Source organism: Salvia miltiorrhiza, chromosome 4, assembly GCF_028751815.1.
Source record: "Salvia miltiorrhiza cultivar Shanhuang (shh) chromosome 4, IMPLAD_Smil_shh, whole genome shotgun sequence".
Lineage (NCBI taxonomy): Eukaryota > Viridiplantae > Streptophyta > Magnoliopsida > Lamiales > Lamiaceae > Salvia > Salvia miltiorrhiza.
In genome coordinates, this window is record NC_080390.1 from 34,125,745 (window position 1) to 34,195,095 (window position 69,351).

A 69,351-nucleotide genomic window follows, 5' to 3' on the forward strand; every position below is an offset into this window, starting at 1 on the left:
GAACCATTACACACATTTGTGGTCGATAATGTGTGTAATGAAGCATTTTGAACGGTTACACACAATTTGGGAAGATAATGTGTGTAACAGTGCACCGTTACACACATTATCTTCCCAAATTGTGTGTAACATTCGAATAAAGTGTGTAACTATTGATAATGTGTGTAACTATCGTTTTTTGTGTGTAAACAAGTATATTTCCGTGTAACCATGAACACAATGCGAAAATCACAAATCAAGAACCAACAATAACAAGAATATTCACTAATACTAAACCAAATCAACCAAATCAAGTTGTTTGAACATCATTACAATGGGGATTAACACATCCCTCTATTATCAAGATTTACCCAACAAAATTTCAAAACACCATTTTTTCAAAAACCTCTCGACAAATTCCGTGTTATGAGAGATTAGGAGGATGTGACTTACCAGAAACGAGAGGAACAGAAGCAACACGGCCTTGGAGACCGCCGGAAAGAGGTCGCCGGAAAAAAAGCCGCCGGAGACGGTGGTAACTTGGGGAAGAAGACGGTAACTTTTTTTTAACCCAAAATCTAGGTTTTGTTTTTTGTTTTAACTTTTTTTGATTTTACTATTTTGTGAAATTTTCAAAAAATAGTAAAAAAACTAATTAATCAATATATATTATTAAGGGTAACTTTGTCAATTCAACACTAAAAAGGCTATATTTTCCATATATTTATCTTCATGGACATATTTTCCTACAACTAAAAGGTTTTGGCTAGAGTAGGGGTTTCACTCTTTTTTATTTTTGTTATACGAAAATGGACAGCTTTGTATATTGACTATAACAAAAGTTTGATTCACACTCTCCTCACTCTTGTCGTTGATAGAAGGTTCCTCAAACCTACATAATAAGATTCAAATTAATCAAACATTTAATAACATAAGTAATACATATATTGATAATGAAAAATTACATTAAGGAAAATTGTCTAACAAATCTTACTGCCTCTTTAATCCTCTTCATTAAAGTGCATATTTCTTTCAACCCATCGCCAACAACCAAAGCAATTATATGATTCACACATTGCATGTGAATGAATTCACCCTTTAATCTGAAAACAAACCCTCACAGATAACTTGATTTTCAAAAAAGACAAGCGAGTATCATTTGATGAAGCATTATCAACGGTCACAAAAAATATCCTAACAATCCCCAATAACGCAAACAAATATCATTCTGCCTATCCAAATCGTCACCCTTATGCCTTTATTATGCAAAAATTAATTATCCAATTGTTCAGCTTCCAACTTTATCAATAAAGTGAGCAATAATACATATATAATTCAATCTATGCAAGGAAGTCCAAGTGTTTGCATTAATATAGACACTTTGACCACTTTCTACGAAAAAATTACGGAGCTTAAGTTTTTCAACAAGATATAGTTGATAACAGTCTCTTGAGATTGTCCGCATGGAGATGAGCCTAAACTTAGGTTGCAAGGTCCTAACAAACTCCTTAAAGCCTTCACCATCAATAATTTTAAAAAGAAATTCATCCTTAATTATCATCTCAATTAACTTCCTCCTACACAATTCCTGATTAAATTTTCAGCTCACAAGCTCACCTACAGTCTCATCTTCCCCTCAGTAACTGGATGCAGAGCAATTGTTGTTGTTTAGGACCCGACTCTTTTAGGCTTATTTTTGCATTTTTAAAGGTGTTTCATCATAGCAGACGTACTGTCTTTTGATGTATTTGCACAGTAATCCTGCTTGCAATGGTTGTAATAAGCTATTTGCATTCCATTTTCATCTGTAAAATAGGTGAAGTGTAGCCAAGCCACAATTTTTTTTTTCTGGTTTTTGTTTCTTTTGCTGCAACATCATCGGGTAGAGGACGAGCTTCACCTTCTGCTTCTACTGATAGATTAGTTGTTGTTCCCGATATTTTATCACCCACAAATAAGAAATAAGAACTTAAGAAAGATGAAAATCTGCAATATAAATCCAAGTACATATAATTTCAAATATGAAAATCTGAACATATATATAATTGAAAGCTGAAAAATCTGAACATATAGCTTTTACAATTTTATACTCCCTTTGTCCCATTACAAATGTCCTACTTTCTATAATGAATGTTACTTTTGTTGGGTCCCAGGGTGCTAGTGGATTGGTGTATGGGGAGGAGGGGGGAGGGACAAATACACAGTAGGTTATTTTTACTTTTGAAAAATGAAATCAGTGTCTAACTGAAACTGAAGTTAAGTGAGAAAGTAATATCAGTTGTAGAACGGGTTAAGACTGATACTGATAATAAATCAGTAGGGTTAACTTCAGTATTTGAAACTAATCAATATACTGAAGTTCAGATAGGGTTTCAGTCTTATCGGTTTTCGAAATCAGAGAAGTGTAAGTAATCTTACTGATTATCCGAAGATTTATCAGTTAGATTGATTACACCTACGCGGAGAGACCACTACCAACACAAAGATGAAAAGACTACACCACCAGTAGGCGAGATTGAACCTAAAACCTCTCACAAAAGAGAGTTTTTGGGTGCCTCAACTTTACCACTTGAGTTAGGCCTCATTGGCACATAAATACAATCTTAATCTCATTTTATCTACACTATATATCATGAATTTAATTTATCCAAGTATATCCCAATATACTTATCAAACCTTTAAAGAGAGCTATTTTTTATCTACTCCCTCCGTCTCGCATAAATATACATAGTTGATTACAACACGAATTTTTTAAAAAAAAATATTTAGAGTATTAATAGTGGAGAAAGGGTCCAACATTGAGGATATTGTTAAGTAGATTGTGGGTAAATACTAAATAGTATTCCTTCTGTCCCACGAATCTTGACACGTTTGGTTTCAGCACGGGAATTAAGGAATTGTAGATTAGTATTTTAAGTGTGTAGTTAATAAAGTATAAAAATGATAAAGTAGGAGAGAGAAGTTACCTTATTTGGAAATGTGTCAAGATTCGTGGGACGGATGGAAAATAAGTTACAAGGATAAAATTGTGAAAATTATGTATGAGATAGTATCTAAAAATAAAATGTGCATAAATTTAGGAAACATATTAAAAATAATAGATATGTATCAACATGGAAGACACAGAGAATATTTTTTTTTATAATAAATTTACAAAAGAAGAAAATACACATACTAAATTGTATGGTTGCCATTGGTTGGGACCGATGATTTTTGTAATTTGGCTGAAGGATATATTTTCTGATTGTTTGAATTTCATAGAGTTAAAAATATTAAAAAATATATAAATCAGCCTATATTGCAAACATCCATGTCGGTAGTTTAGTCTTCAATGAGATGGACACATGCTAGTTGAAGAGGCGACAAACAAGAGGAGATTTTTTATTGCTATATATAGTAAGAAATCGCCAGTAACACTTCACATAAATAGTAGTATCTCTTTTTAGAAAAAAAAATGCCATTTAAGGAGAGTAGATGCTTATTAATATTCTAAGGCAATATTTGATAGGGATTATTAGGTGAGATTCACTATTTATCTCACCATTTTTGTCTGTTTGATAGAGTATCTCAATAATCCTCTCGGCCCGCAAAAGAGGTGAAGCCCGCACCAAAAACATTGTAGACTTGAGAAAATACATCCGCCGCTCCCTCCCAGTTCAATAATATCACTTTGAACAATGATTGAGATTAGATTTACGTTTACAATTTTCTCCCTGAAATTACTTTAAAATCGGAATCTACATCAAATCTCTCCATATTGCTTCGCCTCTTTGACACAGCGAAGAGGATTTCTTCAACGAATTGCAAGATTTTTTTTTTTTTTGGATGGGGGTGAAAGTGTGTTGGTGGCAGTGGCGGCGCTGCTTTGAGTTTTGGGCGTCGGTGGATGGCTATCCTTCTATGATGGTAGTTTTGCGGTGCAAAGACACTAGTTTCAGTTGCAAGAACTTTTTTATTTTGGTGGTGGAGGAGGACGGCGGTGCAACAGGGCTATGTTGCAGGCCGGCGATGCTTGGGAAGGGGTTATTTCTCGCTGGGAGAGCCTCGAGCCGCCGCCGCGCTTTCTTGATTGGGGCTGACCGATCAAGCTTGGATGGTGGTTCTGCAACTATTTGGGTGGTGGTTTTGCAACTATTTGGGTGGTGGGAGAGAGGGAGGGGGTGCTGGTCTGCAACGATTTGGGTTGGGGGTGGGGAATTGTGTTTGCAACGAAAAAAATTATTTGGGGGGGGGGGGGGCGGCGAGGGTGTGCTGGTCTACAACGATTTGGTGTTGGGGCTGCGGAATTGTGTTTGCAACAAAAAAAATTGGGAATGAGGTGTTGCTGCGGTGCAAGATCCTTCCTCTTGGGGGAGATTGGCATGTGTTAATTTTTTTAATTTATTTATTTATATTTTTATAAGGTTAAAATTGTAATTTATTCATTTAATATATAGTTATATCATTTCTATCAAACAACAATATTAATTATCTTATAATTTTATTTTACCTATCAAACACTTGAATAGATAATTAATCTCATCTTTTTTTATACTCCCTCCGTCCCGCGAAGCGTGACCCACTTTCCTTTTTGGGTTGTCCCACGAAGCTTGACCTATTTATAAAAATAGCAAAAAATTTACCATTTATTCACCTTTTCACATACCACACTTAACACACAAAATATCAATTTCTTAATTCACGTGCCGAAAAGAAATGGGTCACGCTTCATGGGTCAGAGGGAGTAATTATTTATCTTAATTTTATTAATCACACCATTCCAAGAATCGTATCAAACGAAGAAGAAGCATTTTGTCTATGGCATCAAATTATGCGTCCAAAGTGCTGCCGTCACATTGGGCCTAACTTGTTCGACAAAATGCCAGTTCAGCCTTCGATGAATATTGACGTATATTTTAGTACCAGCACATGCAGGGAATTCTTTATTAATCCTGCTCTTTTACATCTTATTTTTTATAGCCTAAATATCACTTTAAGCTTAAAATTAATTTCACACTATTAGTATTAGGCTCATATTGTGCATGCTTTTTAAAGAATGTCAATTTTTCATAAATTAACAACAAATAAAGAAATCTTAAGATCGCTTTACTGTGAACTTAAACTCAAATCATTTGAAAAGTAGATGATGATTCCAAGAAGAAGCATTTCGCACGTGGCATGAACTCATTCGCTATGAACTCGAGTTCCAATTAACAAGTTATGTCTTGAGCTGAAATTGTTCGACGAAATGCCAAGGTAGAGCAAGTTTTGTCTTGATGCTCCATCAACTCTAGAGAATCATCACTCGGGTATCAAATTTTCACGGCGTACTGACTACTGTGTTCAATATAAAGTAAAACAGCTTCCATTTTTTTTAATAAAAACAGTAAAAGTGTAGATTAGACGATCTGAAATGAACATGACTGGTGCAGGATTTTGGGTGGCAGTGGTGGTGCCGTTAGCAGCGCTGTTGTGGTGGTGGAATGACTATTGGTATGCTCTGCCGTTCCTCCTCCGCCGCGGCAGCTCTAAGCTCCCTCCAGGCTACATGGGGTTGCCGTTTCTTGGCGAGATGGTGGCATTTCTTTGGTACTTCAAGGTTCTTGGCCGCCCCGACGACTTCATCAATGCTAAACGGAGCAAGTACGTTCTTTTCCTTTCTTGTTTTTCATCCAAACTAAAATTGCATTTTAATTATAGCATAGCTTGAAATTTGTTAACGTGCAAAATAAACTTGCAGTGTTATTTTCATCAGTTAATATCCTAGCTTAGTTGAGGTTGCTATTCCTTTTATTAGTTAGTGTTTTACACTTTTCACAATAAACTTTTCTATGCTGCTGTTTTCTCCTGTAAATTCAATAAAAAACGCGTTTACTGTTTTGCAATGCGCAGATATGGTGATGGAGTAGGACTGTATAGAACACACCTCTTGGGAGAACCGATGATAATAGTTTGCACCCCATCTGCCAACAAGTTCGTGCTGCAGTCGGAGTCAAGCTTTGCGCTCAAGTGGGTCTCCGATGAACTAGTTGGGAAAACGTCGTTGGTAGCCGTGGAAGGTGATTCCCACACCAGGGTGAGAGGCCTTGTTGTAAGGGCTATCAATCAACCTAATGCACTGCGTAAGATCACTCTCATGGTGCAACCTCGAGTCGTGGCTTCCCTCAGATCATGGTCACAGAGAGGTAGAATCACAGCCTATAACGAAGCCAAGAAGGTACAACGTTCAGTTTGAGTCTCTTATAAACAAATCCTCTGCTTCTGATCACAATCTCTCATTCTTTGCAGCTAATATTTGCAAACACTGCCAAGTATTTTGCAAGCTTCGAGACAGACCGTGTCTTGGACACACTCGATGATTTATTCAAGGGCGTTCTTATTGGATTCAGAGCTTATCCTCTCAAATTTCCAGGAACTGCTTTTCACCACGCCCTCAAGGTTTACTAATTTGTTGTTTATAAAACGCGTTGTCTCTTGCAAAAACAACGCTGAAGTGATGAGAATGTGACAGTGTCGTAGGAAAGCAGAGGCGATATTTAGAGAAGAGATGGAGACAAGGAAGAAGTGTGGAGCCTCGGTGACCAAAAACGATCTGATGGAGTCACTGATGCAGATGGAGGGCGAAGATGGTAAGCGACTAAGTGATGTTGAGGTTATTGATAATATTGTGAGCCTTGTTGTAGCAGGATACATATCAACTTCGTTTTCTGTCATGTGGGCTTTATATTATCTAGCCAAGTATCCAGATGTTCTGCTAAAGCTCCGGGTATGTTTGTGAATTGTAATGAATATGCATATGATGCTAACTCGTTATGATTTGATTGATATATATTTGGTGTTTGCAGGAAGAGCACATGCCGATAAGCAAGAAACTGAAGGGAGATTTCATTACATATGAAGAGATAGCATCGTGCAAGTATACGGCTAAGGTATTGTATTTTCATAAACACTCTGCATAATCTTGAAAGGGGTATTATGTTTCTCTCCATTCTTAATAGGTGGTGGAAGAAGTAATTAGAATGGCCAACATTGCAGCATTTGTCTTCCGCACTGCTAAGAAAGACGTCGACTACAGAGGTGCAAACATGCTTCATTTATATGATTTCTTGAAAATAATTTGGAATAAGATTTTGTTGTTGGAAACAGGATACAAGATCCCAAAAGGTTGGAAAGTGGCGTGCTGGGTTCGTTACCTTCACACGAATCCAGAATGCTTCGAGGATCCGATGTGCTTCAACCCGGATAGATGGAATGTAAGAGAAATATACTGTAAATTATTATATCTAAATCCAAAGAGATTAATGTGTATTGTTGAAGTAAAACATATGAAATTGTTTTGCTTGGTTTTAGGAGGCACCAAAGGCTGGATCATATCTAGTGTTTGGAGGGGGACCAAGAATCTGTGCGGGCAACATGTATGCTCGATTGCAGCTTACCATTATACTTCATCATCTCGTTGTTGGCTACAGGTATACACATGTTATAATTTTTTTTTCTTTTCATTTAGCAAATTATTTTAGTTATGGAAGTGTTATGAGTTTTGAATTGGAATATTTTTCAGATGGGAACTGGTGAATCCTAATGCGAAGATGGTGTATCTTCCTCATCCTAAACCAGCAGATGAAGTTGAGATCGAGATCACTCAAATTTAAGGACTGAAAGAGTCTTGCTTGCTCAGTTTTCGAACATCTCTCTCTTGATTGGTAGAAAAAATATGGAGCCTAGTTCTCTGTGGAATGTAACAATAAATTTATAGCTGCAACTGCAAAGAGAGGATATGTTTTATGTTGTATTGGAAAGACAAGCCACAAAATAATAGCCTTTCTCTTATACGTATCACGAAAGTACATTGTATTTCGTGAATAAAAAGAGTACTTCTATTCTCCAAATCTAAAACTCGCATTTAATTTAGAAACAATGTACTCGTATGGTTATTTTGAAAATTGAAACATAAAATTTGACCATTAATTAAAAAAAACATAAAATTTGATCATTTTTTATGTTTTAGGATTGTTTTGCCCCTAATTAGGACGGACCAAATTCGAATCGGATTCGGATTTGCGCGCAAGTTAGACACACATGGCACTATTAGTGTCATTAGTGCCATATACTCAGTGCTGCACGAATGGTACTTATGACCACATTAGTGTCATTAGTGTCATATACTTGGGTACATTATATGACCATTTTAAACACTTCCCTGTAGAGTTTAGATTATCCATTTAGGATTTAGATTAGTATTTAAGGTTTGATTTCCCATTTAGTCATTTAGTGTTTAGATTGTCCATTTAGTGTGTTGCACGAATGGTACTTATGGCCATATTAGTGTCATTAATACTCTCTTATGTAGTGTTGCACGAATGATACTTATGGTCATATTAGTGTCATTAGTGTCCTATACTCAATTTTTTTTTTCGGTTGACACATATGCCACTAATAGTGCCATATGTGCCTAACCCGCGAGCAAATCCGAATTCGACTCGAATCCGGTCCGCCCTAATTAAGGACAAAACAGTCTTTACACGTAATAAATGTCCATATTTTATGTTTTTTCAATTAGTGGTCAAATATTGTGTTTCCTTCTTTAAAATGACTATTTCAAAAGCGCTCTCTTTAATTTATGGAGTGACTTTATAAATACTTGTTAGTTTGAGTTTAATAATAGTATTAGATTTGATAGTCTCACATGGAAAATGGGCTACAAATTACTTTTTTCATCCATAAAAAAATTGTCACAATTTTTTTTTATCTGTCCACAAAAAAATTATTACTTCTATTTATAGTACTCCACCCATCCATAAAAATATGACATTTTTATTTTTAAAACATGACCTCGTATCTTTTTAGAGCTGACAATTTTGGACACAACACAAAAGCACGGTACAAAAATCACACGAAATTAATGGATTAGTATCAAGCCTTATCGAATTGGTATCCTTATCGTGTCGACTTGATAAGGATACAATAATTTCGTGTCGGGTTCGCGTCGGATTCATATCAGGTTTGTGTAACCTGTTAGAATTAAAATTGTTCTTTTTAGTATTAAAAGTTGATTTTAATTCGTATTTTAGACTTAAGATTATTTACTTTTTAGAGACTTTTTGTTTTTTTTCTAATCCTATTCTTTGTTTCACTGCCAAGCAATACAAAATTCATGCACTTTCTTATTTATTTTAATTCTTATTTTTACCGTATTGTTATCGAGACGTGTTTAATCAAGTTTTTACTAGATTATGTTGTTTTCGTGTCATGTCAATACAATTCATATTGTGTTATTATCGTTTTTGTGTCGCGTTCGTGTTTATGTAGATTGTGTTGTGTTCATGTTTGTGTCGAGCAATTTTTTAACAGATCGTATTTGTATTTGATTTTATCGTAATAATATGATTTCGTGATAATTTTAGCCTAATAAACCAATAATATATTATTCAAGTCCAAACAATACAATTTTATAGAAAAGTAGAAATGACCATTCAAGTCTTTTGATACCATCCACATGAATTATACTATATGATAGTTTATTCTGTTCCATCGTCATGCCACTAGATGCATTCCTTCATGCTAAATTTTATTTATGCATATTATCCATTACTTTAGTATTAATGGAAACAATAATTTTTTCTGCTTTTTTGAATTTCACAAAGTACAATTATAATAGTTTGTTCAAAAAATTGCTAACTATCTAAGAATCAGTGACTTTATCTTTCATAAGCATTATCATCATTTGCTTTTGTCATTTTATTAGCCTCGTGGTCTTATAAAAGAGGGGTTAATATTTGAGATTAAAAGTCTAAAGTTTAAATTCATTTAAATTATTTATTTATTTATTTTATAAATTAACTATTTCCTTCGTTCCCCAAATAACTTCCTAATAGAGGATGACACGAGTTTTAAGAAAAAGTTGTTAAGTGTATTAATATTAAAGAAAAAAAATGTTATAATTAGTATTGAAAGTGATGAAAATTTGTTATAATTAGTATTGAGAATGTTGAAAGGTTGAAAAGTAAGAATAAATAAAGTATTATTAGTGGTGAGGTAATGTCCCAAAACGAATAGAAAGTTATTTGAGGGACGTCTCAAAAAGAAAATATAAGAAGTTATTTGGGGATGGATGAAATACTTCTTTATTTGTTATCGCATTTCACTTAAAGTATATATGTTGCTGAAGTACACCGACTAAATACTTAGTTGGCTAATTCTAGAAATTATAAAAAAATAAATAAATTAACAAGTACTTAATAAAATATAAATTGTCATTTGATCGGAAGCCTAGATTTGAAAAATATTGCTTCTTCTTTGCATCTCCGTAAGTCAATCCCAACTCTCACAAATGGAAAGAAAGAAAGATGTTTGAGGAACGGTCCGAACGGAGGGAATAGAAAATAAAATAATACTCCATACGTCTTAGAAAAGAGTCTTACTTACCTCTTTTTTTTTTGTTAATAGCTGAAAAATACACAAACTATTCTTGGATTTGCATATTGCACATGACCTTCAAAAATAGTCCCAGAATACACCACCTTTTAATTTAATCGCAAATTGCACATGCGTTGACCACCACCTTGATCGGTGTTGACGTAGCTGTCAGATTTTGTTGATGTGGGCGACCGGCGAGGGTAGTAATACGATATCGTTTTTAAATTAAAAAAAATAAAAATAAAAAAAAGGTCGTCTGCGGCCCGAAAAAGGGCCGAAACAGAGGTCGCCGGAAGCAGAGGTCACTGGAAGAAGGGTCGAAGCAGATCCAAGCCCTAAAGCCCCAATTCCAGTCACCGCTTCCCCTCCCTCCACGTTTTCCTGCTGCCGCCTCTACAATCGACGCCATCGGTCTTCCATCCCCCACAATCAACGCCGCCTCTACAAAACCCCCAAATCTAGAACCACAGTCGTTGTCTCTCTCTCTCTAATTCAATCAAGATGGTCGCGTGGTGTGGCGGAGGTGGTCACGAATCTCCACCACCGCTCACCTGCCCCCGCTTCACGCCCCTTGCCCCCGCCCCCGTCGCCGGCTGTAACAACATCACCGCCGCAACACCACCACAGATTTGCAAACTAAAATGAAAATCCCCAAATCCTCAGCCACAAAAAAAATCCTAGATCTGCAAATCTGTAAACCCTCGAAGGCGACAAAGATGCCGAATTGGATGAGAAAGACAATGAGCCCTCTCCCAAAAAGTAGAAGCATCTATCCGACTTGCCGAAATCCGCTGCCGCCGCTTTGAAAGGACGGGACACCCTCGGCGCCGCCCCAAATCGGGCAAGAAACCGAGGAAGAAGAATAAGGACCAAGATGTTATTTTTCTTTAATTTTTTACTTTTTCTCCTTATCAAAACGACGCCGTTTTGAACGCGTGGCTTGCCAGTGTGTAAAAAATGCCACAAGTAATGCCATGTAATGTTAAATACTGTCCACGTCATCACTGGTCAAACTTAAGGGTGATCGGAACTTTCGCCGTGTGCAATTTGCGATTAAATTAAAAGGTAGTGTATGTTGGGGCTGTTTTTGAAGGTCATGTGCAATATGCAAATCCGGGAATAGTTCGTGTATTTTCTAGCTATTAACCATTTTTTTTCCACGAAAAAGATTCTTATTTCACTTTTAGTACAATTATACCCTCAATTTGTTTTTTTCTATATTACTTTATTTTGTCATTCATGGACCCACCCCAAAAATTAAACCCAAATCACTTTGTCCTTTAATCAACACTAATATTCTCTTAATTTATTGCCACTAAATACGTGTACACTCTCAAACCCTACCTCACTCTCTATTTCTTCATCGTCATCTTCTTTTTGTTGAGCTATTTCCACTTCATGTGGAATGGCCCCACAAAGCCAATAATTTTTGACCTTAGTTGTGCAGATGTAGTGTTGCATTAATTGCAACATTTACATTGGAAAGAATTTTGCAGCAAACAGCCCACCATGTATCTCGGCAATGCTGCGGATAAAAGATTTGCAGCCTCCTCCTATGAGTTCCATTCTACAATTGCGGCTGTAGGTGGCTATAGGGGAAGAAATTTGCAGCCCAAATTTCTCTATAAATTGAGGCTCATTCTGCCAAATGAAAGAGTGCAGAAGTGCGAGAGGTGTGAGGCAAAAACAAGAGAGAGTTTGGTAAGTGCATTTGAGAGAAGAAAATTGTGAGGAAAAATCATAGGATTTTTCATCTCTCTTAAAATAGTAGCTCAGTCCTCTTGTGTTTTCCAAGTTATTAAACTTGAGTTTTGTGTTTCCCCTATTTTGTGTAGGGGGAATTTTGTAAGCCTACTATATACATAGTGGAAGATTTCTAGACTACGGTCTCGTGGTTTTTCCCAATTTGGGTTTTCCACGTAAAAATTCTTGTCTCATATTTTCTTATATTTTGCACCAAATATTTTTCTTGGTTTGGATCCCATTTTGTAATCCAGCAAGAGGGAAAAGAATTATCCTGGTTCCGCTGTGCAAGTGTCATTTATTTTGACACTCTTGAATATTTATTCACCACTTTTTCCAACAAGTGGTATCAGAGCCACCTTGGTTCTGAGGCGGATTAAAAATGGAGGAATCGTCGTCGCTTGGTGGTATGTTCAAATTGAGCGGATCAAATTACTCAATTTGGAAGCCGAGCATGTTGGATCTTCTCTATTGTAAGGATCTCTATTTGCCCTTACATGGAGATGATGCCAAACCAAAGGATATGAGTGATGATGAATGGCTCATCATGCACAGAAAAATAGTTGGTTACGTCCGGCGCTTCATTGAACACAGTATTTTTCATCATTTTGCTAATGAGGAAAAAGCTGATGTTCTTTGGAAGAAAATGGAAGCTATGTTTGAAAGAAAAAACGCCTTAAACAAAGCTTCCATCATCAGAAAAATCGTTCGTTTGCGATATGCGGAGGGTGCCAACATGACGGAGCACCTAAATGCATATCAGGGTCTTATCAACCAATCCATCAACATGAAGATTTCTCTTGATGATGAAGTCGTAGCTTTATTGCTACTCAGTTCGTTGCCGGACAGTTGGGACACTCTTGTAGTGTCAATCAACAACTCGGCTCCAGGTGGAGCACTGACCTTGCAGATGGTCAAAGATTGTCTTCTTAATGAAGAATCCAGAAGAAAAGATCAAGAACGTTCTTCTGAGACAAAGGCGATGATTACTGAAAATGGAGATCGAGGGAGAAGTAAAAGTAAAGGCTCTCAATACTCGAGAGATAAATCCAGGGGGAAGTCTAAACCCAGAAAAGACTTCAAATGCCATTATTGCGGTGGTCCAAACCACTATGAGAGAGACTGCAGAAAGAAGAAAAGAGATCAAGCGCGTGGAAATAATGAAAAAACTGAGAAAGCCACAACAGCAGTTGCAACTGATGGCGATGTTGTCGTAGTTTGCGATGATGCTCTTGTGAGTTCGCCATGCCAACAAACAGACTGGATCGTTGATTCGGGTGCATCATATCACATTACACCACATCGTGATATGTTTGCATCCTACACCGGTGGCAGCTTTGGCAAAGTCAGAATGGCCAATCATGGTGTGACAGAAGTTGCTGGTATAGGAGACATTGTCCTGCTTACTGACACTGGATGTAAGCTTATCTTAAAAGATGTCCGACATGTTCCTGATATCAGACTCAATATTATTTCCACTGGCAAGCTCGACGATGATGGCTACATCAACCATTTCGGCGAAGGAAAATGGAAGCTAATCAAAGGTTCTCTAATTGCAGCAAAGGGTAGAAAGCAAAATTCGCTCTACATGATGCATGCAACGTTGTCCAATGGAGAGGTGAATGCAGTCGTCAAAAATTCCTCCATTGAGATATGGCATAAGAGGCTTGGGCATCTGAGCCAGAAAGGTCTGGAGATCTTGGCTAGAAGAAGCCTCATCCCTGAGGTTAAATGAATGCACTTGGAAACCTGTGTTGATTGTTTGGCCGGAAAACAACACAGAGTTGCATTCAAGAGCTTCTCTCCCTCAAGAAGAGCTCAACCTCTTGATTTGGTGCACACAGATTTGTGCTACATGAAAGACAGAACTCTTGGTGGCGCACTATATTTCGTCACTTTCATTGACGATTTTTCGAGGAAAGTCTGGTGTTTTGCCTTGAAAACCAAAGACCAAACGTTGGAGGTCTTTAAGAATTTTTCAAGCAAAAGTCGAGAGACAAACAGGAAGGAAACTAAAGTGTGTTCGTGCAGACAATGGCGGTGAGTACCAAGGCCCGTTTGAGCAACACTGCAGGAACCATGGTATCAAGCTTGAGAAAAGCGTCCCAAAGACCCCTCAACACAATGACGTGGCAGAAAGGATGAACAGAACAATTTGTGAGAGAATCAAATGTATGCTGTCGCACTCCAAACTGCCAAAATCCTTTTGGGGTGAAGCTATGAGGACCGCAGTGGACTTGATCAACCTTTCTCCATCAACTCCTCTAGATGGTGACATTCCAGATAGAGTTTGGTCCGGGAAAGACGTGTCTTACAAACACTTGAGAGTGTTTGGCTGCAGGGCTTTTGTTCACATTCCAAAAGATGAGAGATCCAAGCTTGATGATAAAACCAAACCATGTATCTTCTTGGGATACGCTCATGAAGAGTTTGGTTATAGATTATGGGACCCAGTTAACAGGAAAGTCATCAGAAGCAGGGATGTTGTATTCCTTGAAGATCAAGTTCCTGATGATGCGAAAGAAAAGCCTGAATCTAATTCAGAAGTTCCTGTCAACTTAGATCCAGTTCCTTCACCGACACTCCAGAATTACGGGGGAGATACCCAATCGGAGCATGGTGATCCGGTTGATGACGAAGCAGGTGACGATCAGACTCCACCTGTACAAGATGATGTCCCTCCAGTCAGAAGGTCTACCAGAGAAAGACAACCTTCTACCAGATATAGCCCACATGAGTATGTAATGCTCACTGATGGAGGAGAGCCACAGAGTTTTGTAGAAGCCATGGCGCATGACCAAAAGGAGAAGTGGTTAGAAGCCATGAAGGAGGAGATGAACTCCTTAGTTGAAAATCACACCTATGACTTAGTGAAGTTGCCAGCCGGCAAGAGATCGCTGAAAAACAAGTGGGTCTACAGATTAAAGGCTGAGGAGAATAGCTCACAACCAAGGTACAAGGCGAGACTGGTTGTGAAGGGTTTCAGTCAGAAAAAGGGTGTTGATTTTGAAGAGATTTTCTCACCAGTGGTGAAGATGTCTTCAATCAGAGTGGTGCTCGCGATTGCTGCCAGTTTGGACCTGGAGATCGAGCAACTTGATGTGAAGACTGCATTTCTACATGGAGATTTAGACAAAGAAATCTACATGGACCAGCCTGAAGGTTTCAAAGTCAAAAGAAAAGAGAACCTTGTATGCAGGTTGAAGAAGAGCTTGTACGGCCTGAAACAAGCTCCCGGATTATGGTACATGAAGTTTGAGTCCTTCATGTCAACCCATGGCTACAACAGGACCACCTCAGATCACTGTGTTTTCTTCAAGAAGTTCGCAGGAGGTGATTTTATCATATTGTCTGTCTATGTTGACGACATGTTAATTGTAGGCCATGATGCCAGCAAAATTGATAAGCTGAAGAAAGAGCTAAGCAAGTCTTTTGCGATGAAAGACTTAGGCGCAGCTAAGCAGATCCTTGGAATGAAGATCTTCAGGGATAGGAAGAGCAAGAAGCTCTGGTTATCTCAAGAACAATATATTGAGAAAGTTCTTGAAAGATTTAGCATGAGCAAGTCGAAGCCAGTCGCCACTCCACTTGCAGGTCACATGAAGCTAAGCTCAGCACAATGCCCGACAAGTGAGTCAGAAAAGGAAGAACTGCAAAAGGTTCCATATGCTTCTGCGGTGGGGAGTCTAATGTATGCTATGATATGCACTAGACCTGACGTCGCTCACGCAGTTGGTGTGGTTAGTCGATTTCTCGCAAACCCAGGAAAAGAGCATTGGATAGCAGTGAAATGGATATTTCGGTATCTGAGAGGTACTTCTAAACTTCGTCTGAAGTTTGGTGATAACCATATTCTACTTGAAGGATATGTGGATGCAGACATGGCTGGTGACATAGATTCCAGGAAATCCACATCTGGATACCTGATGAGACTTGCAGGGGGAGCTATCTCGTGGCAATCGAAACTTCAAAAATGCGTGGCATTATCCACAACGGAAGCAGAGTACATTGCTGTGACAGAAGCTTGCAAAGAGGTGTTGTGGTTGAAGAAGTTTCTACAAGAGTTGGGCTTGAAGCAAGAGAAGTATGTGCTTTACTGCGACAGTCAAAGCGCAATTCACTTGAGTAAGAATTCGAGTTTTCACTCGAGATCAAAACATATTGATGTGAGATATCACTGGATTCGAGATGCACTTGAAAGAAAACTAATGCAGCTCGAGAAGATCCACACCGATGAGAATGGTGCAGATATGTTTACCAAGTCCTTACCCCGAGATAAGTTTGAGATCTGCAAACGTGAAGCAGGTCTAGTTGAATCTCCACATGACGTGGAGGGGGAGAATTGTTGAGCTATTTCCACTTCATGTGGAATGGCCCCACAAAGCCAACAATTTTTGACCTTAGTTGTGCAGATGTAGTGTTGCATTAATTGCAACATTTACATTGGAAAGAATTTTGCAGCAAACAGCCCACCATGTATCTCGGCAATGCTGCGGATAAAAGATTTGCAGCCTCCTCCTATGAGTTCCATTCTACAATTGCGGCTGTAGGTGGCTATAGGGGAAGAAATTTGCAGCCCAAATTTCTCTATAAATTGAGGCTCATTCTGCCAAATGAAAGAGTGCAGAAGTGCGAGAGGTGTGAGGCAAAAACAAGAGAGAGTTTGGTGAGTGCATTTGAGAGAAGAAAATTGTGAGGAAAAATCATAGGATTTTTCATCTCTCTTAAAATAGTAGCTCAGTCCTCTTGTGTTTTCCAAGTTATTAAACTTGAGTTTTGTGTTTCCCCTATTTTGTGTAGGGAGAATTTTGTAAGCCTACTATATACATAGTGGAAGATTTCTAGACTACGGTCTCGTGGTTTTTCCCAATTTGGGTTTTCCACGTAAAAATTCTTGTCTCATATTTTCTTATATTTTGCACCAAATATTTTTCTTGGTTTGGATCCCATTTTGTAATCCAGCAAGAGGGAAAAGAATTATCCTGGTTCCGCTGTGCAAGTGTCATTTATTTTGACACTCTTGAATATTTATTCACCACTTTTCCCAACACTTTTCTCTTTATCACCGTCTCTCTTTTCGTGGGCGTCGGTGCCAGACACAGTGGTGCGTCAGAGCCTCTCCAACAAGGACATGTACTCGACCGCAGCTTCGAAGCTCAAATCCATCACCCGGACGCTCCCATCTGATGTGCTTCCCTCTTTCATCTCCTCAGTCTCTGCCATCGAAAAATCCCTCGTCCGCCGCCAGTGCTTCGGCTGTTCTCGATCCTCTCGGAGCATCACAGGAACTCGCTCTTGCCCTACTTCTCAAAAATTATCTTCGTCGTCGTCCGGCGCCTCCGCGACGCCGATTTCTCCACAACGCCGACTCTTCTGACCGCTCTGCCTGCGTGAGGAGTTTCAAGGCGAAGCCGGCGCTTCTCGCACTGGTGGGGAACTTGGTGGCGGTGGACTACGTGGCAGCAGGAGAAATGTGGTTTAGAATTTGCTAAATTTGTTGCTCAATTTTCTGAATATGGTTTGAAATTTGTTGCTGGGTTTTTTTAATTCGTTGATTTTTTTTTTATCTATTCCCTGAATTTGTTTGCTCAATCAATTTCTTAATGCCCTAAATTTGTTTGAAATTTGTTGAATTTCTTTATGCATTTGCTGAATTTGTTTGTTCAATCGATTTCTTAATTGATGCTCTAAATTTGTTTGGAATTTGTTGAATTTATTTGTTCAATAATGCCTTAAATTGGTTTGGAATTCGCTAAATTTCTTTACTCATTAATGAAGGATTAAGTAATTAAAATTATCATTAATAGTATTCCTATAAATTTGTTTTTACTTCGCTTACACATAATTTTGCAACTTTCTTAAAATTTGTGTCAAGCTTCAAATAAGACTCTAGTTCGTGGACGGATGGAGTAATATTATAAATGATTACTCCATCCATCTCATTGATAATATCTTATTACTGTTTGACACAATTATTAAGAAAAATAGTGATTAAAAGATTAAAAGTGATAGAAAGTGGTGTAGTCCATAATTATTAATGGGAAGGGAAGGAGTATCTTAAATACATTATAAAAGATTAGTAGAATTAAGGGTGTTTGGATAAACTTATTTTAAAGAGCTTATAAGCTATTGGAACTTATAAGCTAGAAAAAGAATTTTTAGTTAGAGAGAGAAATTTTTGTTAGAGGGAGAAAATCGAAAAAAGATTAAATTAGAATGATATATGAGTGAAAAATCATAGTTAAGTTATTTTTATAAAATGAGTGTTGCTTATAAGAAAATGAGAAAATAAGTTGGGATAGAATAACTTACTTTTTGAGGAGCTTATAAGCTTTTAGGGTGCCTCCAATGGGCAATTTTTCTAGTTTCCAATTTTAAAAACTACCGTTGAGCAATGAAGAAACTAGCTAGTTTCCAAATTATTTTTGAGAAACTAGTTGCCAACTCCAAACTAGTTTCCACTGACATCTCCTGGGGCCCATTTATTGTTTTTTGTCTTGGGAGCTATTTCCCTTCAAAAACATATTATTTTGTTTTTTTTTTTTAAGTTTTACTCTTTCATTTATTTTTCATTGCTTTAATTTCCTAATTCTAATTCTGTAACCATAAATGCATGCAGATATGTGGAACGACTATTTTCAACAGCTATTTTTGAATTTTATTAATGTAATTTTAATTATTATTTATAATTTTAAATTTAATTTATTTTATTAAATTAGATAATTAATATATAGAAATTTAATTTAAAAATAAAATTAAAATATACTCCCTCCGTCCCCAAAATAAGTTCCTCTTTGGGGACGGCACGGGTTTTAAGGAAAAGTGATAAAGTGTATTGATAGTGGAGAAAAATATGTTATAATTAGTATTGGGAGTGGTGAAAAGGTGAAAATGTGTTATAATTAGTATTGAGAGTAGTGAAAAAGTGAAAAGTAAGAATAAATAAAGTATTATTAGTGGTGGAGTAGTTGTCCAAAAATGGAAAGAAAGAAAGAGGAACTTATTTGGGGGACGTCCCAAAAAGGAAAAAGAGAAACTTATTTCAGGGACGGAGGGAGTATAAATAATAATGCAAATAAAATTAATTGGAAAATGTATATATATATATATATATATATATATATATATATATATATAGGGGGCCGCTCCAATGAGACCTCCTAATTTTAGTGAGATCTAGGGCACGATCTGGTGCGTTTATTTCATCAATCCTATGGCTGATATTGTATTTGGAGGGTGATTTTTTTTCGCAGGGTTCGAATCTTGGAGGGAGCAGAATATTTTAAATTTTGTTATTCATCAGTATATACTGCATTGTTCATCAGTGTATACTGCCTTGTTCATCAGTATATATGTCTTATTCATTACCAATTTTTTAAATTTTGTTTTTCATCAGTATATATATCTTGTTCGTTAGATATACGTCTTGTTCATTAGTATTATATATGTTATTCATTGTTCTCATGTTACACGAAAAATAGGGAGTCTCACTGGAGCGCGCCCCTATATATATATATATATATATATATATATATATATATAAAGGGAGTGTGTATTATGGTGGGACCTTGAAAAAGTAAGAAACTGATTTATTGTTGGAGGAGATGTGAGAGAAAAAAGTAAGTGAGTTTCTAAAGCTGATGTGGCAATTTTAGAAACTAGAAACTGGATCATGGTTGGAGGCAACCTTAGAGCATTCGTAGTAGAGAGCCCAAGTGGGTACTTAAAAGTGGTCCCCACCATTTAAGAGCACACTCTACATAGTGGGAGAGCCTTCTACTTGGCGCTCTAATTTTATTTTTCATTTTAAATTTATTTTTAATATTGAACTCAATTAAATTTATCATCTAATTTAATAATCAAAACTTCATTGAAATTAAACTCAAACCTTACATAAAAAAAAAAATTAAAAACATTACAATAATGGAATAACATGTCTACTACTCGAGTTGCCATAGATGCTCCACCAAATCATTTCGAAGGCGAGCGTGCAACCGACTATCCCGTAGGTTTTGACTTCGAGCTACATAGGAGGCGAATTCCGTCGGCGCTCCGGAATGAAACTCTGTTTGAGGACCGCTACTTGAACCTTCACCACTTCGAAACGGAATTGTTGGAAGAGGACTTCTAGGAAGACATTGTTGGAGTTATTGGAAGAGAAGTTGAAATTGTGTATGAATGTGAAAAATGAAATGGAAGTAGTATGTATTTATAGAAGAGAAAAGAGAAAAGAGAAAAGAGAAAAGAGAAAAAAGAAAAAAAAAAAAAAAAAAAGAGTTGTTGATGGGCATAAGAGAAATGGGGGAATCTGATTTTCCCGTTTCAATTCAACAGTTTAACATTTCTATATATATATATATATATATATATATATATATATATATATATATATATATATATATATATATGGTGTGGTTCTAGAGAGAACTACATTATTTGTGAGAACGGGAGAACCATCAAATCTAATGCATTCACTGTAAAAATTAATGCATTCGCTGTTAAAATTAATGCACTCAAAAAAATAAAAAAAAAATGCTCCCTTCAGGATTCGAACCCAGGATCTGCATTCATCCAACAAGATGATGCATCCACCGTAGATCTTGATGATCGAATGGCTGAAAATGGTTCTCCGATCTTCTTTTATTTATGGTTCTTTCCTGAACCTCTCCCTATATATATATATATATATATATATTTTTTTTATGAAAATAGGTGATTGGGTTGTGACTAGCACGCGCCCAATCAAATCACTATCCGATGCGGGTGCCGGGGTGGGATGTGGGAGCGGAGGAGTGGGGTGCGGTATTGGGGGGTGGAGGGGGGTGTGGTGGGCCTGGTGCACACCGCCTTGCGCACCCTCCACTACAGATGCTCTTAGAGTTTATTTCACAGCTTATAATATCTTCAGGAGCTTACTTTGCCAGACACTTTGAAGCAAATTATAAGCTTCTAAACAACTTATAAATTGTTTTAAAAATATTATAAGCTCAGGCAAACACCCTCTAATAAATTGCTTGATGGACACAATATTAGTAATTTATTTAGGGCTGATCTCGCGCGCTCTTCTCTTTATTCTTTAAATTAAGCAACACCTAACCTTAGTAGTATTTCCTCTGTCCCGCTTCAAATGATCCAAAAAAATTGGGTACGAAAATTAAGAAATGTGTGATAAAGTGTAAAATGATGGCGGGACAATAAAAAAAAGTAGTGTTAAATAATCAATTTTATTTTTAAATTTGGGTTGGGTTATTTGAAGTGAGACAACTAGAGCTGTCAAATGGGCCAGGTCGGGCAAGCTCGGCTGGTTTCGCTGGGCTTTTGAATTATATCGGGTCGGATATGATCGGGCCTCAAAATAACAAGCCCAACCCGACCCCTATCGGGCCACTGGGCGGTCGGGCCAACCCCGCCGAATAAAATTTTTTTTTATCTTAAATTCTATTTTTTTGCTATAAAAATAATTAAAAAAAAATCGACTAACATCAAATCAAATAATCAATTTACAAACATAATTAACAATAAAATAAAATTATTAATCATGCTATTGTAAGTTAAAATACAAAAAAAAAAAAATCTTATAATAGATAGTTTATTAAATAACACTTCGAAGTATTTAAACAAATTTAAAGTCCTAATAGTAATTATTTTAAGTAAACTCAAAATTAATAGGATTGAACTTATTACTCATTATATCATGAAATGGTTCATAGAAATAAATAATTTAAATGAATAAAATATGAATATATATATATATATATATAATTAATTTATACCAAGTATTTAATTTAACATATACTAATATTTTTTATATTTAAGGGGGTTTTTGCAAATAAAATCACGAACAATTTTAAATTTGCAATTTTATCGTGACTTTTGAAGTGTGGCGAATTAAATCATAACCTTTTCAATTTTTGCAATTTCGTCTCCTCAATTTTTTCCGGCCATCGGAGTGATGAGTTGGAGCTTATGTGGATTATTTTTTTCCACGTAATTAATTTCTAACTAAGATTAAATTGCTGACTAAGATTAAAACAAAATCAAAACCTAATTATTTTATTTTACTTCTTTTTCGTCTTTTATAAAAATATATTTGATGTGTATCTTAAGTTAAAGATCATGACAATATCTTCAATTTGATTTAAAATTCATTAAATATGAATTTGAAATAAATGATTTTTTATAATTTAAAATTTTAAAGTGATTATTTTTCTCTCTCCTATCTCTTTTACAATATTCTTTATTTTTTTCTCTTTCTCCTTATTTTGTTATAATATTATTTCTATTTGTATCTCCTTCTCCTACAAAATTTATATATCTTCTCTTATATTTTGATTAAAAAAATATAGTAATATTTATTTGTTGAATTATTTTATCAAAGCATACATAAAAATATTTAAATTGAAAATATTAATTAAAAATATAATGCACAATTATCAACAAATATCAAGACAATATTATAAAAGTAATTATTAATTTTAATTTTAATAGAAAATAATAATCAATAACAAAAAAATTTCGGTAAATTTAATTATTATTATACAATACTCGTTGAACTTAATATTATACTCCTACTCATTAAATTGATAAAATTATTACTATACACTATTTTAAATCAAATACTAATATTTAAATTAATATATTTTTTGTTATTAATTAATTTGATTCATAAATAATACTCCCTCCGTCCCGCCCAAGATGCTACATATTCATTTTCAGGTCGTCCCAACGAAGATGCTACATTTCTATATTTGGCAAAAAAAAAAAGAATTTTAAACACTTAATTAACACTAATTAAGTATTTTTTTATTACCTTCTCTCTTCTACTTTATCACTTTATTACATTCTCTTTCTTACTTTATCACTTTATTACTTTCTTATCACTTTATTATTACACACTTAAATATTAATCTACAACTCATTAAATCCGGTGCCGAAAAGCAAATGTAACGTCTTGGCCGGGATGGAGGGAGTAATATTTTTACATAATTTCAAATTTTAAAAATAAATAAATATATCGTGGCCGTGCATCGCACGGGAGGGAGTACTAGTTTAAGGAAAATGGGGGATACTGAAATAAGTTCGACGAAAAAGAAGAAAAATAAAAGAATTAGGTCTTGATTTTATTTTAATCTTAGTCAGCAATGTAATCTTAGTCAGAAATTAATTACGTGGAAAAAAATAATCCACATAAGCTCCAACTCATCACTCCGGTGGCCGGAAAAAATTGAGGGGACGAAATTGCAAAAATTGAAAAGGTTATGATTTAATTCGCTACACTTCAAAAGTCGCGTTAAAATTACAAATTCAAAATTGTTCGTGATTTTATTTACAAAAACTCCTATATTTAATCAAGAAGGTAAAATTTCTCAATTAATGAGTTAACATAGAGTAAAATCTGAACATAAATCTATTTTTAATTCTTTTTTACTTTAAATTTCAAAATATATAATTATAAAAGTAAATATTAATAATTAAAAAAATTGGGCAGGACAAAAAGCCCAAAAACTCCGAGCTTTCTAGCCCCGAAGTCCAACGGGCTTTTTAGGCCCAATTTTTTTCAAGCCTCTATTTTATCGAGCCCAGTCAACCTTAACTTCGGGCGGATTGGACCGGGATAATTTTGATAGTTTTAGAAACGACCCAAAATAAAAATTAGGTCATTTGAATGGAAGAGTATTTTTCTTCTCTTTCCCCCGCCTCACCAGCCGATCACCTCTCTCTCGCTCTTCTCTTTCTTCTTCAAATTCCCGCGAAAGACTCTCCTCATTACTTCCGACAACTCCTCCTCGCCGATCGCTCGTTACGCGGCCACCTCTCTTCGTCTGCGCGTCTACATCCATAGTCAACACGAAGCCGCCGCCGAGTGTGCACATCTGTCTCTGCTACTAGTTATTTATAGACAATCAAGTTTAATATTTTGACTCAAAAGTATAGTATTTTAATTTCAAATTGATCTTGGAGTCGCAGATACTTCTTTTTGATGTTATCGATTCGGCCGTATGAGCTTTTATATAGATGAGCTATTACGGACCATTATTGTATAAGGTGTATCAAATCAAGGTGTGGTGTGGGTTAATTTACTTGCTCATTTCAGGTGAAGAGGCTACTGGTTGCTAAGTATATGGCCACTCCACCTATGGTCCCTCTTAGTCAAGAAGCAATTGTGACACCTACTAAATGCAGGTATATAGATACTATGACCTTTGAGTTTCTAACCTGCGACAATTCACATCCATATTTGAAGAGTACATTCTTTAGGAACCAGAACTAGCTGCAATTCCCTTTTTGTTTTTCCTATTTCAATTGAATTTTCCTCAGCTTAACTATATGAATATGAATTCTTCGTACCACATCAGCAATGATTTCATTTTAAGAATCGGAAAGCCATTGGCTGAAGATCTTAATAATTTCATGTAAATGAGAATAGCTTATATCATTTCAATTTTGTTCCTCTATGTAGTTTTCCATGTTGCTGTTTTTTTATTCTTAATTTTCTGGAATACTTAGTCCACTTGAGAAGAACCAACACAGAGATAACCGACAAAGAGAAGCATGTTGCTGCAGGGAGAATCAACACAAGACTAGTTCTACACCCAACTCTAAGTCTAGGGTAGCCAATGACAAGGTTCTGGACCCAAAGGTATGTATTTGGTTAAAGTATATATTGTATATGCATGCCCTCATTTATGGCTTATTATAGTAGTAGATTAGATGATATAGTGGTAGACTTCCTTGTGGTTGTTTTTTATTAAATGAAATTGTTGGATTGTCTCAATTAAAGTAAATTAAATTTCTAAAATCTTCATTAATATGTGATGCAGGTAGAAACGTGAAATATATTTGATATTGATAAATATACGAACTCCGTTGATAACCATTGTATGCCGGAATACGTACAATAAGGGTTAATCCGTTGATTCACTCATGAATACCGGAAGAACACCGCGAGAAGGGAACAATCCCACCCTCTACATTTTAACTCTCAATTCGACTCCCTTAAAGCATAAATAAAACTCCTATTTATAATAAAACCCTAAACATCTAAAAGGAAACAAACTAACTTGACCAACAAGACAAATCAATAATTAAAGATATAATATATGATACGATTCTATCTTCATCATTCTCTCCATCCTTGAAACGATTCGTCCTCGAATCGGAAACGTCCTTGATGATGTTCGGCATAGGGTCGATCATATTGACCGTGTAGGAAGTCAAAGATCTCTCGATTCTGTGCTCGTAATTCCTTGAATTGTTGAGACAGAAGGTCGTCGTCACGATGGAAACAATCTTGAACATTCTGAACGGTTGATTGACGGGGAGACATCGCGTAGGAGCGTAGCAAGGCTCTGATACCAACTGATGCAGGTAGAAACGTGAAATATATTTGATATTGATAAATATACGAACTCCGTTGATAACCATTGTATGCCGGAATACGTACAATAAGGGTTAATCCGTTGATTCACTCATGAATACCGGAAGAACACCGCGAGAAGGGAACAATCCCACCCTCTACATTTTAACTCTCAATTCGACTCCCTTAAAGCATAAATAAAACTCCTATTTATAATAAAACCCTAAACATCTAAAAGGAAACAAACTAACTTGACCAACAAGACAAATCAATAATTAAAGATATAATATATGATACGATTCTATCTTCATCAATATGTTAAATCTGATTTTGGTAGTTTTTAAAATTTAATTCCAGAATACATAGCGAATTTAAAGATAAAAGATATATTCGAGATCACAATTTGTTACTTGTAACCAATTTATTCTTTATGAATTAAGATTATGCAAAATTTGATGTTATAGTAACTTTTTGATTTCTTTTGTGGGTTTAGTGTGTGCTTTGGTTTTCTAGAGTAGTTTGTTATCAATAAGTTGCTTTGGTAATTTGTTCTTGAATGAAAATGGGACTATATCGTGTGTTGTTTAATTTGATGTAACAATTTTTTTCCCTAGCAATACTTTGAGAACAAGTTGAAATTTCTGGGAGAGCAAAGGGCTGCCGGAATCAATCCATATCCTCACAAGTTCTATGTTACAATGAGCATAACGGAATACAAAGAAAAATTTGGTGGGTTAAAGAATGGGCATCGTTTGGAGAATGTGCAAGTATCATTGGCTGGAAGGATGATGAGCAAGCGTCCGTCTTCTTTGAAGCTTCTCTTTTATGATTTGCATGGTGGTGATTCTAAAGTCCAGGTCGTGGCTGATGCCAGTTGTTCCGAGTTGGAAGAAGCTGAATTTTCCAAGCTCCATTCTTCAGTTAAACATGGTGATATTGTTGGTGTAACTGGGTTCCCAGCAAAATCTAAGAGAGGGGAGCTTAGTGTTTTTTCAAAATCTTTTCTTGTCTTATCCCATTGCCTGCACATAATGCCATTGCCAAGACAGAGTAGTAGTGTTAGTCATGTGCAGAAAGGTGAAGTTTGGGCCCCGGGAAATATAAGGAATCCTGACTTGTACATGTTGAATAATGAGGAAACTAGGTATCGCCATCGATACATGGACCTACTACTAAATGGTGAGGTGAGGGATGTCTTTAAGACCCGATCAAGAGTTGTATCGTACATGAGGAAGTTCCTTGACAATCTAGATTTCCTCGAGGTTGAAACACCTGTGATGAATCATCACACGACTTCAGCTGCTCTGTTTGTGACACATCACAATGAGTTGAATATGAAGCTGTACATGCGCACTACGCCTGATCTCTATCTGAGACAGCTAGTTGTTGGTGGATTAGACCGTGTCTATGAAATTGGGAAGCAGTTTAAAAATGAGCACGGTTTTGACCTGAGAAATCATAACCATGAGTTCACGACTTGCAAGTTTTTTATGGCCTTTGCGGATTACAGTGATATGATGGAGTTGTCGGAGAAGATGTTGAGTGGGATGGTGAAGGAGTTAACCGGCAGTTTTGTCATTAAATGTCATTCTAACAACATAGATAATGAAACAGTTTGTATTGATTTCACTCCTCCATTCAGGTTTGTTCGTCTCTGGTCTGTAATCGTTTATGTTTTACTTTAACATACACTGACACTCTTTAATCTCTATATTTGTAGAAGGATTGATGTGATGGAGGAATTGGAGAAGATTGCAGATTTGTCTATACCACATGATTTATCTAGTGAAGCAGCACATAAATATTTGATGGATGCATGTGTGAGATATAATGTGAGATGTCCGCCTCCACAGACAACAGCTTGTTTGTTGGACAAACTGGTGGAACACTTTGTGAAGGAAGCTTGTGTCAATCCAACCTTCATCATGAATTATCCAGAAATAATCCGTCCTTTCGCCAAATGCCACGTATCAAAGCCTGGCATAACAGAATGTTTCGAGTTGTTGGTGAACAAGAATGAGTTCTGCAAAGCACGCACTGAATTAAATGATCCTATGGAACTACGGCAGCAACTTGCTAATCAACAACTCAAAGCCGAAGGTGATCATTTTGAAGCCATGGTTACAGCTCTTGAGCACGGGCTGCCTCCTACAGCTAGTTGGGGCGTGGGTATTGATCATCTTGCAATGTTGGTAACAGATTCCCAATGCATAAAGGAAGTATTGCTCTTCCCGACCTTGAAGCCTGAGTTTGATGACCATGGCTTAGAATACTCGTCTCCCTCTCCCTCCCAAAAGAATTCTTTCCGTATCGTTATTGTTGGAGACATTCATGAGGATTGGGAACTGGAGCATGACTCCAAGGCTCTACATTTTTTGGAGCCGGATCTGGTGATGTTCACGGGCGACTTTGGCAACGAGAATGTTGAGCTTGTTAAGGGCATTGCAAAGCTCAACTTCCGTAAGGCAGCAATACTTGGAAATCATGATTCGTGGTCGACTAGTAAGTTCTCCAAAAAGACGAAAGACGGAGTTCAGGTTCAGCTTGAATGCCTTGGTGAAGCCCATGTTGGATACGATCACTTAGACTTCCCTCCATTAAATGTTAGCGTGGTGGGGGGAAGACCCTTTTCTTGTGGAGGCAATCAATTATTCAGGAAAAAGCTTTTAACCCCCAGGTAGCTATGTATCAAATCATAACCAATTATTTGTCAGATTAATTCATTTACTCTTAGTTTATGGATTGATGTTACATGTATTTAGGTATGGAGTACATGACATGGAAGAGAGTGCAGAAAGAATTTATAAGGCGGCTTTAGGGACTCCGGAAAAGCATTCTATTATATTTCTTGCACATAATGGGCCAACAGGTATAGTAATTGCACATGTGGTTGAATCTGGACCGTTTATGTCATGCACGTTCAAAGCTAAAAAACTCAACTTTTGAAGAACTTGCTAACTATCTTATTATAATTTTGGTTGTGCAGGTCTTGGTTCTAATGTGGATGACATCTGCGGCATGGATTGGGCATCTGAGGGTGGGGATCATGGAGACCCAGGTAATTTTAATTTATAAAATATGGAGTAATCAATTTCATTAGTATAATGAATTATATGATGCAGATTTAGCCAAAGCAATATCACAAGTAAAGGAGAGAAGCAAGTATTGTATTCCTTTAGTTGTTTTTGGGCACATGCATAATGAATTGGCATGTGGAGGTTTCCGAAAGATGGTAGCTGTGGATGCTGACAATACTATGTATCTCAATGCCGCCATCGTTCCGAGGGTGAGATATCCAAGCTCCGGAGGTGGAGCTTCGTCTCGCGCTTTTACTGTCGTAGAATTTTCAGATGGTAAAATTACGAAGGTGACGCAAACTTGGGTGTCGATCAACGATGGTGAAGCCTCGCTGCAAGAGGAGCTTCTCCTATTTAAGACCAGCTAGTGTTGTAATCCTCATTTTTCTATCATTATCTCTTCGATTTACTAGGATAAGTAGGGTTATTATTATTTTGGTAGGATATTTGTTATGAAAGAGTCATGTCAATTAGATGCGAGAGCAATCTGAAAAATTAAAGCTATCCGTGTGAGTAGCATTCTGAAAATTCTACATGATAATTCAATTATTTTTATTATGGTAGGAATGTTTCAACTCCTCTTTTTGATGTGCACTAGAAACAATCGCTCTTGTGCAATAGCTTGTAAGTTACTACTTCTGTTCTAACTAACTAGATTAATATTCTTTTTTAGATAGTCCCAAAGTTGATCAATTTCTTTATATGAAATAAATATAAGCAAAAAAATATATAATCATATATTCACTCTATTACGCCAAATCTATATATAATATAAAAGAGCAGTTTAACGGTAAAATTTTACCGTCAATTTTTCTCTCTCCTATGAAAAAACTATATTCTCTCTCCCACAATCTATCCCACTATTTACTCATTAAATTAAATATCTATTAGTTAATCTATATATATAAAATATGCACGAATTTTTTCTACAAAATTTTATCTCTTTACTTTGCATTTTTTGTTTTGATTCTTTTTTAAAATTCATCAACTTTTACTTATAAAAAAATATTTTATATGGATGTTAAATTAAAGATAATGATAAGATCTTTAATTTGATGTAAAAATTATAAAAAATAAATTTAAAATAAATAAATTATTATCATTTAAAGTCACAATTTTTTTCTCTCTCTCATCTTTCATCTATTCTCTCCTCTCTCCTACCTCATTTCTTTGAATAACACGTTCAATTTTTTTTTTCTATTTCATTCCTTTTTTAATATTTATTTTATTTTATTTTTTATATTTTTGTTAGACATCATTTTTAATATTTTCTATTTTTTTTTTCTATAACAATTTAATGTAACTAAAAAGATTAGACTTATATTTGTTCATTTTAGAACTCTTCAGCTTAAAAATAAATTTTAAAGGTTGAAATTTATATTAATATAAATTTATAGACAATTAATTAATTAAATCTTAAAAAATTAATTTCAAATATGATTTAGATTTATTAAATTTTTGTATGAATTTTTATATTTCTTTATATTAACATATTTGTTATTATTATGTCTTAATTAAATTTAATATTAGATTGAGAATTGACAATCTATATCTATATAGTACATAAAAGAGGAGTTTTTCCTCTCCATGGTTTTCCTCTCATTTTTCTCTCTTCTTCCACCATTTTTTTCACTTTTTTTTTTTGCTTTTTATGTTATTATATTTTATTTATTTTCTAAACGTCATCAAATTTGATTCGTGAAAAAATAATTATATGTATCTTAAATTCAATATAGTATAAAAATAATCAAAAACGAATTTAAAACGAATAAGTTATGAAAAGTATAAAATATTTTATTTTCTGACTCTTCATTAAAAAATTTCAACTTTTTATTTATGTTTGTGTATGAAAATATTTATTATGATGTATAATACTATATAATAATATGCATAATGCAAATTTTCATTACACTTTGTATAAATTGAAAATTTATAATTTTATATTCAAGATTTATTGAGTAATTGATCTTAATTATTATATTATATTTTTAAAACATATGTTGTATTTGTTTATATTTTATTTTTATTATTATTTATATTTATTTATTTAAATTTATCGTTTGATTTCGATGTCAGTCATACATCGCACGAATGAGCGTATACTAGTACACTTAAAACACTAGTTTCTCAAATCACTTAGGTTGGGCGTCAATTCATTAAGAGCCGTAGCCAAATGCAGAAAAGACAAAAAAAAAGAGGGAAAGTATTTGAAAAATATGGGAAGTGTTGATAAAAAAAATATGGAAAGTGTGTTTCCAAGAAGAAGCAATTTGTTAACTCATTTAATTGCCAAGATCCTGACATCAGATGAGGCAAACTGTTGGCCAAGATGTCAACTCACAACCGTTTCCCCAACTTTTTTATTGGCTTGATGCGGCCTCGACGGCAACGAATTATCAAAGATAAGACTAGGTATTGGTATTGAGCGGCAACTGCAAACTGCATATGGAGTTGACAGGTTTTTAGGTGATGTGGCGGTTGTTTTGGTGGTGGAATGATTATTGGTATGCTCCCTCCAGGCTACATGGGAATACCGTTTCTTGGGGAGATGCCGGCGTTTCTCTGGTACTTCAAGCTGCTTCGCCGCCCCGATGACTTTATCAATGCTAAACGCCGCATTATTACTATTACTATTATCATCATATTACCTTGTTTGCGTGTAATGCTCAAATTGTTCTGTTTTGGTATATTGTTGTTAAATCACTAGGTATGGTGATGGAATAGGACTGTTTAGAACATACCTTTTTGGATCACCAACCATAATAGCTTGCACCCCATCCGCCAACAAGTTGGTGCTGCAAGATGAATCCAGCTTTGATTTTGGGGTGGAACAATGTGGAGCTCGTGGGAGCAACGTCTCTGGTGGCCGTGGAGGGCGCTGCGCATAGCCGGGTGAGAGCCCTTGTGGTAAGGGCTGTCAATCAACCTGATGCACTCCGCAAGATCACTCTCATGGTGCAACCTCGAGTCGTGGCTTCCCTCAAATCATGGTCGCATAGAGGTAGAATCACTGTCTTAAAAGAGGCCAAGAAGGTAACATTGGCAAGCATTGACAAGTATTTTGCAAGCATTGATGCAGAAGATGTTTTGGACACCCTTGATGATTTAGTTAAGGGTATTATCAATGGACTCAAAACTTATCCTATCGATTTTGCAGGGACTGCTCTGCACTACCACCAGGTATGCTCGTATAAATATTGCATCAAACGACACATTAGTAATGAGAATGCGCGTGGTTTTAACAGTGTCGTAGAAGAGCAAAGGCCATATTTAGGCAAGAGTTGGAGAAGAGGAACAAGTTTGAAGCTTCGGAGCCCAAGAATGATCTTATGGAAGCACTGATGCAAATGAAGGACGAAGAGGGTAACCGGTTAACTGAGGATGAGGTTCTTGATAACATTGTCACCCTTATTGTAGCAGGATATACGTCTACTTCTGTTGCTATCATATGGGCTTTATACTATCTAGCCAAGTATCCAGATGTTCTGCTGAAGCTCCGGGTATGGCAACCGTGTGATGTATATGACGATAATGTGTTATTAGTTTGATTTGTATGTGGTTTGTGAATTGTGATGAGTTAGATTTGCAGGAAGAGCACATGTTGATAGGCAAGAAACTAGGAGACTTGGTTACACATGAAGAGATTGCTTTCTGCAAATATACAACTAAGGTATGTATGCATCACTATGCAATAGTCTTTGAATTCTTGTGATATCAGACAATGGAGATCTCTTACACCACTTTTTTTCATCCATATGTAATTAGGTGGTGGAAGAAATAATTAGAATGGCCAATGTATCAACGTTTGTTGTCCGAACTGCTAGGAAAGATGTCGACTACAGAGGTGCAAAACATCGATCTTTCTTGTGATAAACCAAAAACGAGTTAATCACAGATGATGTTTTTTGTGATGAAAGTTATATGAAAATTGAAAAATTGTTCTTACAATACATTTGTTTCAAGGTAATGTAACAAGATTGTTGTTGGAAACAGGATATAAGATTCCAAAAGGTTGGAAGGTCGCGTGTTGGCTTCGTTACCTTCACACGAGTCCAGAATATTTCGAGGATCCCATGCTCTTCAACCCGGATAGATGGAATGTAAGAGAAACATATTAGGCTAAATCCAAAGAGATAAAAGGCTCGTTGTGTCGTGTATTGTTGGAGTGAAATTTAAATTTGTTTTGTTAAGGCGGGATCATACATGGTGTTTGGAGGGGGACCAAGAATGTGTGCTGGAAACATGTTTGCTCGATTGCAGGTTGCTGTTCTACTTCATCATCTGGTTTTAGGATACAGGTAATAAGCAGTTTTTTTTTCATTAAGCTAATTTAGTTAGTAACAGTTAATTTCATTGAGGCTGTGTGTGCATCAAGATTTTGATGTAGAGAATTAATTGGAATTTTCAGATGGAAACTGGTGAATCCTGGCATCTTCCTTATCCGAGTCCAGCAGATGGAGTTGAGATTGACATCACTCATATTTGAGGACAAAAACTCTTTCATTTTTTCTTTTAATATAATGAAATCAATTATGTGAAATGAATATGTTTAAAATTACTCAATGTTGCTTTTGTAAATAGGGTGGTTCTATTCATAGCCCCCATTTTACTCCTTACAGCCCCTCTTTTAAAATATTAATAACAATTAATTAAGAATTTACTATTCTACCCTATATTTTATAGCCCCCAAATTTTATTAAACTTTAAATTAATTATCACTTTAATTTCATAACCCCCATTTTATATTAAAGAAATTTCATAGCCTCCATTGTCCCATTTATCCGTTCATAGCCCCCATAAAAGAAATCACAATTCATCAAAGATTTAATCAAATCATCCGTCCATTTTGTCTCAACATTTGTGTCATTGCTTTGTTTCTTCATCATAGAAGAAGTGAGATTCTTGGGCACACCCTTTTCCGCAATTCCCTTTTAACCATTTGCAGAGATGTTCTTGGCTCCAGAGGCAAATTCGCCGTCGGGTTAGCTGGTTCGGGAGGTTTTGTGGCCGGAATTGTGATCTGATTCGGCTTCAAGACTTTAACTTTATTTTGAATTTGAGATTGATTTTGCTTCGATACTTCAGTTTCAACACTGGAAGTCTGATTGACGGCAGATTTCTGTGGTGAATTCGTGGCATTAGTCGAGTTCAAGACTTCAATTTTTTGCGCGGGGGAATCATTCTGAGGCGAAGGAGATCTGGCATTCTGGGGCAGTGAGGAATTCTGAGAATCTGGCGAGGAAGAGTTTGGGAAGAAATAGCAGTAAATTGAAGATTACAGGACGTAATTTCTGGTCCCTTTCTCTTGTTGCAGTTAGTCTCGAACAGATGATAGACGCATTTGTCTACTCTGCATTCTAAGATGCATCCACATCGCTACTATGGATTTCCAATCATTGTTACATTTCACCGACGTCGGCCTCTGCCCACCGCGACGCCGACAGCCGCACGGAAACGCCGGAAAACTCAGATCGCGTTCTGAAATCGCGTCTGCCACCGAGCCTCCTCACCTTCCGCACTCCCGTCGCCTCTCCTTCGGCCACCGACTCACACCGCCTCCGCCCTGGGGAAATCGCCGCTGGTCGACGCAAAACGAGAAGGAGGCGCAATGAAAAACACTGCCCATCTCCCCGTTAGATCGCGTCTCCTACCGGGAGGTCCGCCATCCGCCTTCACACCGTTCTTCCATACTATGAACGGCCGTCAAGTAGACAACAATCGCCGGAGGAACCGCCGCCCTCGACGCCAACGTGTGGAGCTTCAATGCTCGACAAATGCGGCGTCCAACAACCGCGATTCCAGTGCTAGGCGGAGGCCCTGTGCGCACCAGGCGCGGGGCCCCTCGCCGGCCTCCTTCGGTAGCTTCTTCCCGGCCCTGGGCTTCTTCTCCGCCGGAGATTTCTCGGCGGCGGATTTCTTCTCGGCAAGCTTCTTCTCTCCTTTGGCTGCCATTGTTGTGCTACTTGCTTGCGTGGAGAGAGTATAATTCTAATTATTTGGGGCTATGGAGTAGAGGATAAATTAGTAAAATTTTAATTATTTTAAATAGGTGGCTACCAAAAGTAAAATTGAGGCTATGAATAGAATCACCCTTGTAAATATTGAACTAGTACACAAGTATGAAAGATGATACTGGCCCATCATATTGGTTGTCAAGTTTTTCCTTGTTTTGGGTCAACCAAGAAATCCAATTTGATTTATTTGACTTGAAACAATAGTTCTTACTTTCATAATCTAATGAACTACTCCGTATTTTATAAAAGAAATTAATCACTTAATTGTCTATTAATACACGAGGAATGTCTAAATTTTGGTTTTTATTTTTTGGACACAATAAACATGAATTTTTAGTTTTTCGGAATTCAACACGAAATAGCATTTCAATCTCACATGAAGAAATCAAATTTGACATGCTGATTCAAAAGGAGTTTCAACTTTTAAATTGTTACATAAATAATTTATCGCTTTCACGTAAAATTAAGTGTGATTTGAATTCCAATTTGGATAGAATTTTAATAAATTAATACTTCATGTATTTTATTTTACCTGGAAAATAGCAATAGTTAAAATAAAATAAAATTTAGATATAATTCATATATTTATAAAATAATAATAGGCTTTTATATTTGAAACATTATTTAAGCAAGGTCCTACATGAACTATTGATGTGCAATATTTTTGAGGTATTTAGATTTAATTTACTCCTTCTAATTAACATATACTAACATTAATATATACTCCCAATGTTTTTAATTGATCATTATTATTATTTTTTGGATCTTTTCAATTAAGTTGATTAATTTCTTTATATGGAATAAATTAAAAAAGATTTTTATGACCTTTTCATTTTATTCACTTTATTATTAAACACACTTAACATATTAAATATTAATTTTTTAAATCTCATGTCAAAAATAAAGTGATCAATTTAGGGGGTGTTTGAGTAGGTGGTTAGGTTTAGTCAATGTTGCTAAAAATAGGATTAATTTGCAGGCTAGAGGCATTGATATGATGCTGGACGTATATGTTTGATATGCAACATTAAATTATCGAAATACCAACTTGGCTGATTGGTAGCCTCCATTACAACCAACACTATAATTTGAATGCCCTATTTTGCCCTTAAATTCCATTTGTAAAATACTGAAATACCCTCACATGTCACTAGGTCATTATAGCGGGAAAATCCGCCCCATTTTTCTTTGTTAAATAGGAATTCCCCCCATTTTTCATTCACTGCTCATGGAGGCAACACAGACCTCGGCGCCAAGTTGAATAACAGAGAAGAAGAATCTGCAACGGGGCATTTGTCGCTGCTTATCGGGGTAGGGATTTTGGGCACTTGTCGCTGCTTATCGGGTAGGGATTTTTCGTCTGTTCGACACATCCATGGCAAGCAATGCGAGGCAACAAGGTTAGTTCGGGTGTACAAGGGAAATTTTGTTACGGTATCTTGAGGTTACCTATGGTTTATGGAGCAATTTCTTTGTATATGACGCCTTCGTGTGTAGAGTTTTGCTTACCTATCGGTAGTTGTTGGGTCGTCTTTATAGATTTCTCCTTATTCTGTGAATAATCTGGAATTTTTCGATATGAATCATGTGATGTTGTATTTGTGGACAAAAAAAATGATTGAGTGTACAGCGTGTTTGAGCCCCGACAGCCAACCCTCTTTTTGTGCCCTCACCATTTGCAAGCTTGTGGTCGATTTTGCGTTACGTGCCTTTGCATGGCGCAAATTGAAAAGTTCTCGGGCGTTTTGTGGTCTAGCAGCAAGAGCACCCCATTCTTTGAGATGATATCTAACGCTTTTGTACGGTGCCAAAAAGCCTTCACAATTTGCGTAGCCGTTATCGCACAGGTAGTAATTGCCTACGAGCACATACAATTTAACAAAAAGAGAATTAATAAAATAAATATCACAATTAATGCAGCTTGAATTAACCGTTTGTAATGATAACTAGTCTCTTTGATTACCCTTAGGTACTCTGAACCCATGAACCCTCGTGAGTGCATCGCGCAAGACTCTAGAATCCGCGGCGGAACCTTTCCATCCAGGGAGAACATACACAAACTGTAGGTGTTGATCGCACACCGCCAATGTGTTAGTTGCAATCTGTCCCTTCTGGGTTCTATATCGCGGTTTATCCTTGTTTGGCACCATAACATCGATGTAGGTGTCATCCAGTGCCCCTAAGCAGCCCTGACAACGTAATGACAAAAGAGTGCATTAGCAATTCACTCAATTGGCAGTAGAATGTAAAATGAGATTGAATCATGTGCAAAGTAAATTAAAAAAATATACATAAACTATATAGTTTACCTTAAACCATCCCCATCTAGAATCTATGCACTCTTCATCGACCGGCTTTGGTTTAACGAGAAGTAGCACGTGTAAAGACAAGATAGCTTTCAAGACAACGTGTACGTAGTGTGATACCGTCTGCCCGGAACGCCAAAAATTGAACCTAACCACGCGGTTTTTTTTATGATGGGCTAGGACCGACAGGAACATGGCTACTTGTTCCTCTACGGTAACGAACCTGCCATTCCTCATGCCTGCCAGTTGCCGTAACAATTGGCACAACCGACCGAATGTGTTGCGATCCATTCTTAAATTAACTATGCAGTCAACATCACTAAAATTTATCATCCTATCTAAGTGCTTAATTTGATCAGGCATACGCTGTATCAAAGCAAAGGGTTCAACCGTTGAACTACGTTTCCTCTTGCGGGACCTAACTGTGGCTACATGATGGACAACTACGGCCAGTTGCGACATAAGATTAAGCAGTATTTCTTCAACCATGGAATACATGTATGCTCTTAAACGACATTGTGATTGCATTTTGACGAACACACACTACACAGAGCCCAGTAACTGCTGCAACACAAAGAAGGGATGCCTCACTAAATAAATGCACAATTGTGCAGCCATATACACAACAACATTGAAATCATAAAAAATGCATTTAGCAACTCATCATACTACACTATCACAACATATCAACCAACACCAACATAATCACGATTCAACAAGCCACCAAAACTGTATCGATGAACATTACACATTGCACCAGCACAAGCATCGCCAAATATTTTATATAAATGTAGCATAACCTCTATGAAAAAAAATTATGTTAAACATACATGCCCTCTATACTCAAATCCCTGACTTCAGATGGTAACTTCACAATTATCGATAGGAAAACTCCACAAATCATTCAACAACACTCTCAAATGCCAGAAAGGAGCAACAAATTCATGTTATTTACAAGTAAATGATGGAAAAACAAGTTTTCAGTTTGCTCAGATACCCAGGTAACGAACGGTGAGCACCATTTCGACTTACCTGATGAGTAAATTCAATCAGTAAACCACAAATCTGGAATTGGGTTCACAGACACGACAAAGATTATACGTAGGATGGAATTCCTGCCGAAAACCAACAGCAAAGTGAATTAAAAATAAATCGCAGTCACATTTAAAACCCAATTAACAAAAGATATCAAAATCGGGTAACCCCTTCTTTGTTTGCAATAAAATTGGTATGTAAAAAAACCATAGATAGATGCGTGTGTGCTGGGTGAAAAATGAAATCGCCGAATTTGCACAAAGAAACACCAATTCGCACCTGACTCTAGCTTCACTCTACAAGAAGCTAATCGAAATTATTGGAATACCTGCAGCTTGGGCTGATATCTGGCGGTCGTGTAGAAGACTACCTCAACACGTTGGCGCTAAAAAAAAATAGATAGAGAATGAGATGTGTCTTGAAGAGGGAATGAATTTATTTTTTGAAATGAGTTTGGAGGGCAAATTTGTAATCATCGAAAATAGTAGTGATTACTGTAGAATCCATGGAAATGGAACCGATGGTCGACGCTGGTTCTATTTTCGCGAAGGAACAGTGGATTGTGGGACGGGCTTTGGCAAAATAGCGGGCCCTCCATGATCTGAAATAAATATATCAAACACATAAAATGGGCTGGTATACGAAGCAATAGCTCATTAAATGGCCACTCAAACACCCCCTTAGGTGGAAGCAATTAGTCCTAACTCCTAACAGTATCTTGTTGGTAAGTGTGTGATATTTGAAAACATTAAGGAACATTCTACCAGCCGCTACTTTTCTTCTGTACTAAAATAAATACTCCCTCCGTCCCTGAAATAAGTTCCTCTTTTTTCTTTTTGGGACGTCCCCCAAATAAGTTCCTCTTTCTTTCTTTCCATTTTTGGACAACTACCCCACCACTAATAATACTTTATTTATTCTTACTTTTCACTTTTTCACCACTCCCAATACTAATTATAACACTTTTTCACATTTTCATCATTCACAATACTAATTATAACATATGTATTTCCACTATCAATACACTTTACTCCCTTCGTCCCAATAATCTTCTCCCACTTTCCTTTTTGGGTTGTCCCAATAATCTTGTCCCATTTCCTTTTTTGGTAAATTTTAAGCCTAATTAACTCTCACTTAAACATGATTCTAATTAAACTTATCCCCTTAAATTAACATCTACTCGCCTGAGTCGCCTCTCTCTCTCTCTCTACCATCTCCCTCATTCTCTCTCTCTAAATTTGCTCCACCATTTCCCCTCTGCAAATCCACCGGCGCCGCCGCTCACTTCCCCTCTGTTCCACCGGCGCCGCCTCCCTCTTCTCCCTCTGTTCCGTCGCCTCCGCCTCCCCCCTCCCCCCTCTATAAATCCGCCGCCTCCCTCTTCCCCCTCTGTTCCGCCGCCTCCGCCTCCCCCCTTCCCCCTCTATAAATCCGCCGCCTCCGCCTCCGCCTCCCCCCTTCCCCCCCATAAATCCTCTCTTCTCACGCCGTCAGGTCGCTTCTTCTCTCCTCCACCATTCATGGTGCTTCGCCTCTCCTCCCCTGTTTCGCCGCCGTCGCCGCCTCCCTCCTTTCCCCTCTGTAAATCTGTCGAGCACAGATCTAAGCCCTAAACTCCCTCTTCTCTTGCCTCGCCATCAGCTTCCCTTCGCCGTCTCCACCTCTCTCTCCGCCTCCGAGCCCTAAATCCCCAAATCCAAACGCCACCCCTTCGATTCCGGCGACTGTACAGCCATAGGGCTGCCGCTGCGGTGCCTTCTCCTGGTTAGCGAAGACGATGGAAAACTTGTTGAAGAAATTTGGCTTTTTTGTTCTTGGTTAACGATTTGTTGAAGAAATTCGTTTTTCTGTTTTTGGCTTTTCCAGATTTTGTTCTTGGTTAATGAAGATGATGAAAATTTTGTTCTTGGTTTTTCTGTTCTTGGTTAGCAAAAATTTGTTGAAGAAATTGTTCTTGGACTAAAGATTTGATTTTTATTTTTGTTCTTTTGCTTGATTCTGTTCACTGCTCCTGATGGAGAGAGGCGGCGATGAGGCCGGTGGCTGTGCCGACGCCGGGGAGGGAGGTGGCGCCGGGGAGGGAGGTGGCGCAGGTGTGGCTCCGCCGCCTACTGTTGCCGGGAGGAGGTGAAGAAGAAAGTAGATAAACACAAAGATAATTAGTTCATATTTACTTTTTCTAAAACAAGTGGGACCTTACAATTTACAACACTAACTCAACACTCCTTAATCTCCGTGCCCAAAAGAAAGGGGACAAGATTACCGGGACGGAGGGAGTATTATTTTTTCTTAAAACCCGTACCGTCCCCAAAATGAACTTATTTTGGGGACGGAGGGAGTACATTTTAATAAAAATATGTAAAATCATTACTCCTACTTTTTTAAATTTCATTTGCGCGCGTGAAAATGCCAGCAAATTCGCGAACCATTTTGCATCAAAATGGCAGCAAGAATTCAGACTCGGGCAGTGCAATATTGGACTTTTCTGGTCTTCAAGATCACCCGAAGCTTCACGCGCCACCTACCTAGCAATCTTTCCACTCGCCACTTCCTATGTCCAGTTAGACCAACATACCTTCCTGATTGATGTATGCATTCACACGCGCTCCGTTTGAGAGTATTCTTACTACCCAATATTTTGAACTTTTTGCCCAAACGGCTATGACTCGCTGCACAGATTCCCATACCGTTTTCAAAGTGAATCTTACTCCCTACTTCAACAACCGTGTAAAGAGAGAGGGAGAGTGTGTGTGTGTTCTGGTTGAGCCTGAGAGGTAGTAGTAGTAAGTTCTTGTTGTAATAAAAGTAACCATTATGGATTTTTGAAGTAAGCAAATTTTTAATGATACTAGTACCCACTCTCACAACCCCACCATCGATCGTTACCAAGCTTCAACCTTTTCATCATAAAATACTTTCCTCTTTCCTCTTTCCTCTTTCCTCTTTTCATTTCAAATTCCTCCAGGAAAGTAGTGGTACAGTAATAATTTAAAAAAAAAAAAAACTTTTCTGGAAAGCTTTATTTATGCGATAAAAAATTTACATTTGGAATCCAAAAATGAAAATGGGCGTTTCAATTTTGGTGTTCCTAGCTGCTTTGGCAACAGCCCTTTTGCTGGATTGCTCTCTTGCTCTCACTCCAGATGGTATGGTGCTATAATTATTGCAAAAATCAAGTCTTTATGCTCATTTCAATTAGTATGACGATGTAATCTTGCTTAATTTGGTGTTTTTAATGTTTCTCTCTCTCTAGGTCTTACACTGCTGGAAGTGAAAACCAGTTTGAATGACAGTAAGAACTTTCTGAGTAACTGGAAAGATATTGATGAATCTCCCTGTTATTGGACTGGTATTACTTGCAGCCCACAAGACCAGAGAGTGATATCTATGTATGTGTAGCCCTTATATTTCTTCTCACATTTTAGTTCATTTATCTATTTTTAAGGTTATCTTAATAGAAATTATATTTGTGAGCCTTTAGAAACCTACCATACATGCAGCTTGGAGGGATTATACCCCCTAGCATTTGTAAACTCAACAAATTGCAAAGACTGTGAGTCCTCTCGTAATCTTGCTATCTTTATTTTCAGTTTACAAGCATAATATTTTATTTTATTTGGTAAAAGTTTTGGATTTTTTGAATTTAGGGCACTTCATCAGAACAGTCTTCATGGTTTCATTCCTAATGAGATTGCACAGTGTTCTGAACTCAGAGCCCTGTAAGTGGAAATTTGGGACCCCTTTTTTGGTGATTTGCATGTTTCTTTCCTGGAATAATTTGGTAATTCTCATTTGTGATACTGTGTAGGTATCTTCGAGCTAACTATTTTCAAGGAGGAATACCTTCGACCATTGGAAATGTTTCTATGTTGACTATATTGTAAGATCAATACATATTTCCTTCATATTGTAGTGCCCGTTTGTTTAACGACTTGCTTTAGTGATGGATGGTTGTAACTTTGATCCATATACAGGGATTTATCGAGCAATACACTGAAAGGTGCTATACCTTCTTCTCTAGGTCATTTAACACGTCTAGCATATCTGTAAGTTACATAACATTCTAGTGTACATGCCGCTCTGTTGCTTCATGGTCAGCTGTTTACAGTTGCGTTTATTGTACTGATGCACAAAGTTGTTTATGCAATCTTTCCAGAAATCTGTCGTCAAACTTCTTGTCTGGTGAAGTGCCAGATGTTGGAGTGCTAAGCAAGTTTGGGAGCAAATCGTAAGATTCTCTTTCTCGAACTACATATTCAATTCTTTGCATCATCATTAGATACATCTAATTTTGCCATTTCTATTTCCGTTTGTTGCTTTGTAACATCAAGGTTACTTTACCAAATAAGTTGAGGCTATTGTTGTAGAAGTTACATTCATTTTTTGTCTCATTCATCATTTCTAGTGCAAGTGTGCTTGCTATAGTGATAATTTGTAGATTTTTTTGATTGAGGTTGCCATTTTAGACCGAATAGTTTTTTCATCCCATCCTTTCTAATGCAATGACATTAGATATGTCCATGGTTGTGCTCACCTTAGAAATGTTCATTGGTTTGCTTCTACAACAAATGTTCATGGTTATGTTTCCTGCCTTTTGATATTCTGTTTTGCATTGATATACTCTATATGACCGTCCATATTCAAAGTCATGATGCTCTCAATGCATAGAACTCTTAAATTGATCTATGTGATGAAAGAAAAGTTTCACAATAAGATTCTTTATTCTATTATGTGCATCTGTAAATATTTATGCTATTGTATTATATCACATTTGTTTTATGAAATGAAAGTCGGTGGTGATAACTGCATACATGGAAATCAAACTTAAAGTCCAAGCTTTGTGGTGTTTACATCAATGTTTAAGATATAAAACATTTGCTCTTTCTCTTGGTCACATCAATATTTAAGTACTGTTCTAAAGTTCTATGCTTATGCTTAGGTTTATTGGTAATTTAGATCTGTGCGGGCAACAAGTAAACAAGCCTTGTCGAACTTCACTTGGTTTTCCTGCTGTGTTGCCTCACGCTGAAAGTGATGAAGCAACAGGTACATGTAGTTCAGATTTCTTAATATCAACTACTACTAAAAATGCAGCTGTGGTTTAAGGCTTTCATTGAAAGTATTAACTTGGAACTCATGGGTTGCACAGTGCACAAACGATCCTCTCGCTACATCAAAGGTATCGTGATTGGTGCAGTATCCATGTTAGCCTTCGGGATTATTTTCCTTCTCGGTTTTCTCTGGGTTTGGTTGCTGACGAAGAAGGAGAGGGCCGCGAAAAAATACACAGAAGTGAAAAAACAAGTCCATCAAGAAGCAAGTATGAACTAATCCCTCTTCAAAATCTTTGCTTAAATCTTTTTATCTCTTTATTTTCTTCCTTAACTACTTGATGTTGTAATAGGAGCCAAGCTCATAACTTTTCATGGCGATCTTCCGTACCCTTCATGTGAGCTTGTGGAGAAAATCGAGTCTCTTGAAGAGGAAGATGTCGTTGGAGCTGGAGGTTTTGGAACTGTATATAGAATGGTTATGAACGACTGTGGTACTTTCGCTGTCAAGAAGATTGATCGGACAAGACAAGGCTCCGATCAAGTATTCGAGAGAGAGCTCGAGATCTTAGGCAGCGTCAAGCATAGAAATCTAGTAAACCTTAGAGGTTACTGTCGCCTCCCTACAGCAAGGCTCCTTATATACGACTACTTAGCCATGGGCAGCTTGGACTATTTCTTGCACGGTATATAGTTTTCTTCATTCGAATCCGATGAGAAAACGCGATGTTCATCATTTGGTTGCTAACGTTTGCCACTCAATGTGATCAGACAATATCCACGAAGAGCGTCTGCTGAACTGGAACGCTCGTCTGAAGATAGCTATTGGTTCTGCTAGAGGAGTGGCGTACCTGCACCATGACTGCTCTCCGAAGATAGTCCATCGTGATATAAAGTCGAGCAACATCCTCCTCGATGAAAACCTCGAGCCCCATGTCTCGGACTTCGGCCTTGCTAAGCTGCTGGTGGACGAGGACGCTCATGTCACCACCGTGGTTGCAGGCACATTCGGCTACTTGGCTCCAGGTTCGTTTCAATTCTGTCACACATCGACTTGGTAAATGATCCTGCTTCAATATGTGCCCAATTCTAATATACGTGGGAATTTGAACACGATGCAGAGTACTTGCAGAGCGGTAGAGCAACGGAGAAGTCTGACGTGTACAGCTTTGGCGTGCTGCTGCTGGAGCTTGTGACGGGCAAAAGACCAACGGATCCGACGTTCGTGCAGAGGGGATTGAATGTGGTGGGATGGATGAACACGCAGAAGAGGGTCGAGGACATAGTGGACAGGAGGTGCAGGGATGCGGCAGTGGAGACGGTGGAGGTGCTGGTGGAGATAGCGGCGAGATGCACGGACGCGGACCCGGAGGAGCGGCCGTCGATGCAGCAGGTGCTGCAGTTGTTGGAGCAGGAAGTGATGTCGCCTTGCCTCAGTGAGTTCTACGAGTCTCATTCAGATAGGTGCTGATGCATATCTCTAGTCGTAAATATACTCTCTTCAACTCATGGACTTTAGGGGTGTAAATGCATTCATTCACTCGAGCGTGAATGCAGCATTTTTTCTGCACAACAATCATTGTACATTGTTAATGAACATCTGTGTTTAGCTTGGTTTGCTGGTTCTACTCGCAGATTATGCAGTTTTGATGTAGGCATTAAAATGCAATAACATTGCAATTTAGTGATGCTTCTCAAGTTTATTTTTTTGAAATAGCTTAGCAGCTAATATCGGACGTATCTGAATTACGTGTATTATCTTTAATGCACAAGTGGCTCGAATTCTTAATCTATTAGTTGGAGGAGAAACTTTTTAGTATTAGTTGAGCCATGTTTTGTTGTTGAATGACGTGTATCTCTATGAACCAGGGTATGTGAATTTGCATATATATATATATTAGCGTAACTAGCGTATAACCCGTCAAATTCGATCGAACTTTAAATTATTTATAGTATTATTTTTGTATAATATAATTATATTTTAATTAATTTAATTTGATGTATTAAAATTTACATTATATTAATCTTATTTATATTTGTCAATTAAATATTAACTTTTTGTTAAAATAATAAAAATGCCCTTTTATAAATTTTGTACAATTATTCTATATTGACGGATAAAAATTAATTTAAGATCTCATCTGTCATTTAAATATCATCTCATCTCAATTATGTAAGATCATATGATCAATAAGAACTCAAAGACAATATCTGATTTTTGAATGTCAAACTTTAGAGCATTAACTCGTCTGGACACTGAAATACTATATCTGACTTTTATGTGTCAATCGTTTAAACATCGCTATCTGATGCTTTAAATATCATAATTCATTTCTAAACATTATTTTCATTAGGAGCTTGAAAGACTTGAGATTATACAATTTCAAACTTGTAAGATCATAACTAACTTCTAAACATCATCTTGTATGGAGCTTGAAAAATCATACTCCCTCCGTCCCGTTAATAATGGCACGTTTCTTTCGGCACGGAGATTAAGGAGAAGCAAGTTAAGTGAATAAGGAGTGTGGTGTTTGTAATTAAGGAATTATTAATTGTTTCTAAAAATTTCAGCAAAGATTGCAGCAAGATTAAGGAGAAGTATAACCCTTCCTTTCTCCTCCAACCTCCAAAATTTTGCCGCCGGAGGCCGGTGGCCGGAGTCGCCACCGCCAAGAACAGCTCCGGGCCGGATCAACCCATTTCCAATCACCAAAGACTAAGGCTCTAAGGCATCTCCAGAAATACAGTAAAAACTTGAAGGAATTTCCAAAAATTATCTCAGCAAATTACCAAAACAATCACAAAATTACAAACCCACATCTGCATTTTCCACCCAAAATCAATAGATCGAAGAGTTTCCAGAACTTCTCCACTGCCTCTCTCAAATCCCACCTCCTCTCCGCATCCCACTCGCAGCAACACATCCCGATTTTCATCAACCCAGCCATCTCCGCCTCGAAGCATTTTAAGAAATTCTCACAACATTACAAACCCAGATTTTAAGAAATTGAATATCAAAGCTTACAAACTCAGATTTTAAGAGGCAGTGGCGGAACTAGCAACGGGAAGGAAGGACTCCGGCGAACAAAATTCCGGCGTCCAGTAGAGAAGCCGGCGTAGCGCCGCCATCTCTGAAAATCGCAGCTGCCTCCTCTGTGAATTGCAATCGCTGGTGATTTTAGGTTTTACAAAGAGGTTGTTCTTCAAGAGGAGGTGGTGGAGAAGAGTATGGCGTGGAGCAGGCGCAGAGGATGCAATGGCGCGGAGCAGGAGGAAGGTGAGGGATGTGGCGGCACGGAGCAGGCGAAAGGTGAGGGAGGTGGCGGCGCTAGGCGGTGGAGATGGTTGTGGAGGGATGAAGAAGAGGGGTAGAGAGATGGAAGGGGCGTGAGTTTAGAGAGAGAGTGTGTTACTACAAACTAATTAGGGAGATTTATTTAGGTAGACAATTAGGGAATTAATTAAGTCTTAAGCGACCCCTTATTTTTTCCAAAACAGGAAACGTGCCATTAATAATGGGACAACCCAAAAAGGAAAACGTGCCATTATTAGCGGGACGGAGGGAGTAATAGACTTTTGTGCATCATCTCATTTGGAGCTTAAAATACCATAGCTGAGTTTCAAGTATCATTTCATTTAGAGTTTGAAAGAATAAAATTGGCTTGTGGGCATCATCTTGTTTGAAGTTTGAAAGACCATAAGTAAGTTCAGAGAATCATCTCGTCTAAGGCTTGAGAAGTATGAATGTGAGATTCAAATTATATCATATCAATTTATTTACTATTTCAATTGGTAAATTTTTATAAAAAGCCGATGTGTAATCCAATTTTTTTTTATAAATTGTGCAAAATATCTATAATCAACTTAAAATGAAGAAATAATTTATTTAATCACAAGTATTTATTTTTAAAAATAAAATTAAATAATTTTTTATTTAACTAAATAAATTTGATCAACTTAAATTGACAAAGCAATTCAAATTGTATTAATCTTAATCACTACACCAATTAAATGTGGGTTTTTGGTTTGGAGAGTAAGAGCATCCTTTTATACTCCATACGTCCATTACAAATGTTCCACTTTCCACAATGGGATGTCCCATTACAAATGTCTCATTTCTTTTTTGGCAATATATGCTCTCTCTATGCCTAATATTTTGATAATTTTCATCAACCCACTTTATCTACTTTCTATACATTTGTTAATCTCCGTGCCCAAAAGTAATGGGACGGAGGGAGTATAGGTTTTATTTTGGTGAAATCTCATAAAAAATAATATGGGATGAGAAGATTTAGATAAATAAGAATGAATAAATATAAAAATATTTGGACACTTAGGATAAATAAAAATACAAAAATATAGTGATGTCACATCGGAGTATTCCATTTTTCTATTATATATGTGATGATTTTAATACTTATTCTCGTCCTAAACCCATAGGATAATACCAACTAATTTCTTTGAATTTGTTTAAATTTATAAAAATGTGTATATAATCAAATAAAATATAAAACAATAGTTGATTAATAATCTCGATAAAATTTCAAACAATAAGAACCTATTTATTTCAAATGCATTTAAATATATTTTTATTATTTTTTCAAAGTTAAATATCTTTTTATTTAGATTTTTAAATGGTAAAGTTTAATAATCATTTTATTTTGAATTGTGAGATTTAATATAGATTCAATATATATGAGAATGTGTTGGCGATTCGGGAATGATAATTTAATTAAAATTATTTTTCATGATCAAATTAAATTGAAGAATCTATTTATTTATTTTAAATGCATCTCAAAAGTATCCTTTTATTTACGTTTTTTTCATGGTGAAGTTCAATAAAGATCAATGCGGGAATGATAAAATATTAATGTGGAAACGATGATAAGCTAGTATATATATGAATGAAGATTAAATCTTTTATTTAGATATATCATTATGAGATTAATGTGGGAATGAAAATTTATTTCAAATTATTTTACATGATCAAATTAAATTGAAGAATTCATCTATTTCATATATATATCTTAGTATCATTTCTTTATTTTATATGACCAAAGTAAATTGAATAACTTATTTATTTAAAATACATTTAAGTATTATTTTATTTATTTTACATGACCAAATTCAATTGAAACCTATTTATTTAAAAAACATCTATACTTTTATTAAGGTTTGCAAATATAAAATTATTTTACATGACAAAATTACATTGAAGAATTTATTTATTTCATATATATCTTAGTATCACTTTCTTTATTTTATATGACCAAATTAAATTGAATAACTTATTTATTTAAAATACATCTAAATATTATTTTATTTATTTTATATGACCAAATTCAATTGAAGAACTTATCTATTTCAAAAACATCTATACTTTTATTTAGGTTTACAAATATTGAAATCTAACTACAATTTTTGTAAAGACTTTGAATTATGAAGTTTAATATAAATAAATTTAATGTGAAAAACTATTGCAATTATAAAAAAATGTGGAAAACTATTTATTTGAAATACATATTATAAGTATTTCTTTATATAGATTTTCACATGATTAAATTTAATAGAATATCAATGTGGGAAAGATAGATGAACTAATGTATTCATGGAGATTGAGGCTTTTAATTAGGTTATGAATTGATGAAGTTTAGTATAAATTCAATGTGTGATAGATGAAAACAAATGTAAAAATGTAGTATAATTGAGAATGAAACAAATACTAAATTGTGAAAGTGACACATAGGATAAAAAATAATGGAGAGCTCTCCAATATGTAGCTCTTTATATAATAGATAGATAGATTAAATAAGAGAAAATCATCTAAAATATCACTAGGGCTGAGCATCGGTTCAAAACCGAACCGAACCGACCCGTTTTACAAAAATCAAAACCGAACCGACTTGGCTAGAAGTAGGACCGAACCGAACCGTTGAAATGACAAAAACCGATCAAAACCGAACCAATCGAAACCGATCGTTTTCGGTCGGTAACCGATCGAACCAAACCATTATTTTTTTCTTTTCAAAAATAACCATAAAATCACCAGATGAGTGGAGGAGGAGAAATTACCTTCTTAGTACCTTAGTAAAACAAAAATAAACAAGCAAAAGAAAATAAACAAGCTGGGCGGCGGAGGAGAACCGAGGAATGGCGCCGGAGGAGAAGAACCTAAGGAGCGGCGCTATCTGCTAGGCGGCGGAGGTCTGCTGGGTGGCGGAGGAGCGGCGCCGGTCTGCTGCTGCTTCGTCAGGGTGACCGGGGGAAGGAAGCGTGGTGGCGTTGGTCTGGCCGCTGAGGGGATGTGGGAGAAAGAGGAAGTGGTGGGTGTGTGGTGTGCGTACAGTGCATAATTGATTTAGGTGTAGGGTTGTTCCAATTTGAATTTTATATTTACTATTTAGTGTAATATATATATATATATTAATATATTATAAATAATATATTTAATAATATATATATATCGGTTTGGTTCGGTTCGATTCCCAACCGAACCACAGAAGAAAAACCGAAACCGAACCGACATCTAATCGGTTTTCATGATCTTAAAGCGAACCGAAAATCGATCCAGAATCCTAAAAACCGAACCGAACAAAAAATGATCGGTTCGATCGGTTTTTCTGGTCCGGTTCGATTTATGCTCAGCCTAAATATCACAAACTAGTTGTGTCTAATTAATTACGTGTACCTTAAATATCCTACATATCAATAATATTCAAATACATGATATTTTTAAAAAAATATTAAAATTTTTGTTCCCTCCAATATTTGAATCTTGGTAAAATTTTCTTCCTCCAGATAAATATCAGTTATGGAATATATTAAATCAACACCTACAAATCAATTAAGAGTAATCAATATATTTGTAAAATTTACTTTGTAACACTAACCTAACCGACGGCTAGGGTTTTTGGGAGATTAGTCTACTTTTCATCGGAAAATGAGCCCTCCTCCACCGTGGGAGTGAAGTCTGTGCTACGATCGACAACTGTATCAGTGTTTTGGAACTATGGACCCGGATGAAATTGATATACGAGTGGCAGACTTGAGATTAGCAGCGGAGACCTCCTCTAAGGTTATCCGAATGTCAGCGAAGGAGACAAAAACTGATAATAAGAAAGCCTCGAAGATGCTCATTGAAAAAATATTTGTTGATCGCCAACACCCACGTGAGCTTCTTTGCCAAAAGATTCTATCAGTTCTACAGATCCGCAGTTATTCTGAAGTGGAAATTGTAGGATTCAATATTTTTGTACTATATATAGATTTAGAGACTGATATTGATAGAATTATATCACATGGTTCGTGGCATCTATTCAATGATTTGGTGATGCTGCGTAAACCCGATCCCGTGAAAACTGTTGCGACTATGAAATTCATTGACATCTCTATATGGATTCAACTACATAATTTGCTTTTAGCGTGCATGAATGAACACATGGTCAAGAGGATTGGGGAGCAAGTGGGTACAGTGGTGGAAGTTGAATAGGGAGAAAGAGGACGATGTTGGGGAAATTTGCTAGGGCTCGTGTTATCAGATCCATTCACGAGCCCCTAGTACGATGTGTCCCAATAGTTGCAGATGGGAATAAGGAGGGAATGATGGTTTTGGTCCTATACGAAAAGTTGCCTGAACTATTTTGCTATGCCTGTGGGAAGATAGGGCACCATCTCAAGAAATGTGAGGCGAGCGAAGAGATGAAAGCGACACCTAGCTTTGGCAACTGGCTAAGGGCGGATAGGGGAGTGGAATACAGAAGGAGCCCTGGGCCATCTAAAGCACCGATGGCATCAACACATATAGTCCCAAAACCTAACTAGATTGTCGGGTCTTCTAAGCCACAGCCGCCACCTCGGGGCGAGACAACTGACTATGGGGCTAATCACAATGGTGCTCTTACCATACCACCGGGCTTTGAAAGGAAATTTGCCCCCAATAAGATGTATGGAGGATCGGGGTGAGAGGGAAAGGGAGAAAAGAGACGAAAGCCGGGAGGACGAGAGCGAGGTTGTGGTGAACGACGAGAGGGGCAGGATTGAAGAGGACGAGGGGAAGGCTGGGACAAAAAGAGGATAGGGTGGTCATGGCAATGGGGAGGTTATCATGGGGAGGGGATTTGATGCAGGAGGAAGAGAAGGAAATGGTGGAATATAGGGCAGATAGGGAAGGCCATTCTGTCACAAAAGAAAGGCTCTTAGTTGAAGAGGGGATGGGTATAAGGCAGGGTATTGTGAGTGGGACCCCACCTAGTACCATTAACATTATATCCCTCGTGTGAACAAGAATAAACCCTAAGCGTAAGGGATGAAATCGGCTCGCACGCGACAATAGCCAGATCATTGAAAAAGCATTGGTCGAAGCATCGACACACAAAAAATAGCCCCTCAAACATTACATTGAATAGCTGGAGCATAAGAAGGGGGAAAAACCAGCCACGAATTTTTTTAAACATGTGGACGAGGAGAATGACCAGAAGATGGAATCGGCAGAGGCTGCGACGCAATTCCACCGAGCATTATGAATTGCTTAGTCTGGAATGCGCGTGAGCTAAGAAAACCACACGCATTCCACGAGCTCCAGACCTTGGTGTCTGGACATTCCCCAAATCTTGTCTTTTTATGTGAGACAAGACTGGACATTCCCCAAATCTTGTCACAAGACTCATTGCCAGTAAGTGCCCTATGTGGAAATCTTCTCTTGGATTTGAAGGCATCTTCATTGTGGATGCGAAAGGACAAAGTGGGGGACTTGGTTCTCAAAGTTGCATGTAATTTTGAGACCCATATGATAATTGAGTTTGTAGATTCATTATTAGAGAAAAAAGTAGAATAAAAGTTGGTAGGTTTTAACAAGCTGATGTGGCATTATAAGACATATGAAAGTTTAGATTGTAGGTGCATGATTGAAGGCACCCTTAGATCCAAAATAATATAACCAAAAATCATATTACAAGGAAAAACCAAATAAGAAAGTATCTTCCTTTATGCTTCACATAATAATAGACCATTCTCTTGTAATAACTGAAACCACAAAATCTAACATAAATAACTAAACTGTATAAATATGTGATATTCAGTAAAAAGTCAGGAAATATGAAATAGAGATGTGATACATAGTTGTGTTAAAGAGTAATTTATCCAGCAACAATTTCCAAATTTCCTTATCATATGTTGTTTATGCAACCCAGCAAATAAAGCTGGTGAGGTGATGCAGCAGTCATACCTTCATCACATACGCATCTCACTGGCTGCTCGACTAATGGGGATCACCCCGGAGGCTGAGACAAGAGCATCGATGGGGACATCGTTGGGGGTAATGGGTATAACACCATCTTCCAATACTTGCAGTGAATAAGAAAGAGCAACTATACATGAAAGCAAATGAATGTGTTAGCATAAACGAAGACTGCTACAAAATGTGAAAAATTTAGTAGCTAAAGCTTCAAACATATGTCCATATGTAATGGAATAGAGAAACGCACCAAATAGAGGTTTCTTCCACTTTCGGTCCTTTGCAAGCTCTTGATATTTCGTAAGGAAGGTGTCGTAATAACTTCAGTTGATCAATTGCAACATTGGCAGAAAACAAAAGGGGAGATGAAAATCACTATATGCTCCGGAAAAGATAGAATGTCGTAGCTAAACCTAAAAGAGAATACTGATATTTACAGTACCTAATACAGACATATAAACGTTTACAAAGCTCTACTGTAATTCAGTTGTTGCCATCTGAATTAAAATTTATCCCCCGTCTTCTTTTTGCCATTTTCACTACTCTTTCATGCATGAATCCATATAGACTACAACAAATTAATTTATTATGAACTGAGATTTGTTACTTTCAGGTTTTAGAAAGTTCTAGATCTGTTATTTTAAGTACAGATAGTGAAGTAGATCGATGATATCATAACCATGGAAATCCAAAATATCAAGAAAAAGAATCTGCAACATACCCTCCACCACGGCCAATGCGCCTACCAGATCTATCAAAAGCAAGCCCTATATAATAAATGGATATAGGTATTAATATACTTTATGTTGATTGAAAAAGGGTATCTAGTTGAATCGTTATAGCATGATTCCTAGAAGAGACATAACTGAAAGGTTCAAAGTCATACCAGGTAAAAGAAACAAGTCTACAGGTTCATCTGCAAGCATGACTGCGTGAAAATAATCAGACTTAGTTAGAGACAGAGGCCGTATCTTATTGAGTGAAATTCAATAATAACTAGGGCGAGAATCAACAATCAAGTAAAAACATGCCCTTCACAAATCACCTAATATTGGATTAGGTCGAAATCAGCACAATAGTTCTTAAACTCCTTCCTCAAAGGACATACAGTTGAAAGCTATGTAATGCATTTGAAGCCTATTTTTCATGACAATCACAACATGGAATAAATCGCGAATAGTTTCTCAATGCAGTTGATATTGCTGTCAATTTTCAAAGAAAAGAAGCAAAATATTGTGCAGTGTTAAACAGCTAGTAAAACGAGGAACTTTACAGACCGTCTTCACGTTCATTCCCTTCAGCATCGCAAGGTTGTGGTTCCAAAATATCCATAGAGTTTGCAATCAAATCATCCATCCTAGTGATGTTCAACATCCTCATGAAACTATTCTTGTCTTCCACCCTCGGAACATAGAGCTTCTTTCTCACCTGCGAATGATCATCTTATTGCACAATGGGCGAATTAGAACTTAATTCGTCAGACACAATCTTATGCAGAAAAGCTCTAAACTTCTAAAATTTCAAGACATTGTAAAAAATATTAAGATAATGCAGAATGCTAAAATAGGATTCTTGTTTTTACTGCACCAACAAGGCTTCACATAATATCAGACTGCACACACTGTTCTTAACCCAAAACCTGATGATATAAACCATTGAAACATGAATTATGACATAAGCCAACTCAAGCTGATAATATACTACTTAAATCATTTGCTACACACACAGTACCTTGGGCTGTGTTCTTCAAGATTTCAGACAACACTTTGGAAGTATCAACTTCTCTTAAAGCAGCACAGCTGATATAGGCACAGAGTCTTGTACAAGACTTGAACCAAGGAGCCTCCAAAACCACACGCTGGATTGCATCATCTGCAACATCAACAAAAACCACATCTCAAAAATCCCAAGATTTCTCCAAAAAGACGCGAATCTGAGAGAAAATCATCCAAACATATACGCATTGATTCTTGGTTGGAATGAGGTTATTGCCTTCTTGAGATCTGAGCGCGGGGTCCATTGACTTGAGTTCCTTTCTCACTCTGGAGCGAAGCGCCTTTTTCTCCTTGAAAACGGCGTCTAGAGGTGCGGCGGCGATACCCCCGGCGCTCATGGTAGCGGAGGAGCGTAAATTCAGACCGGATAAGGTGGTGGGTAAAGCAGGCGTTGCGGCGGTTGGTAAAGCGAGCTGCAGTATCATCCGCTCTGCAAATCTTTGTAGGCGGCGACCTATTATCGTCATTTTGTCTTGGGAAATATTACCATTAAATTAAGTATTATTTTATAGGGATAATTGCGTGAAAATACACAAACTTTGTTAAAAATTCATATTTGACGCGAAGTTAGGATTTTACATTTTAATACACCAACTTTCGTTGTTGTCCAAATTTGACACGACTTAATTCTTAAATATTCAAAAAACAATCCATTTTTGTAAATAATTATACAAAGACCTACTTATGTTATTATTTGGGACATTTAAACAAAAACAAGATATTTCCTTATGATGTTTTCTTTTAATCTTTGATCCACGTCTAAAATGGTTTAAAAGAAAACATCATAAGAAAATATCTTGTTTTGGTTTAAATGTCTCAAACTATAACATAAGTGGGTCTTTGTATAATTATTTACAAAAAGGGGTTGTTTTTTAAATTTTTAAGAATTAAGTCGTGTCAAATTTGGACAACAACGAAAGTTGGTGTATTAAAATGTAAAATCCTAACTTCGCGTCAAATATGGATTTTTGGCAAAGTTTGTGTATTTAGGTGCAATTTTCCCTATTTTATATGACTTGCTTATTATCAACGGCACATTATGCAAGTATAATTTCAGAAAAATACGTTTGGGGAAAACAAGGTAGGCTAATGAGTTATGAAGGCGTAGAAAAAATCCTTCCAAATTCTAAAGGATCAGACATTGCAGCCTAACATCAAAATTCCAAGGATCAGAATAAGAAATTGTATAATTCAATACGAAAAAAGAATTCGAAGATTTCACCATTTTGTCAAATTCAGGAGCATTGCGAAGAAACTCTTCCTATATCGGTAATCGGTAGTTCCTAACATCTGAGCATTGCGAATTTGCAATTTGCGAAGGTAATAGAATAATAGCAGAGAAAATTGAAGCCAAATGAGCTAATATTTAACTACCTTATCCTGATCTGAGATTCCGAATCGTCTGACCGGTGTTGGGGGGGGGGGGGGGGGGGGGGGGGCGCTCGGCGGGCTGTTTTAATTAAACCTTTAATGAAGCGGGGTGGAGCTGACGCGAGCCGGGGGAAGCGTCACCGACGCTGCGTCGGAAGAAGGCGGCGGCTGGCGCGAGTATTCATTTCGTGCAGTAGGCCTAAGCTTTTACTTTTAGTAATGGGGCATTTGCAAAAATGCCCTTTTCTTATAAACACTTGTAAAAATGCCCACTTTATAAAAGTGGGCATTTTTACAAGTGTTTATAAGAAAAGGGCATTTTTGCCTATTAACACTTTAGTAATTGGCCCAATTCGAGGACTTTTCTCTGAAACAATATACATCAAAATTTGGTCATTTTTTATGTTTTAAGACTGTTTTACTTTAATTAAAGCGAACTGAATTCGGATTTGTGCGCGGATTAGACACACATGGTACTATTAGTATCATTAGTGCCATATACTTTTTTTATGTAGTGACGCATAAATAGTACTTATGACCATATTAATATAATTAGTGTCATATACCTATGTGCTGATATTATTTAGATGGGTACAATTATATGACCATTTCAAACACTTTCCCGTAGGGTTTAAGATTATCCATTTAGAATTTAGATTATCATTTAGGACTTAGATTCCCTATTTAGGGTTTAGATTATTCATTTAGGGTTTAGATTCTCAATTTAGGGTGTTGCACGAATGGTACTTATGGCCATATTAGTGTCATTAGTGCTATATACTCTCTCTTATGTAGTGCTGCACGAATGATACTTATTGTCATATTAGTATCATTAGTGCCATATCCTCTCTCTTATGGTCACTAGTACCATTCGTGCATGACACTATTGACACTATGATATGTTCATTAATCGTGTTGTAGGGTTAAAAGAAGGGTGTTTCACCTGTTTGTAACGATCGTTGATAAGTTTAAGCCAAGATGTAGAAGAAAAGATGAAAAGAAAGATGAAAAGTGTTGTATTTCATATCACGTAACATTACAATGAGAGGTGAGATTCCTATTTATAGAGATGTACAAGAGGGGCAAAGAAGTTGACTTATGCCTAATTGGTTTATATTTTGGGGGATCATTGATGATAATTTGGTCTTATATCTTGTTAATTTTTGTGCTTTTGATGAGGGATGCATAACATTTTGCAGGAGAGTGTTGAAATGGAGGAAAATTATTTACTTAGGAAAATAAGAGAAAAAAATGGGCGAGAGCACGTGCGGCGCCTGCGCCCGCATGCCACACCCACATGTTTGCCCCAGCGGACAAGCACTTCTTGAGCCCTAGCTCCTGCCTGTTTTCCCAAACGGGCGAGCAACTTCCATGTCCCAGCGCGCGTTGGCTGATTCAGCGGTCGAGCGCTACATCCCCCGCCCGAGCTCCCTTCACAGCGGGCGAGTTTCATGCCCAACGGCCGAGTAGGGAACCCAGCGCTCGAGCCCTTCCTCCCAGCGGGCGAGTGCTACTCCCAGCGGCTGAGGCCTCCGACGCCTCTACACTCGTGTGCTTCAGGCCGCGCTCGAGCTCTTAAGCTCCAATCAATATATGCCACGTGTCCCAGTTCAATAGTTGAGAGAAAAAGCATATTTCACAATTTCAGAATATAAAAGGAGGAAATTCTCATTTTCTAGGGTACACTTCTCCAGACACAGTTCTAGTCATCGTTCTAGACGCCAGTTTCTTAGTTAGGATTTATTCATTTTCTCATTTTCATTCTTACGCCTAGAATAATTAGTAGTTAGAGATTCTTTTCCAGTGATCATCAATTACTGTAAGTTTCTATTTATTGCTTAGATAAACTCTGGATCTATGAATTCAATACAGTAGTTGTTATTTCTTTCTGGATGCTCTTAGATTTATCCTGATTAATAATTTTGTTCGCTGTCTAGATAATTGTTATTTTTGTTGCGCGATTATTTTGGAATTACTGCTTTTCCACAAGAACTCTAGCGTAGATTTACAAGCTATTTCTTTCCTGCTTATTTATTTTAAATCCTTGCCTAGATAATTTTACATGCTTTATTTTAATTACACGCTAGATAAGAGAGAGAGAGAGAGAGAGAGAGAGAGAGAGAGAGAGAGAGAGAGAGAGAGTTAGACCCAAATTCTTGATTAGAGTGTTTAGGTTTATTTTATGTTATCTGTGATTCAGTTGAACATTCATCAAATCCGTTGAACATGTCGTGAATAAATGCTGAGTTTTGGGGGGGGGGGGGGTTGTGGGATTCGACCCTGTATATGTTCAACAAAAAAATTCCGTTGAACATGGCGTGAATAAATGATGACCATTAGATTAGATAAGATCAACGACTAAGATTTGGTCTCTATTCTTTGAATATTTAGTGGTAATGTATCATACGACTGATATTTATCTGAAGGAATTTTTTTACCAGGGTTTGAACCCTTGAGGGAGCGAAAATTTTACTAATTTATTGAATATCGTTATTCGGTACTATACAATGCCTTATTCACCACTATATATTGACTTATTCATTAGTCTCACATTTCACAAAAAATAGCAATCTCATTAGAACTTAATGCATGGGGAGATATAATAGTTAACAACTTTGCTCGTTTTCTCAGAGTGTTAAACAGCTCAGCTGACAGCTGATAATGAGTCAATTGGAAGGATTGAGCAGCAAGCAATGAGCAAGGTAAATGCAGACTAAGTTCATCAAGGAAAAAGACAGGTTTGTAGAATGAGAAAGCAGTTGTTGAAGCTGTGAATCAATTAGTAATCCTACTAAATGCTTCAGAGCTTATCCCTTGGATTATTAAATGAGATGCGGAATGCGGTGGTTCATAGATTTGCTTTTAGAAAATCTCTTTATTGTCAAATCTTTTTCTTTGTTTGTCATAAGATGTGAAAATGCAAGATGATGACAGTAGTACGACAAAGACAACAGATATTATTGATTAGAAATGCAATACGAAAATAACACAAGTAGTTTTTATGTGGTTCGGAGAATACTCCTACATCTACGGTCTTGGTTCATTTGACAATTCATTCACTAATGATTCCTTGTTTTTATATCTGTAAGTAGGGCTGTCTAATTGGTTATCGGGTTTTGGATAATCCGTTAACCGAACCGAAATTCCGGGTTTGGGTATCCAATAACCGATTTTTTTGGTTATCGGTTCGGTTTCGGGTATCATTTTTAGAAAAATTTTGGGTATCGGTTAACCCAATAATCGAAACAGGTTAACCGAAATAACCGAAAATTATTTAATAAATTATTTAATATATATTTTATATACATTTTAATTATTAATTCATTAATTTATTTATTTTTAAATAAAAAAATCGATTCTTAGGTAAAATAAAATTATGATATATTTAAAGTAGAAGAATGAGCTTTAGTCTAGTGGATAAGTTGTTTTGTGTATTTTCTGAAGACTAGGGTTCAAATCCTTTATCTAGCAAATTATTTGAATTTTAATTTTTTAAATGGGTATTTCGGATACCCAAATAACCGAATCGGGTAACCGAAGCAGTTATTGGGTAACCGAACATCTAAAACGGTTCGGGAACGGTTAGTGAAATATGGCAATTTCACGTTTGTTAGTCCCTTGATGGTTGGCGCTGAGACGTGTCGAGTCAGAGGCACGTCTCGGCATAATGGTGTCGAGTTGTCCCGCCCTAGGCAACTTGGCTGGTTCGGTGGTGGGCATCGGATGTGTTGTGCGTCGGGCACGCACACTGCCGAGTGGGCGCGCCGGGTGATGCCGGGCGCCGCACGTCGGGTGTGCGGGGCGCCGAGCGCAAGTGTCGGGCGAGCGCGAGTGTCGGGCGAGCGAGGCGTGTCGGGCGAGCACGGGCGATGGGTGATGCCAGCCCGAGTGCCCGATGGAGCAAGTACGCGCGGGGCGATGGGTGTGCGCGCGCGCGCGTGCCAAGCGATGGGCGCGCAGGCTGGGCGCGCGAACTCCCGCCACGACACGTAGCTGGCGCCAATCCACCCGGCAGACATGCGGCCGACAGTTGGTGATGCGCGCCAACAAAGCAAACACGCGGATCATGGTCCCTACGGTTATGAGGCGGTTTGTGGGCTGAAGGTTGGAGTTAGTGGGTAGTTTTGGCTGGGAAAACTACCCACGACGTGGATGCTCTCGATTGGCTGACCCGACGGTTATCCTAGTGATGGGGGATTGTCCATCACATAGATAGGCAATTTTGGGATGAATCTGATATAGAGATTCGTGTGTGTAGCCTTGATTCCTTTGTACGAAGTTGTGAGTAATACGAAGGTTGGGAGTGAGTTATCCCGTATGATTGTGTGTGCTTTATGTTTATGTCCGCTGTGCGTTCTGTGATCTTGTTGGCTTGCACGAGTACACGAATACTCACCTAAAAACTATACACGAGTGTAGGTGAGGGAGAGTGGCTGGTCGTTTGTGCGTGAACGGCGCCGCACAAGGTGAAAAATTCAGGCTCGAAAGAAAACCTTGTGACATTTGGTATTAGAGCCAGGTTGGCTCTGGTCCTATCGGATTTGCTGCGTTGCTGTGGCCGAGATGGTTCAAAATCGAGTAAAATAAAATTATGATATATTTAAAGTAGAAGAATGAGCTTTAGTCTAGTGGATAAGTTGTTTTGTGTATTTTCTGAAGATTAGGGTTTAAATCCTTTATCTAGCAAATCATTTGAATTTTAATTTTTTAAATGGGTATTTCGGATACCCAAATAACCGAATCGGGTAACCGAAGCGGTTATTGGGTAACCGAACATCTAAAACGGTTCGAGAACGGTTAGTGAAATATGGCAATTTCGGGTTCGGGTAACCGAAAATTCGGGTACGAGTAACCGAACCCGAACCGATCGACAACCCTATCTACAAGAACAACTTGACCAGTAGTTCTGTTAGGCAGCTGAAATTGAGAGTTTGTGATTTTAAAACTAAATAAATAAATAACAGGAAAGAAAGAAATCAATCTGAGAAATAAGGAGAAACAAATATGAGAATAATTTCACAAGGTAAAGGTTTCAACAGATTCTCATAACTAATAAGTTCAATTCAATCATCAAGATAATTTCCTAAGACAATCTCAAAGTTAGTCTATACCCACTCATGTGGCATACAAACCCTTGATTACATGCAAGGCTACAGTCCCCGGATCACACTTCTAACATGCAATTTCTAAAAGTTCCTAGGATTAATGTCCTCACAAATACCAATTTCCTTTAGAATTAAAATAAATGTGTTCTATGTTCTTCGTTCAGAGAATAATTATCATCTCCCGATATCAAATTAAAACATATGATCATGCTAAATTAGTGGCCAATCAATAAAGCAAACAATATAAACAAGAACATAAAAAGAAATAATAATCTTGATTAATTGAATCAAACCGTCAGAAATTCAAATCATGTTTACTTCCTAAACCCTGAGAAAAATGAATTCTAGGAATTCTAGCCACATATGAACTAGAATCAATATCTCAAGAAAACAAGAAAACATTCAACAATAAAAACCATAGTAAAATCAAAATTCTTCAGTTCTTGCTCAGGCTCCGTTCTCCGTCTCTCACAGCTCTTAGGAAAAGTAGAATATGATAAAAGGTCATTTCAATATGTTTTTGGGGAGTATTTATATGCCCTAGGTCTCAAAATATAGGTCAAAACCGTGTAGAATCAAAAAATAGCTGGAATAATAAAAAAAATCGCGCAAAAACTGAGCTGTCACGCGGCCCAAGGCGCGGCCGCGCGCCCAGCCCGCATGAGGCACCGAATTCCCGACGGGGTCCTGACAGCTTTGCGCAGCGATTTTGTTTTGGCTCGTTCTCCCTCATCCGAACTTCGATTTATGATCCGTTTGCGCTCACGAACTCCTCTTGAGATGAACTACAACTTGTATTTCAGTCAAATCTTCCAAATTCTGCTTCAGTATTTCTAAAAATTTGTTCAAACAATAAGAAAGTAACAAGTTCTTGACCATAAACCAATATAAGCTCAAATAAACCATCAAATACACAAAATCCTCATAACTAAACATCAAATATGACACCAAGAGGTAAAAATGCATGTTTATCAATCACACGGGTTACGCGGCCGTGACGTTGTTAGCAATTTACCCAGTTGCAATACCGTTGTTAGCAATTTGGGCAGTTGCAATACCGTAATCTTTTCTTCAGTTTTCAGGCTTTCTACTGGAAGCTTACAACTAACTTCCTTCTTACTCTTACACCTAATTTTTACAAGGTTTTCTAATTACGAGCACACTGTTACAATAAGAACAGATATTATGATAGTGTGCTAGCCAGACTTCTAGGCTTAAGATACAAATAGTTGGGGTCTAGAGATGAAGAATGTTTGTAAGCAAGATCCCACTGAAATTTTCTTAAAGATCTTGACTTTAGCTTTTAAACGCTCTTAAAATTTCTTTATTCGAAAATACGCTGAGTTCTTGAGTGTAGAAAAATGAACACTTGTAAGTTCTTAAGAATTCAAATGCACAATATTTCGGTAGTCTCCTCGCTTGGATCTTTACATTGAGATTTTACATATATTTATAAGCTAAAACATTAAGAATTTTAGTAGGAATATGACTCTTTTTATACTTATAATAGATCTATAATTCTTCAATCTTATCCATATCTTCGTGATAATCTTTCCCTTCATTGGCTATGAGCCTTCAAGCTTGTATCAAATCCCGAAAAAGCAGGGCTGCTCAGCTGCTAACAACGTTGTTATCGGCGTAATTCGGTTGGCTTTGCTGCAATCTTCTGTTCTTTAAGGGATACATGTTTTTGTCCTAATCATTTTATATTTTTAGTAAAACTTATATTTTAATATTTCTATGTTTATATAAAGTTAATACCAACCCAATTATCATATTTATAAATATAATAAAAAAATAATATTAACTGAATATATTTGAACTCAATATTGAAAAAAATAAATAAAAAATAAATAAAAAAGAATTGAAAAATAATTTTGTTCAAAAAGAGATGAGAGAGGAAAGAGAATTCTTTTAAATTTTAATCTTTAATTAAATCAAATATTGACAGGAAATATATCAAATTAAAGCTCTTATCGTGATCTTTAATTTGATATACATATTAAATATTTTATAATTAATCGAATTTCACAATTTTAGAAAGAACAAAATAATAAGAAGGTAAAGAAAAAAAAAGGGTTAACGGCCTCTAAATCCTATAACTATTTTGGTTTTCGCGTTTTGCATCGTTTTCAGATTATCTGCCTCAGTATATCACAACTAATCCTCCAGTCGTGATTTGCATCCGGCGAAGTTTTCCGGCAACATAACTTAATCTATGTGGCATTTTATTTGCTGACAAGGTTGATTATCTACATGGCAATTACCTGTTAATTTTTTTTAATAACGTGTAGTGAAACAACGTCATTTTGCATTGCACAAAACGACGCCGTTTCACAGGCGCGGTAAAATTTCAGAAGCTCTGCCACCTCCCTTGAAATTCTGGCAGCGGCACCGCTGCTGAGGGTCGGCGAGGCTGTACTGCCACCCATCAATCTCTCTTCTCAATTCCAAATCCCCTGTTGAGTCTCAACTCACACCGTTTCTCAAATACGCACGACCCACTTCCCTCTTTCTCGCGAGTTCCGCTGCTGCCGCCCGCCTCTCGAATCCGGCGGCCGTCGACTGCTGTCGGCACCACATCCTTGCCTAACGACCTCTGTGAATACCCACGCTCAACGGCTCAAGGTAGAGGGGCAAGCCCTAATTCTTACAATTTAGGGGGTCGCCGACGCCACTGTTGTGGCTTCTTCTCCGACGAATGTCGGCGCCACATCCTTGCCCAATGACCTCTCCGAATACCCACGCTCAAGGCAGAGGGGTAAGCCCTAATTCTTCCAATTTATGGGTTGCCGCCGCCACCGTTGTGGGTTCTTCTCCCTCTCTCTCAAGTCGCCTCTCTCTCACAATCAATTGGAGAAGAAGGGAAGAGAGTCTTCCTCTCATTTATGAAATCGAACCCGTCGTTGCCTTCCTCTCAAATCCGGCGATGCTTGTTGTTTCTGATGTCCGTCAGACGCACGCCGACGTCCTCCTCTTCCTTTGAGAAAGCTCCGGCGATGGTGAGGTTCAATCCAATGGAACCCTAGTTATAAGATTAGGGATGTAAATTCTGAAAAGACCAAAGACGACGACGTTTTGATAGTAATAAAATCAAATAAACGTGAGGAAAAATGACGCCGCGTTGCCTATCGGAATTCTATGCCACGTAGATTAGTCCGGCTGCCAAGTTAGCTTCAATTTTATCGGAAAACTTCGCATGATGCAAATCGCGACAAGAGGATTAGTTGTGATATACTGAGGTAGATTTTCTAAAAACGATGCAAAACACGAAAATCAAAAGAGTTGTAGGATTTAATAGCTATTAGCCCAAAAAAAAAAAATTTACAAATAAACCTTCAATTTTATTACAACTATAAAATTATCACTTAATTTTGAAATCAATTTGAAGTTGATTAATTAAATTGAAATCTTAGCTTTTTAATATAGTATAAATTACAACTTCATAAAAAGTAGATTCCTTACTCCATTTTAATCACTTTTTCACTTTTATAAAGATGAGACTTTATTCAACTGATAACATACTCAATTATTTTATCAAACTCGTATTATTCTCGAAAAGACGTAAAACTAGGGGATGAATAAAGTATTAGTTTACTTAAACAAACGGAACAAAGTAAATGAAAAACGTGTACCGAATTCATAATTCATAATTATTATAATAGCAATAGTCAACGTTGAAATTGAGTCGAAACTATCATTAATATTTCTATAATGTTAACTAGTTAATGGCCGCGACTCAATTTCAAAGTTCACACACAACTCCAAAGTGAATCTATTAAATGCTTTTTGTTGTCCTATTTAATTCTCAATGTGAAAAAGGAATTGTCACGATCACCAACGAAATGTCCTCATGTTACACGTGATAATTCACATAAATAAATACAAAGTAATTGTTATTAATTTTTTAAATACAAAAATACATATCATATTATGAAATTGAATATGAAACTGATACGTCTATATATACATCTATACTATATTAAAACAGCAGTTTTCAATTAGAAATTGATTTCAAATTGATTTGAATGGCAATTTTGTAAATATTGAAAAAATGAATGGCTAATTGAAAATTTATGTATACTAGTACGCCCTCCCGTGCGATGCACGGCCATAATATATTTATTTACTTAAAAAATATAAATTATATAAAAATATTAAAATGTCATAATTTAAAATATATATAATACTAATATTATCAACTTAATGAGTATAATATTAAATTTAATGATCATTGTATAATAATTAATTAAATACTTATAATAATAATTAAATTTATAGATTGTCAAGCAAAATAATTTAAGTCAATCTCATTTTGAGCAAATAACACAGAACCATCAATATAACAAAATGAATAGTCGTCATTTAATATAACAATATTGGGCTCTTAAAAATCTAAAATATATTATTATTAAAAGTTTTAAACAATCCAAAACTAATTAAAAAAATCAGGAAAAGTATGAATAATATAAAAAGGGAAATATAGTTTATATAAATAAATAAATAATTCATATACATAATTAAATAAATCAATATAATATTATAAATTATAATTTTAAGTTGTATAACTAAATTTTTATTTACAAATTCATATTATAATTAATACAATTTCATTCTCCTTAATTGCATTAAAAACTGTAGTATAATTTAAAATTATTTAATTTTAAAATAATTATAATTAAACAACCATGTGAACTTTTTTGAAATGCCATCTACTTATTTTTATCACTGAAAACAAAAATGGAAAAAGAGTATGATGTTCAACATTAGATATAATGAAAACGAACAAAAATTAACTATGACACTTTAAATTATCATAACTTATTCATTTTAAATTTATTTTTTATAATTTTTATATTGAATCAAAGATCTTCTCGTAATCTTCAATTTAACATTCATATTGAATATTTTTTCAAAAGTGAATTCAACGATTCTTTGAAAAATTAAAAATTGAAAAAAGAAAAAAAATTGGACTGAAAAAATAAGAGGAGAGAGAAATTTAAAAGGCAAAAAACTCCTCTTTTATATTATATATAGATATATAGATATAGATGTGATTGAATTTTTGTTATTAATCAAAATACACAAATTTTAGAAAAATTAAAAAATTAAAAGCGAAAAGAATTTTGAAGAAAAAGAGAAACAAAGTTGAAAAATCGAAAAGAAAAAAAAAACTAAAATAGAGAGAGAGAGAGAGAGAGAGAGAGAGAGAGAGAGAGAGAGAGAGAGATGATGGACGGATAATTTGAAAATAGTTAGTTAAATTAGGAGAGAATAATGGGTTTAATGGAAAAGATAATGGGAGATAGAAATTTTGGCGGTAAAAATTTATCATTGAACTGATCTTTTATATAATATATAGATTTATAAGAACATGGTTTTGACCATTTCTTTCAAATTTTAGTTCCAAAAGACGTGGGATCTTTTTAATCCGGAAATTATGCTTTAAAAAAAAAAAACAGCATTCATGTGCATAATTCCATTTCTCATGCAAATGATGCAATTATATCTAAAAGTGTTTCGAGTTTTTTTATTCAACTACAACAATATGTTAATACATGTAGTTTCACTTATATCTACCACAAATATTTTTTTTTTCCTTATCTTTACCCTCTAACAAAGCTTATTTTTCCTCAATATTTTTTATAGTTTTTTAATCTCTTCATTTTTTATTTCTTTTTTTCATTTTTGTTTTCTTTTTCCAAAAATAGTTTATCTTTAATATGATAAAATATTCAATATGTAATATCAATTTAAAAATCATGATACATGCTTTAGTTTGATATGTACTCCTTCCGTCCTTTAAAAGCGTATAAATATCACTTTTAGTAGCACATATTTTAATAAATATTACGTGAGTTTGTTGTATGAAAAAATTAAATCTGACCTCAATATATATATATATATATATATATATATATATTATAGAAATATAGTTCTAACATTAACTTTTTCCATAAATTTATCTTTTCTTATTCTTTTCTAAAAATTGTCAAATTTAATTTATGAAAAAATATTTAGTATTCATCTTAACTTAAAAACCATGTTAAGATCTTTAATTTGGTATAACAATTATAAATACATAAATTTTAGAATGAATATTCATCTACAAAATTATATTAATTTTAAAAGTATAATTTGTATTAATTTTAATATAAATTTTTAGATGAATACTTAGTTATATATCTAACAATAGAATTTCTTATATGATTTAAATTTATTTAATTTGTGGTAATGTTTATGTACGAATAATATATTTATTTATATAGACATATCTGATATTTATATAGATTAAAAATGAAGCTTTAAATATGGCTTACATTTATTTAGTTTTAATTTTTCAAATTCTTCACTACATGTTAAATTTTAATATAAAACTGAAATAATTATATGATATAATAACTATTTTACTTTTAGTTAGATGCAAAATTTACTGACTATTGTAATATGCAACAATTGATTTGTACATAAAAAAAATCTTAAATTGAGTTACGGTTATCGTAATTCTATTTTTTTTCATTATAATGTAATTATTATTTCACAATACTTATTAAATTTAATATTATACTCATTGAGTTGATAATATTGTTATTATAGACTACTTCGATTAAAATAATATAGTTAACAAAAATTATTTTTTGTTGTCAATTAAACTAATTATAAAATATTTAATATGTATATCAAATTAAAGATCACGATAAGAGATTTAATTTGATATATTTTATGTAATTATCCGATTTAAAATGTAAAAGATATATTTATTGAAAGATTAGAATTTAAAAAATTCTCTCTCATCTCTCATCTTTTTTTGAATAAATTTATTTTTCCAAAAATTTTATTTTCGTTTTAAATATTTTTTTTGCTTTTTCGTCATATCAATTTTTATTATTGTGAAGTATTCTTTATTTTGTTATTTTTTTAATATTAAGCTCAAATATATTTAGTTAAAATTAATTTTATTATATTTATAAATATGATAATTGAATTGGTATCAATTGTATATAAATATAAAAACGTTTCCCGTGCATCGCACGGGGTGCAAATACTAGTATATATATATGTTACAAAAAATACATATCATATATTATATGTTACAAAAAATTAATCAGCTAGCCTAATTTAAGTTAAATTGGATCATACTCAAAGCAATAATTAACCTAATATAAACTAGATTAAATATTCAAACAAAAGTAAATACAATTCACGCTTCGTTGAAACATGAACCAGTTGACTTGATTAGTTCACCAGTAATCCAGTGCCGTTGGATTATCTCGCAAATAAGCGGTGAGAAGAAGTTTGTCCTAGGGCCGTCGATCGGTTTGGGTTCGATTATCCGTACCCGAATTTTCGGTTATCCGAACTCGAAATTGTCATATTTCACTAACTGTTTTCGAACCGTTTTAGGTGTTCAGTTACCCGATTCGGTTATTTGAGTATTCGAAATACTCATTTAAAAAATTTAAATTTAAATAATTTGCTAGATAGAAGATTTGAACCTTAGTCACTAAAAAATACACAAAACAACTTATCCACTAGATTAAAACTCATTCTTATACTTTAAATATATCATAATTAATATATATAATATATATTAAATAATTTTCGGTTATTTCGATTAACCCGTTTCGATTATTGGGTAAATCGATACCCGAATTTTTTCTAAAAATGATACCTGAAACCGAACCGATAACCAAAAAATTCGATTATTGAATACCCAAATCCAGAAATTTCGATTCGGTTAACGGATTATCCAAAACCCGATAACCAATTAGACAGCCCTAGTTTGTCCCAATTAATGATCCCTTACTTACACTCGAGGGCTCCCCAATAGTTTTCGCTGAGATTAATTTGATTATGGAACTAAATAATACAGTAGCAATTACTAATACTCCCTCCGTCCCGCGAGTCTTGACACGTTTTCCTTTTTGGGCCGTCCCACGAATCTTGACACGTTTCCTTTTTTGGCAATAATTATTACCTTCTCTCTCCTACTTTATCACCTTTATTATATTCTCTCTCCTACTTTATCACTTTTATTACATTCTATCTCCTACTTTATCAATTTTATACTTTATTAATTACACACTTAAAACACTAATCTACAACTCCTTAATTCCCGTGCCGAATCCAAACGTGTCAAGACTCGCGGGACGGAGGGAGTACTAGTTTTATGCAAAATTTCATGTACATTTCTCCGTACTATGTCTGCGTGGCCCGGTCCGCTTCATTCTTTTTTGCCTTTTTTTTAAGCGTGATTTGTTCGGGCTCATTTGATAAAGTTTTTTTTTATTTATTAAAAATATCGTTTATATGCATTAAAAATGTTAGATTTGCAATGCATAGTGATTGATAATGGCGTGGTGGTCGTCGGTCGATAGTGGCATGCGGTGGTCGTCGACCGCCGACCAGTGGTGGCAAAGAGCTATTCTTTGTTAATTTTTTATTTTAATACTCCCTCCGTCCCAGCCCAATAGGCTCGTTTTCCTTTTCGGGACGTCCCAGCCCAATAGGCTCAGTCTTAAAATGGAAATAATTAGGGTTGTAATTAAAATAATTAGCTACTTAATTAAAGAGGATATACACCCTAATTAAAATCCTAAAGACTCATTCTCAAAAAACATTTTCTCTCTCCACTTTTCTTTTCTCCTTCAAACGGTCTCTGCTCTCTCCCTTCTTTCATTCCCTCTCTCTGCGTCTCTCACTCTCTATTGCTCTCCGGCGAATGTCGCCGGCTCTCGCCGCCTCCGGCGCGGCGAGGCCGGCATATCTTCTTCTCCCTCCTTTCTTCTCAACCTCTTCCCCTAGATCTAAAATCAAAATCAAAATCAACCTAGGGTTTTAATCTTCGCCCTAGCCCGTCGTACCGTCGTATCTTCACCCCTCGAGCCCCTGAGCTGTAGACGTGTCAGAG

General features: G+C 36.2%; 6 protein-coding genes and 1 pseudogene across 14 annotated transcripts; 4 read left to right on the forward strand and 3 right to left on the reverse strand.

Moving 5' to 3' along the window:
• Window positions 1–4,934: 4,934 nt before the first annotated feature.
• LOC131021277 (ent-kaurenoic acid oxidase 2-like) lies at window positions 4,935–7,847 on the forward strand. Of its 3 annotated transcripts, none has more exons than XM_057950394.1 (10): window positions 4,935–5,311; window positions 5,391–5,601; window positions 5,851–6,175; window positions 6,247–6,396; window positions 6,470–6,724; window positions 6,804–6,887; window positions 6,957–7,035; window positions 7,105–7,211; window positions 7,309–7,427; window positions 7,520–7,847. In XM_057950394.1, the coding sequence occupies exons 2-10, from the start codon at window positions 5,507–5,509 to the stop codon at window positions 7,608–7,610; spliced, it is 1,305 nt and encodes a 434-aa protein (XP_057806377.1). In that variant the 5' UTR covers window positions 4,935–5,311; window positions 5,391–5,506; the 3' UTR covers window positions 7,611–7,847. The 3 variants fall into 3 exon arrangements, with proteins under 3 accessions (XP_057806377.1, XP_057806378.1, XP_057806376.1); XM_057950395.1 differs by having other exon boundaries at window positions 4,968–5,267; XM_057950393.1 differs by lacking the exon at window positions 4,935–5,311 and having other exon boundaries at window positions 5,358–5,601.
• A 17,632-nt stretch (window positions 7,848–25,479) lies between these two features.
• Window positions 25,480–29,114, forward strand: LOC131023336 (lysine--tRNA ligase-like). Its single transcript, XM_057952880.1, has 6 exons — window positions 25,480–25,485; window positions 26,089–27,116; window positions 27,195–28,151; window positions 28,237–28,343; window positions 28,461–28,532; window positions 28,597–29,114. The coding sequence occupies exons 1-6, from the start codon at window positions 25,480–25,482 to the stop codon at window positions 28,917–28,919; spliced, it is 2,493 nt and encodes an 830-aa protein (XP_057808863.1). The 3' UTR covers window positions 28,920–29,114.
• A 1,931-nt stretch (window positions 29,115–31,045) lies between these two features.
• On the forward strand, window positions 31,046–33,037 carry LOC131023338 (ent-kaurenoic acid oxidase 1-like; annotated as a pseudogene).
• A 396-nt stretch (window positions 33,038–33,433) lies between these two features.
• On the reverse strand, window positions 33,434–34,503 carry LOC131023339 (uncharacterized). Its single transcript, XM_057952881.1, has 3 exons — window positions 34,343–34,503; window positions 33,831–33,901; window positions 33,434–33,783 (listed from the first exon to the last, which is right to left on the reverse strand). The coding sequence occupies exons 1-3, from the start codon at window positions 34,501–34,503 to the stop codon at window positions 33,434–33,436; spliced, it is 582 nt and encodes a 193-aa protein (XP_057808864.1).
• Window positions 34,504–35,791: 1,288 nt separating this feature from the next.
• Window positions 35,792–37,426, reverse strand: LOC131023340 (uncharacterized). The gene is made up of 5 exons (XM_057952882.1): window positions 36,875–37,426; window positions 36,529–36,754; window positions 36,220–36,423; window positions 36,075–36,128; window positions 35,792–35,925 (listed from the first exon to the last, which is right to left on the reverse strand). Exons 1-5 carry the CDS (start codon window positions 37,397–37,399, stop codon window positions 35,792–35,794), a joined length of 1,143 nt encoding a protein of 380 aa, XP_057808865.1. The 5' UTR covers window positions 37,400–37,426.
• Window positions 37,427–40,660: 3,234 nt separating this feature from the next.
• On the forward strand, window positions 40,661–44,702 carry LOC131021278 (LRR receptor-like serine/threonine-protein kinase FEI 1). The gene is made up of 12 exons (XM_057950396.1): window positions 40,661–41,052; window positions 41,160–41,295; window positions 41,388–41,459; window positions 41,554–41,625; window positions 41,715–41,786; window positions 41,881–41,952; window positions 42,063–42,134; window positions 42,846–42,952; window positions 43,056–43,226; window positions 43,311–43,643; window positions 43,729–43,983; window positions 44,079–44,702. The coding sequence occupies exons 1-12, from the start codon at window positions 40,965–40,967 to the stop codon at window positions 44,426–44,428; spliced, it is 1,800 nt and encodes a 599-aa protein (XP_057806379.1). The 5' UTR covers window positions 40,661–40,964; the 3' UTR covers window positions 44,429–44,702.
• Window positions 44,703–51,994: 7,292 nt separating this feature from the next.
• LOC131021279 (5-formyltetrahydrofolate cyclo-ligase, mitochondrial-like) lies at window positions 51,995–55,709 on the reverse strand. 7 transcript variants are annotated; one of them, XM_057950399.1, is made up of 9 exons: window positions 55,671–55,709; window positions 55,339–55,545; window positions 54,182–54,402; window positions 53,921–54,061; window positions 53,467–53,631; window positions 53,076–53,117; window positions 52,911–52,956; window positions 52,440–52,510; window positions 51,995–52,322 (listed from the first exon to the last, which is right to left on the reverse strand). In XM_057950399.1, the coding sequence occupies exons 3-9, from the start codon at window positions 54,387–54,389 to the stop codon at window positions 52,186–52,188; spliced, it is 810 nt and encodes a 269-aa protein (XP_057806382.1). In that variant the 5' UTR covers window positions 54,390–54,402; window positions 55,339–55,545; window positions 55,671–55,709; the 3' UTR covers window positions 51,995–52,185. The 7 variants fall into 7 exon arrangements, with proteins under 7 accessions (XP_057806382.1, XP_057806383.1, XP_057806380.1 ...); XM_057950400.1 differs by having other exon boundaries at window positions 54,182–54,418; XM_057950397.1 differs by having other exon boundaries at window positions 54,182–54,436.
• Between the last annotated feature and the right edge of the window lie 13,642 nt (window positions 55,710–69,351).

What these genes read in the sequence shown, in the direction of transcription:
- LOC131021279 (XM_057950397.1), bottom strand. Translation starts at nt 54,431, where the DNA reads ATGACGATAATAGGTCGCCGCCTACAAAGATTTGCAGAGCGGATGATA. An exon ending in CGCATTGGCCGTGGTGGAGG is followed by an intron (nt 52,511 to 52,910) that starts GTATGTTGCAGA and finishes GATCAACTGAAG; the next exon opens with TTATTACGACACCTTCCTTA. An exon ending in GTGGAAGAAACCTCTATTTG is followed by an intron (nt 52,323 to 52,439) that starts GTGCGTTTCTCT and finishes TTTCATGTATAG; the next exon opens with TTGCTCTTTCTTATTCACTG.
- LOC131021278 (XM_057950396.1), top strand. Translation starts at nt 40,965, where the DNA reads ATGAAAATGGGCGTTTCAATTTTGGTGTTCCTAGCTGCTTTGGCAACA. An exon ending in TCTTGCTCTCACTCCAGATG is followed by an intron (nt 41,053 to 41,159) that starts GTATGGTGCTAT and finishes CTCTCTCTCTAG; the next exon opens with GTCTTACACTGCTGGAAGTG. An exon ending in CTTGGACTATTTCTTGCACG is followed by an intron (nt 43,644 to 43,728) that starts GTATATAGTTTT and finishes CAATGTGATCAG; the next exon opens with ACAATATCCACGAAGAGCGT.
- LOC131023340 (XM_057952882.1), bottom strand. Translation starts at nt 37,399, where the DNA reads ATGCAATCACAATGTCGTTTAAGAGCATACATGTATTCCATGGTTGAA. An exon ending in TGGGTTCAGAGTACCTAAGG is followed by an intron (nt 36,424 to 36,528) that starts GTAATCAAAGAG and finishes ATGTGCTCGTAG; the next exon opens with GCAATTACTACCTGTGCGAT. An exon ending in GGTGAGGGCACAAAAAGAGG is followed by an intron (nt 36,129 to 36,219) that starts GTTGGCTGTCGG and finishes GAAAAATTCCAG; the next exon opens with ATTATTCACAGAATAAGGAG.
- LOC131021277 (XM_057950393.1), top strand. Translation starts at nt 5,372, where the DNA reads ATGAACATGACTGGTGCAGGATTTTGGGTGGCAGTGGTGGTGCCGTTA. An exon ending in CGTGCAAGTATACGGCTAAG is followed by an intron (nt 6,888 to 6,956) that starts GTATTGTATTTT and finishes CATTCTTAATAG; the next exon opens with GTGGTGGAAGAAGTAATTAG. An exon ending in CATCTCGTTGTTGGCTACAG is followed by an intron (nt 7,428 to 7,519) that starts GTATACACATGT and finishes AATATTTTTCAG; the next exon opens with ATGGGAACTGGTGAATCCTA.
- LOC131023336 (XM_057952880.1), top strand. An exon ending in GATTTCACTCCTCCATTCAG is followed by an intron (nt 27,117 to 27,194) that starts GTTTGTTCGTCT and finishes CTATATTTGTAG; the next exon opens with AAGGATTGATGTGATGGAGG. An exon ending in AAAAAGCTTTTAACCCCCAG is followed by an intron (nt 28,152 to 28,236) that starts GTAGCTATGTAT and finishes ACATGTATTTAG; the next exon opens with GTATGGAGTACATGACATGG.
- LOC131023339 (XM_057952881.1), bottom strand. Translation starts at nt 34,503, where the DNA reads ATGGCAGCCAAAGGAGAGAAGAAGCTTGCCGAGAAGAAATCCGCCGCC. An exon ending in CGCCTAGCACTGGAATCGCG is followed by an intron (nt 33,902 to 34,342) that starts GTTGTTGGACGC and finishes CTTAGAATGCAG; the next exon opens with AGTAGACAAATGCGTCTATC. An exon ending in GGGACCAGAAATTACGTCCT is followed by an intron (nt 33,784 to 33,830) that starts GTAATCTTCAAT and finishes CTTCCTCGCCAG; the next exon opens with ATTCTCAGAATTCCTCACTG.